The following is a 55000-nucleotide window of genomic DNA, read 5'->3' as shown; positions in this document are numbered from 1 at the left end:
TGCAGCTGTAGAACATTTTGAGAATCTGAGGGCCCATGCCAAACCTTTTCAATCCAATTCCAGCGCTGATTCATTGCACTGGCTCAGAGCAGCCTGTTCAGACTGTAATTCTCCAACATGGACGTCATTATCTTCTATGCGCTGTCTTTGGCCCAGCTCACCCACACTAGAGACTGATTAAGACTACCTCAGCTGTACAAGATGCTACTATTGCAGAGGTCTCATACTGTATACAGTGGAGCTCCACTCAACCACAGAGAGACGTGTCTGTTGTGCTACAGTGGTTACAGAGTGTGAGAGTGTGATTTCTCTGTGGAATTGGGAGATACAGATGTAGGATCTTAATTTGAGCCAGTTTGCTACAGCAGGAAAAGAAACCCTTAAGTTTGGCATTTCACATTTTTTTTCGCTTAAACGAGAGAAGTTAAACAAAGTTTGGAGCTCGATCGACACTATTTAAAGCAGGCATTGCGTGTGTGTGAGGCGGACAGTGGAAGTAATCAATTCTCATTGGAGGCAGCGAAGCACATTTCCTCGGCTGCAATCCTCCGGTGGCTAGCTCCAGGCAGTCCAAATTAATGGGCTGAGAATGGACGATGCTAGCTTACAGGTAATATATTGAATATTGATGGTGGATGTCCTATTCTAGAGATCCTGCCGTCCTCCCACACACTATACAGTATATGCTGTAGTGGAACACTTGAGATGAAGTATTTCAAATACTTGACCTGTGTCTGATGGAGCTTGCCTAGCTAAATGGAACTTATACAATAGTCTTAAAAACTCTTAGCCACAAAAGGGTGATCAAATGAAGATCCTACATCTGCAGGGCTCTTGTACTATATGGTCAGTTTTGAATGACGATGGAGGGATCACAAGTCGTTGATGAAATGTGCATTTTTGACAACAGGGAATACAACAGAATTTGTTGTCATCAGAATGCTATAATATATTCCCTTTACTCACTTGTACAGGCGCCGTCTTGAAGGTGATCCAGGTACTCGTGATAGCGGTCACACAGGTACACAGCTTTTCACCTTCACACATAATACCATGACTTATTCACACGTTCCGAAACAGGAACAGGAACAGGAAATAGGTGTTTGTGTGTCCGCATGTCAGCATGGTTTCATGGTGAGGGTCAATGTCTGTGATGTGCTGAGTGGGCCGTCAGGCACCAGTGCCATGGGAGACTGGCGCCGTGCCCACGAGAGAGAGAGAGAGAAAGAGAGAGGGAGAGAGAGAGAGAGGGAGAGAGAGAGTGAGAGAGAGAGAGAGAGAGAGAGAGAGAGAGAGAGAGGGAGAGAGAGAGAGAGAGTGTGAGAGAGAGAGCAGACAGTGGAGCTGGAGTGAGCTGACGTTGAAGAATGACCAAAGTTTTAATACGGGCAGGAAGTTAAAGTGGGTTGAAAATATAGATGCATTACAGATGCAGGATCTTAATTTGATCACTCTTTTGTTGTTGAGAATTTTCCCGGGCAGCAAAAAAGGCTAACTTGTAATGTATTCAAGGTTTAAAAAGGCTTGTAAAGTTTGTAATTTACACTTTAAAATGTCAGACTTCCCCTAAAGACAAATGTATCAACCCCTACAAAACATGTACATGAATTACAATCCACATAATAATTCACATTTCCTGTTGCTGGAGGATTATTTTCCTGTTGTAGCAAACTGGCTCAAATGTAGATCCTACATCTGTAGAAGCTGCCGGTCCACAAAGTCTCTGTCTATAGCTGGAGACTCTATCTTACTCTGTAGCTGCTCGGCTTTCCCAATAATCCATTTATTGTAATGCAGCACTGCGTGATCCATACACCAGCCCAATGGGTTAGTGTGTGGGGTTGAGTTGGGTCTGGGCTGTATAAAGGAACAGTAGAGTGTGTAGTGTAACAGACAGACCTCGGGGCTTCTGAGGACAGACTGTACATAACAGTACTAGAGTAGCATGTCTCCCTGTTCCGACATGACATTTCAGGGCAGGTCTCCACTCACCAGAACTGGGTTCAAATGCTATTTGAAATCATTTCAAATACTTGACCTGTGTCTGATTGAGCTTGCCTAGCTTAAATTGAACTAATACAATAGTCCTAAAAATGTAAACCCTTCCCATCTGGCACTACAGGCAGGCTCAAGCAAACACCGAAACTATATTAAAACAAAAATCATTATTTGAACCCAGGTCAAGTACATAACAGTTACTATTGTGGCACATCTGTCACTTCCCTTCAGACATGAGATGTCAAGGCAGGTGTCTGCTGTACTCAGTATACTTAAAGCAGGCAGATCTCCCAGTCCCGTTCCACCCCCAACCATTAAATATTTACACTCAATTTCAGCTAAAAAGCTCACTGCCTCCGAGAGGGCACGCTTAGAGGGAGAGGAAGTCTCTAGCCTACGGCGGAGGAGTTTAGCCTAAGTCTGTGTAACCCTAATGCAAGGTAAAAAGACATGACTCCCTTAACTTAAACACTAATGTAGAAAATAGAAACCGAAGCAGAAACCCAACACTTAAGTTAGTTTCAGTTTTGGCAGCGGGCATTTCAAATGAAAAGAGAGAAGAAGTTAAAACAAAGTTTGGAGCTCGATCGGCACTATTTAAAGTAGGCATTGAGTGTGTGTGAGGCGGACAGTGGAAGTAATCAATTCTCATTGGAGGCAGCGAAGCACATTTCCTCGGCTGCAATCCTCCGGTGGCTAGCTCCAGGCATTCCAAATGAATGGGCTGAGAATGGACGATGCTAGCTTACTCTCCGTTATACCATTTCATATTCTAATCCCTTCCCGTTCGGGTCATTTCCCCTCTCAAGTAGTTCTTAATGCTTTTCTATAAACCCATCAAACTCACCAACAACTTTATTGAAACTTATTTATTTTATTTTTTACAGTAGCCTCCTCCTCATCCTCAAATCAAATCGTATCGGTCACATACACATGGTTAGCAGATGTTAATGCGAGTGTAGCGAAATGGTAATATATTGAATATTGGTGGATGTCCTATTCTAGAGGTCCTGCCATCCTCCAACACACGATACAGTATATGCTGCAGTGGAACACTTGAGTTTAGGTTGGAGAGGCTGTTATAACGCTCCATTGCATGGCATTTAAAAACAAACTATTAACATTTTTATATAGTGTCACATTTTGACTTGAGGACAGCTGAACTAGGCCCCATCTCTTTGATCGTCACGGCACTTTGCAAACTGGTTCCTGCATGAATATTTCAATCAGCTTACATTAATCTGAATGTATTCCCTGTGGATATCCTGTCCCAAATCAATTACATTTCATCCAAGTTGAGTGGATTGAATCCTTGGGTTAGACAAGAGGTCGAAGTCAACTGTCCCTCAAATCATTCTCAGCCAGTAGCCCAGCCAAACCTGTCTTCAGCCTCTAACCCCTACTAACACTACTGTACATTCCTCTGGAATCTCCCCAACAACTTCCCCCAGTGTGTATAAGGTGTGTTTAAGTGTGCGTTCAGGGTACTCACATGTTCCAGCTTCTCTTTGCTGCGGAGCCAGATGGTTGCAGAATAGTCCTGCTGCTGGACAGCACTGTTGGCGTAGATGTCAGAGAGGTGGGGTGCGTGGAGGGGTTCCCCTCTACCCCTCATCCCATGGCCTCCTGATGCCATGATGCACACGCACGCACGCACACAACACAACACAACACACACACACGCGCACGCACGCACGCGCGCGCACACACACACACACACACACACACACACACACACACTCACTCACAAACAATCACTTAAAAGCTCTTCTTCTTCTCTTCTGGCCTCTTTCCTCCTCTAGACTCTATCACTGTCAGTCTATAGCTAGTCAATGAGTGAGCCAAGCCCTTCTGAACCACCGTGGATCTGTAAGTGGGTGACTGTCTATAGCTCTTCAAACCCACCGAGGTTCTCTTCTCTCACTAGCTGTCTAACTGTCTGGCGTGGGTCTAACTGTCTGGGCAGTGGGTGGGCTGGTTCCTCGTGGGAGGTGGGGCTCAACAGGGAGTGCTGCAGCAGAATGAGGTGGGAGAGTGCCAGACCCACTTAAAGGCACTGAGTGAGTGAGGGTGAGCGTGTGTGTGTGTGTCTGTGTGTGTGTGTCTGTATGTCTGTGTGTGTGTGTCTGTGTGTGTGTGTGTGTGTCTGTGTGTGTATGTGTCTGTGTGTGTGCACGTGTGTGTGTGTGTGTGTGTGCATGTCAGTGTGTGTGTGTGTGTGCGTGCGTGCGTGTCTGTGTGTGTGTGTGTGTGTGTGTGTGTGTGTGTGTGTGTGTGTGTGTGTGTGTGTGTGTGTGCACTACATTGAAATTAAAACAGAGGTTCTTACGTCAGTGAGGAAATGTATTTATCACATGATAAATATAGTCTGTTTATCTCTGTTCGTCCAGTGGTGTCTGTAGCCTAACCTGCTGCTCATGTCAGAGTGTATCGTTGTATTACACTGCACCAGAGTGGGACACTAGTGGGTTAGCTAATAAAGTATTGATTTGACACTGCCTCAACTACATATAGACTGCTGTGATATTACCTCTGCCTCCAACTGCATTTCATCGGTATATACAGTACGCCTTTTAGGTCATTATGTAGTATGTAGTTTCACAGTGGCGAACGATATGGCCACATACTGCAAGTCTTGAATGAATGCAGGTTGTGTAAATACTGAAGCTAAGAGAAAGGAAAGTGTTCAGTGGCCCTTGAACGATTTATGTCACGGCTAGAGAACCTTTCCGCCACCAGAATGGATTTTGCACTGATTGTTCTAGTTTCATTACCTAAATTATGCAGCCATCAATGCATCAATACTGCACAGCTAACCTGATTCTTAATCGGTGAATTCTCCTATGGCAGTAGTTCCTATATAGCCTGTCAAAATGTACTTACTCACAAGCCTCCATCTCCCCACCCCAGGATGGAAATTACAATATTTATGCCCTTACTTTTCCTCCAGTGTTTAGTGAACAGCATACTAATTCCTCCTCCTTCCCCACAGCCAGGTCTGCATTGGCAGACTTGCTGACACAGGACTTTTGTTTCTTTTTTTTGTCCTCCTCAAACCTTCATCAGTCGACCACAAGCAATAATAGTTAATTGATGGAAAGTATAGACTATGTAAATATAAACGCCCTATTGCACACACCAGCTTGTTCGGTGTCGTACGTCTTCGCCTAGTCAATGTGAGGAGACCAAGTGCCAAGTCATCATCGACTGACAGCTTAGCTTTTTGATATCCATGTTATGCAAGATGAACCAAAGGCTTTGATACAGTATTCTACTGTGAGAAGTGTGTGTCAGTAACAAACAGAACGCAGCATAAAGGTCCAGGAATATCATAGATATATCATAGATATCACATTTGTCAAAACGAATCAAAAACGAGTCCAGTCTCTCTATGCACACTGACGCTCCAACACACTCATAACATACACACACATTTATACTGACTCTACACACTCATAACATACACACACATTTATACTGACTCTACACACTCATAACATACACACACATTTATACTGACTCTACACACTCATAACATACACACACATTTATACTGACTCTACACACTCATAACATACACACACATTTATACTGACTCTACACACTCATAACATACACACACATTTATACTGACTCTACACACACATAACATACACACATTTACACTGACTCTACACACTCATAACATACACACACATTTATACTGACTCTACACACACATAACATACACACACATTTATACTGACTCTACACACACATAACATACACACACATTTATACTGACTCTACACACTCATAACATACACACACATTTATACTGACTCTACACACTCATAACATACACACACATTTATACTGACTCTACACACTCATAACATACACACACATTTATACTGACTCTACACACTCACGCACACTCAAATACAATCATTATTTAAGCTGCTGCTACTCTGTTTATTATATGTCCTGATGCCCAGTCACCTTTACCCCTATACATATCTACCTCTATCACTCCAGTATACCTGCACATTGTTAATATGGTACTGGAACTGACCCTGAATAAAGCTTCTTCCTTTCTTGTGTTCTTCTTATTTATGTTTCTTGTGTGTTTCTGTTCTACCTTATGTTATTTTTAGTACTACAGTGATATTGATTACTGCATTGTTAGATTTGGATCTTGCAAGAAAGGCCTTTCACTGCACTTGTGTGCGCGACATTAAAACTTGAATCAGTACAGAATAATATCCTACCCAGACAAAAGGACAATGAGGCCAGTGCACTCTTAATCTTTCATTTCCATGTAAAACCCCAAAGACATTCAAAACCACAGTTCGGTAACAAGCCTCAACTTAATTCTGAAAACCCACGATTCTCCCAGTGGAATCAGAGCTCCGAAAACACATGCTGTGCAGCAGCAGCATCAGTAGCCCAGTATGACAAAGGGGAGCGGCTTTTTACACCGCAGGGGGATTAAACAAGTGGAACAGAATATCTTAAGACACAGTAATTAACAGAGCACCGCAGACGGCCCTTCTGAGCCATAGAAATAGAATTGACAGAATGGAAATGGTTTTGACTTGAATGGGGTGGTCCATTCTAATAATTATATTTCTATGTTCTGTGTGTCCTGTATGTTCCGTTTAACAGTGACTGAAAGTGTCCGGACAATAGGGTTGGGTTGAGTGTGGCGCTGAGGGAGAAAAGCAGGGAGGTTTAGGGAAACAGGGAATCTTTACAGTAGCAGCTGACTGCCTAAAATATTTCATAGAATTTAGAGTTTTTGAAATGTGTTTAGAAATATATACAGCCTGGATATCTGGATATGAAATTCACGTGAAAAAAACTGTCAATGATAATCATGCATTTTTATTAAAACCAGTGGAAAGTAGACAAACAAAAAAATAATGTAACCATTATCTTACAAAGATAACAAATACATCATGACAATTAGAAAACCTATCCGTAGAAAATATACAAGCAGAAACATGTAAAAGGTTTGAAATGACATAAAGACAATAAAGACCTTACTAATAAGTCACAAAATGCTATTTTCTTTATTAATAATCAAGCTGTTTTGGCTGAGAAACATCAACATTTACGATCAGGTTACATTCATGTGTAAACATTGGTATGAGGCAGGACATCCAGATTCAGTATGGGTAGATCATAGAGGTAGATAGAGGACTCTAGTGTCTAAAAGCCATTTTAGCATGGGCAGCACCATTGAGGACTTACACCATTTTTAAGTAGAACTGGGTGGGACTTCTTATGGGTTAAGAAAGGATCACACCATTCAAACCAGCTCATCAGGAGGGATCAGCCAATGAATTACACTTCTGAACAAACATTCCATAACTGCAGGTGGCAGTAAATCATAAACCTAGGATTTATACCTGTTCAAACAACACACTCCAGGTGGCAGTGTGCACCCTTTCAGTTTGTTTACCAACTCATAGTAGTAGAATATGAAAAGTAACCACTTCAAAATGGAGATGGTCTCAATGGTGCTGTATGCTCTCACAGACGCCATCAAGGGACAGATACAATGTTGTGTCCTCTATCTAGCTCTATGGGGTATATAGAGCTACTTCCTGGTCCATTTTACTTCCTGGGTCCATTTAATTTCCCGGTCCATGTCATGGTTTCTCTCAGGACTTGGTCATGTTCAGTAGGGTACACTGTAGCAAACTGTTTTGCAACGGATAATGAAAATGAGTGGTTACCTACCCGCTTAACTCCATTTCAAAACGTTTTCTCCCGACTGAACATGATCCTGGTCTCCCGACTATCCCTTTCTATGCTGGCTTTTACTCAGATCTCTTCGCTTCATAAGCGTTCTTCAAGTACGTTAACCAGAACACTTGTGTGTGTTTCATGACGCAATCACAGGTGGCTGGTGGTGCCTTAATTGGGGAGGACGGGCTCTTAGTAATGGCGGGAATGGAATGGTATTGACACGTCAAACACATGCTTTCCTTGTATTTGATACCATTCCATTCACTTCATTCCAGTCATTATTATGATCCTCCCCTCACCAGCCTCCTGAGGACTCAATCATAATGGATAATCAAAACCAGTTGTCAATAAAAAAACAAGTTCCAATGAAACCCAGCATCCACAAGGAGTACACCCAGACCTGTTTTGGGTATCCTTACTAACACCACCACTCTGTGGTGAATCACCGCAGCTTTAACATGTGCAAATCAACAAACGTTAGCTTAGCTACACCTCCTAGCCTGCTTCTGCACTCTTTCCAACTCCTTACGCATTTGTCATGCCAGACATGTGGCACCCAGGCTATTTCCATCTTATCGTTTCATCAACAATGGTTTTGACAATGGGCACTTTGTGACGTAATACACTTGGATATGGGGACTACTTTCGGGAACACATTTTTCAGGAAGCTACTTTACCACCTAGCCTACAGTAGTTAGTAATTAGTAACATAAGGTACAGCTATCTTTGATCCATCATTCTTAAGATACTGTATCACTCCACAAGGGAAGGCATGGATGGGAGAATTATACACATTATACACATTTAAATGGATACATAACACTGTACATACTCGATGTCTTTTCATCTGAATAAATAAAGAATAATATTGGTCTCTCTTTAGTGGAAAAATCGTAATATGAGAACAAGCGCAGCAAGCTGCAAGTGCTACAAGTCAGCTAACAGACACAGTATGCTATATGGTCCTATTCACAATATTTGCTGAGCTATGCTATGCATAATGGCGGGATATTCTGAAAAGTATTTTCAGAAAGACACTGAGTTCTATTCTCCAATGCTGAACCATGGTGTCCATTTAGTTTTGGTTGTAATTTGGGTTCTATATAGCCCCCAAAGGGGTTGTAACCACTAAGCAACAGTCAAATGCAAGCTTATCAGTCAAAGCAGTGACTTCATCGCTTGTAAATAGTAGCCTGCACAGTAAGAAAAGAGGGTTCCTCAAGGGTTCTTCGGGAAGGGTGATAATTCTACTTGGAACCATACTGACCCAAATAACCATTTGGGCCACTCAATGGTTCTTTACTTTTAGCGATCATTAAAATGGTGGCTCATTTGAATATTTTGGGGCGTGGTTTGCTAACAGCTCTTTTTGTCCAACCGTAAGTGAGAGTGTAATTTCAGTTGATCTAATCTGTTGGGTTATGCTGTTACATGCTATACAATATGTGACTATAGCCAGTGACAAACTCATGTATGGCCTTGGGTCAATCGAGAATGGTTGACACCTGATTCAACAATAATAAAATCTATGGAATTGTAACAATATAACATGCATATTAAATCTGAATTAAAACCCCTCTATGGTTTTACAAAAAACCCTTTGAGATTGAGAAGGTTCTTTACAGAACACTTCTCCATAAAAAAAGGGTTCTATTTTGCCCCCAAAAGGGTTGTAACCTCAGCGGAACCCTTTTTGGCTCTATATATAACCTTTTATAAAGGATAAGGTTCTTTATAGCACCATACAGGTTCCATTTAGAACCTTATGAGTATGGTTAAAGAACCAAAGCCAAAGAACCCTTATTTGCCACTATATAGAACCACTTGTTTTTAGTGTGTAAAGTTACATGGTGTTACACAATCGGCAACACTGTCGAACACAAACAGAATCATATCCAATGTCTTCTGAAAAGTAATCAATCAACCAGCAGCCGGTGCAGTTAGCAGACCATAATGCAAAATAACTCTTGGTACTTTTCAAACGTGTTCAAGAATATTGATATAGTAGTGTTGATAACGGACTGTAGGACATGTGCTGGTACATAGATTGTATTGACAGTACATAATCCTTTCACAACCCTTCTACATGTTATAGCTACAGAACAAGCTCACTGTTGGCTCCAATTCATATGAACAAACGGATTGGTATGTCATAGACAAAGATTAAAAAGTGTTTATTTACTTCTCTTTTGGTCAGGTCTGATGTTCAGGAGGTTTGTCCAGACATGGAAGGAAATATCAACCCACTGGGCGTACACTAGTTGAGTCAACGTAGTTTCCACGTCATTTCAATGGAATTACGTTGAACCAATGTGGAATAGACATTGAATTGACATCTGTGCCCAGTGGGAATCCCATCTCTCCAAGTCTTTTACCATCCTCCCTAGTAGTGAGCCTCAATCAGGGCCCCTCCACGCAAGTGTTTAGGTAGTTGTACTTTAGTAGTGTGTTCTAGATCCAGGATCCTCCTCATTTATGAACCACACAGTTCTGTTCTCCACCAATAGAGGGCAGATTATTATCCACATGGAGTCCCAGGTCTCTCTCTGCCACCTGGGTAGAGGTGCCTGAGGCCCCCGAGGAGGGTCCACCGCTGGGGGCCGACAGGGTGCTGCTAGAAGGGCCTTCTCCACTACTACCTCCAGTGGGGTGACCGACAGAGGAGGGCCCCGCTGCCCCAGGACTGACCCTCTGCAGGTCGGTCAGAGGGCTGGTCAGTCCCAGGCTGGTCAGGGCATCCAGGGTGCCGTCCGGATCCACCATCACATCAATCACTGTGGAGCAAAGAGGAGAAGGAGAAGGTCTAAGTCAATGAAAGAGGAGGTCTGACAATCAGTCAGACAAAGAGGAGAAGGTCTGTCAGTCAGTCAGTCAAAGAGGAGGTCTGTCAGTCAGTCAGACAAAGAGGAGAAGGTCTGTCAGTCAGTCAGTCAAAGAGGAGGTCTGTCAGTCAGTCAGACAAAGAGGAGAAGGTCTGTCAGTCAGTCAGTCAAAGAGGAGGTCTGTCAGTCAGTCAGACAAAGAGGAGAAGGTCTGTCAATCAGTCAGACAAAGAGGAGGTCTGTCAGTCATAGAGGAGGAGGTCTGTCAATCAAAGAGGAGAAGGTCTGCTAATCAGTCAGTGAAAGAGGAGGTCTGTCAGTCATAGAGGAGGAGGTCTGTCAATCAGTCAAACAAGCAAGCAAACAATCAATCAGAGAATGGAAGATTTATTTATATAAAAATGTGATGATTGATATGATGAAATACGTATGAATATAGATGCTCTGTGCAGATGCTAACTGTATATCTCTTATCACTTGTACTGTATACAGCTGAAATCAAATCACGTATGACTGTCTCAGGACTCATACCTAGTAACTGTCTCTCCACTCTCTTCAGATCCTGGAGGATGGTGGTGATCTCCTGGTAAACAACCACACAACAAACAAAAAGGTCAACAAAACACACAAATTGATATGGAATTGAAGAAGGGATACCGTTCACGATAAGACATTGATGTCCTCACCAGTTACCTTCCTTAAACAACAACAACAACAACATCAGATTGACCCTTGTTATCTTCCTCCTTTCTACTGGGAAAAGTTGAAGCAATTAAAATGTGGCATAATCATCCCCTCCATTTGGACTCTAGTGAACAGACACATCACTGAGAGGTAGCCTAAGGCCAGCCACTGTGTTCAGCCTAAATTTACAACCGTGTTCATGAGCAAGGCAGTATTTTTTGGACCGCCCACGACAACAGACTATAAGTCAAGTCCTTTGACTAATCAAACTGCTCCTCTCCTCCAGCTTGAATAGAAGTTCTGATTTAGGATCAGTTTAGCCTTTTAGATCATAATTAATAAAATTATATGAACATGTGGGACCCGATCTTAGATCAGCACTCCTACTCTGAGACACTTTTTAATACGGGAGGACAGTGAGGAGGGATAGCTGCTATAGGGAGGTGGGACTGAAAGGTTGTCGGTTCAAATCCCAGAACGGACATATTATCGCCGTTCACCCGAGAGTGGCACTTGATTCTGATGTGATGTTCGATACTGTTGTCATATGTTATGTTATACTCTCAGAGAGAGAGAAAGACAGTTAGTGAGAGAGTGGCAAGAGAGGGAGGGAGAGAGAGAGAGAAAGACAGAGGGAGGGAGACAGAGGTAGGGAGAGAGAGAGACAGAGGGAGGGAGAGAGAGAGGGGGGAGAGAGGGGAGAGAAGAGAGAGAGAGAGAGAGAGAGAGAGAGAGAAGGAGAGAGAGAGAGAGAGAGAGAGAGGGAGGGAGGGAGGAGAGAGGGGGAGGGAGGGAGGGAGGGAGGGAGAGAGAAGAGAGAGAGAGAGAGAGAGAGAGGGGGAGGGGGAGTCAAACCTCATCAATTAAAGTGGATATCAAAATACTTTATTACAATCCAGAAACATAACTTATACTTTCAGAATTGAAAGGAAGTGACTTATTATCTTGATTCAGAAAGTGAAACTCACATCTCAATTAAACAAATGTGACTGTGCAGACCGGGGGGCAGGTTTGAGAAACACGTCCTTACCTCACCCCCTTACCACCTTCTGTTTAGGTCGTCCTACTACATCTGGGTGTTTGTCAGGCTTAACAGACATGATTAATGCAACAGCACCATCAGCCAACGACGGCCTTTAAAACTACTCCGAGCTTCCCAGATGGTGGTAGAAGACATCAATTATTTACCGTCCCAAAGTTTTGTTGCATCATCACCTCAAATAAGCACTCTCTGGTTTGTGTTTATATTTTTACCAGGCACTTCTCTTAGACCATCACGACCTGGTATGGGAATTGCTCCGTCTATGACCACAAGGCCCTCCAGCAGGTGGTGAAGATGGCCCAGTACATCACTGGGACCGTGCTCCCACCCATCCAGGACATCTACTCGAAACGGAGCCTGAGGAAGGCCCGCACCATCATCAAGGACCCCACACTCCCCCAGCCACGAGCTGTTCACCTCCTTACCGTCGGGCTGACGTTATTGGAGCACGAGGTCTGATACCAACAGGCTCAGAGACAGTTTCTATCTACAAGCCATCAGACTGCTGAACACATAAACTGGACTGACCACCTGCTCTGATTCTCCTTACCTTGGCACACATGCACTCCCTGACACAAGCATTCACACACCCACACAGACACATATACATTCATGCTACACACACATCACAACTGCCTCCACCAGAATGTTATTGTTTCTAAATACTGCACAACTTAAACACTTGCCCCCAACCCCCTTTCCCCCAAAAACACGTGTAAATATTGGACTATAAATTGTGCCTTCCTTCATTATACTTATGCTAAAATGTTTATTCTGTTCTACTGAACCATTAACTTTATGTTTCTATTGTTATCTTTTATTAAGTTTTATTGTGGTTGCACCGTCCAGAAGGAACCTGCAAGTACACATTTGGATGGACGGTGTTTTCTATGTGTATACGCTACCTACGACAAATATAACTTGAAACCTGAACTTGAAACTAGGTCCACCGGCCCTCTGCAGTCATGTATCACAGCAGCTGGGTGGTACGGCAAGAGACAAGGTGTGAGGTAAGGACAGTAGGGGTCTGGCACCTTACCGTGCTGGAAGTCTTGAGGAGTAGAGAGTCGTGCTCGGCTTGGAGTTTATTCTCAATCTCGTCCCATTTCCGGTTCTTATCTTTGAATAATATCCTGGAGAAGTTTTCAAGAATAAATAAATAAAAAAATATATCTGTTGTATGATCACGTTGAGTGATTTAATTTGTGTGAAATGGGTTGAGGGGGGAACATGAAAGTGGTTTCTGATGTTTAAAAAGTGAGGATGGATGTTTCAAGTTGTCACCTTAACCTTTATGAAGTGTCATTCATAGTATCCAAATTAGGATACAGTATTTTCTAGGATACAAGCCATCATATCTTATACAACACTACTGATTCTTCCTTGTCGTTGTCCGGATTGATCCAGTTCAAAGCACAGCATGTAACTTCACGTATTCAGAAAAAAATGTATTCAAAGTCAAAAAACGAGCCTATTATTTCACACTGCTTGGGTTCACTTGCAACTCATAAAGCACTCCTGACACTTCATCATCAAAATCAGGGAATTCATTATTTCACATTCCTTTTCTTTGAGTGAATCGTGATGAAAGGTGATGCCTACCTGATTTTGCCGGCTGTTTTGTCCACAGAATGGCGTATCCGTGCCGAGAGCTGGGTCACAGATGCTAATAGTAAACTGTCCAACACCGCCTGAGGGGAAACAACAAGGAAAAGAGGAGGTCTTATGTAAGAGGTGTTTCAGTAAACACCTAAAATAGCATAATAACTAGGACAGGCAGAGATACCAAGGCTATATGCAGTCACAAAACCAGATAGATATTAGATATACAATAGCTTATTTTTGCCCAAATCTCCCAGAAACCAGCATCATCCATCATTAATATAGTAATAAATGTGTTATTAAGGACTGGACCCATTTTTCAATTTTTGCCTAAAATGACCCAAATCTAACTGCCTGTAATTCAGGACCTGAAGCAAGGATATGCATATTCTTGATACCATTTGAAAGGAAACACCTTGAAGTTTGTGGAAATGTGAACTGAATGTAGGAGAATACAACGCAATAGATCTGGTAAAAGAAAATACAAAGAAAAAAACAACAATTTTTTTGTACCATCATCTTTGAAATTCAAGAGAAAGGCCATAATGTATTATTCCAGCCCAGGCGCAGTGTATGTGCAAAGTTTTAGACTGATCCAATGAACCATTGCATCTCTGTTCAAAATGTTATATCAGGACTGCTCAAATGTGCCTAATTGGTTTATTAATAACTTTTCAAGTTACACACTGTTTCATCAATAATACAGTAGGTTTTTGATGGCGTAGGGTCAATTCACCCTGACATCAAGTCCTTTTGGTTTTTGGGCTGTGTTTTGTCTCTCTCTCTAACAACTGTTTTTCAAACTTCTTCATCTCAAACTGGTAATGATGCCATTGTCATTATAAACACACATGGGATAAAGACAAGCTGAAACAGATTAGAAACCAGGCTAAACCAGAGTACAATCAAATACTTTCAGGTATTATTATTTTTAGTTCGGATTCCAAGCGGCAACAACTCACATCCTCTCTGTTCCAAGTCTGGCGGCGAATGGCGCGGGGACCCTGTCTGTTAGAGTTGCGTGGCCGGAGCTCCACGGGGCGGATGTTATTACCCAGAATGCTCTCTGTTGACGGGCCACTCCCAAGATCCAAGCCATCGTCAAAAACTCGCTCCTCCATCTAGGCAAAGCACCCAAGACAAAGTCATTTATTTTCTGATATATATTCTAAAATGTAGGAAATAGTAAAAAGAAAAACTCTTGAATGAGTAGGTGTGTCCAAACTTTTGACAGGTACTGTAAATCCACAACATTCACAAGGAGCAGGCTCCAGGGCTCGTATTTACGTAGCTTCTGATAGGAGTACTGATCTAGGCTCAGTTTTTAGAATTTAGATCATATTCCTAGATCAGCACTCCTACTCTGAGACACTTTATGATTATGGGCCCTGATATGTACATGTGGCTCAGACTTTTGGGGAAATCATGACTGATGTCAACAGCTACATAAAGTGGGATTATTGCATCGTGGGATGTGTAGTACCATGGCTCCTGGGTCAGTGGCAGCACTAGCGGCTGGGCTGACTGAGTCGATCTCTCCGGCCACGTCATGGATCTCCCTGGCCAGCATGGCCAGGTCTTTGGCTAGGTCCTGACTGATCCTGTCAACATACAGGGAATGAATCAGTTAAATACCCTTGATTTGACTTCTATTGTGTATTATTGTGGGTATATAGTGCATGAAATGAAATAATGAATGTTGCAAAATTGATACTTTTGAGGTTATACTGGTTCTCAAAGTAATTTGCTCCCCTATAGAATTGACCCTATTATATTGTATAGGCCTAGTGAGATGGCTCCCCTATAGAATTGACCCTATTATATTGTATAGGCCTAGTGAGATGGCTCCCCTATAGAATTGACCCTATTATATTGTATAGGCCTAGTGAGATGGCTCCCCTATAGAATTGACCCTATTATATTGTATAGGCCTAGTGAGATGGCTCCCCTATAGAATTGACCCTATTATATTGTATAGGCCTAGTGAGATGGCTCCCCTATAGAATTGACCCTATTATATTGTATAGGCCTAGTGAGATGGCTCCCCTATAGAATTGACCCTATTAAATCAAATCAAATCAAATTTTATTTGTCACATACACATGGTTAGCAGATGTTAATGCGAGTGTAGCGAAATGCTTGTGCTTCTCGTTCCGACAATGCAGTAGTAACCAACAAGTAAACTAACCTAACAATTCCAAAACTACTGTCTTGTACACAGTGTAAGGGGATAAAGAATATGTACATAAGGATATATGAATGAGTGATGGTACAGAGCAGCATAGGCAAGATACAGTAGATGGTATCGAGTACAGTATATACATATGAGATGAGTATGTAAACAAAGTGGCATAGTTAAAGTGGCTAGTGATACATGTATTACATAAGGATACAGTCGATGATATAGAGTACAGTATATACGTATGCATATGAGATGAATAATGTAGGGTAAGTAAAATTATATAAGGTAGCATTGTTTAAAGTGGCTAGTGATATATTTACATCATTTCCCATCAATTCCCATTATTAAAGTGGCTGGAGTTGAGTCAGTGTCAGTGTGTTGGCAGCAGCCACTCAATGTTAGTGGTGGCTGTTTAACAGTCTGATGGCCTTGAGATAGAAGCTGTTTTTCAGTCTCTCGGTCCCAGCTTTGATGCACCTGTTCTGACCTCGCCTTCTGGATGATAGCGGGGTGAACAGGCAGTGGCTCGGGTGGTTGATGTCCTTGATGATCTTTATGGCCTTCCTGTGACATCGGGTGGTGTAGGTGTCCTGGAGGGCAGGTATTTTGCCCCCGGTGATGCGTTGTGCAGACCTCACTACCCTCTGGAGAGCCTTACGGTTGAGGGCGGAGCAGTTGCCGTACCAGGCGGTGATACAGCCCGCCAGGATGCTCTCGATTGTGCATCTGTAGAAGTTTGTGAGTGCTTTTGGTGACAAGCCGAATTTCTTCAGCCTCCTGAGGTTGAAGAGACGCTGCTGCGCCTTCTTCACAATGCTGTCTGTGTGAGTGGACCAATTCAGTTTGTCTGTGATGTGTATGCCGAGGAACTTAAAACTTGCTACCCTCTCCACTACTGTTCCATCGATGTGGATAGGGGGGTGTTCCCTCCGCTGTTTCCTGAAGTCCACAATCATCTCCTTAGTTTTGTTGACGTTGAGTGCGAGGTTATTTTCCTGACACCACACTCCGAGGGCCCTCACCTCCTCCCTGTAGGCCGTCTCGTCGTTGTTGGTAATCAAGCCTACCACTGTTGTGTCGTCCGCAAACTTGATGATTGAGTTGGAGGCATGCGTGGCCACGCAGTCGTGGGTGAACAGGGAGTACAGGAGAGGGCTCAGAACGCACCCTTGTGGGGCCCCAGTGTTGAGGATCAGCGGGGAGGAGATGTTGTTGCCTACCCTCACCACCTGGGGGCGGCCCGTCAGGAAGTCCAGTACCCAGTTGCACAGGGCGGGGTCGAGACCCAGGGTCTCGAGCTTGATGACGAGCTTGGAGGGTACTATGGTGTTGAATGCCGAGCTGTAGTCAATGAACAGCATTCTCACATAGGTATTCCTCTTGTCCAGATGGGTTAGGGCAGTGTGCAGTGTGGTTGAGATTGCATCGTCTGTGGACCTATTTGGGCGGTAAGCAAATTGGAGTGGGTCTAGGGTGTCAGGTAGGGTGGAGGTGATATGGTCCTTGACTAGTCTCTCAAAGCACTTCATGATGACGGAAGTGAGTGCTACGGGGCGGTAGTCGTTTAGCTCAGTTACCTTAGCTTTCTTGGGAACAGGAACAATGGTGGCCCTCTTGAAGCATGTGGGAACAGCCGACTGGTATAGGGATTGATTGAATATGTCCGTAAACACACTGGCCAGCTGGTCTGCGCATGCTCTGAGGGCGCGGCTGGGGATGCCGTCTGGGCCTGCAGCCTTGCGAGGGTTAACACGTTTAAATGTCTTACTCACCTCGGCTGCAGTGAAGGAGAGACCGCATGTTTTCGTTGCAGGCCGTGTCAGTGGCACTGTATTGTCCTCAAAGCGGGCAAAAAAGTTATTTAGTCTGCCTGGGAGCAGGACATCCTGGTCCGTGACTGGGCTGGATTTCTTCCTGTAGTCCGTGATTGACTGTAGACCCTGCCACATGCCTCTTGTGTCTGAGCCGTTGAATTGAGATTCTACTTTGTCTCTGTACTGACGCTTAGCTTGTTTGATAGCCTTGCGGATGGAATAGCTGCACTGTTTGTATTCGGTCATGTTACCAGACACCTTGCCCTGATTAAAAGCAGTGGTTCGCGCTTTCAGTTTCACGCGAATGCTGCCATCAATCCACGGTTTCTGGTTAGGGAATGTTTTAATCGTTGTTATGGGAACGACATCTTCAACGCACGTTCTAATGAACTCGCACACCGAATCAGCGTATTCGTCAATGTTGTTGTCTGACGCAATACGCAATATATTGTATAGGCCTAGTGAGATTGCTCCCCTATAGAATTGACCCTATTATATTGTATAGGCCTAGTGAGATTGCTCCCCTATAGAATTGACCCTATTATATTGTATAGGCCTAGTGAGATTGCTCCCCTCTGGACCCTACAGTTTCTCTGTATATGTACAGTACAGACTGCTCCTCCATACCTGGCAATCTCTTCACTGTGAGTGGTCCAGTCCTTCATGTACTCCTCCTGTTCTCTGCCTGCTGACTGCTGCCTCAGAGCCGCTATACCCCCCGGACTGGGGGTGGCAGGGGCGGAGCCACCCAGCTGGGTCAGCCGCGGCGACGCAAACTGCCGGGCGGGACCGCCATGCTTGGACGGGTGGCGGTTGGAGCCGAACTCGTCCTCCGAGGTGGAGGCGTAGTCCATGGGCATCCGGCGCCACCGGCCACCAGCTGGAGTCAAGAGAAGATGTTTTGTCAGTAGACGTAGTAGTGATTGAGGGCTTGATGCTCAATAATGACAGCACCTACAAAAAGACTATAGCACAAACATGATACCAAATCAAACATTGCAGTGGATAAGTTACTAGAGAACAGTCACTCAGAAACACTACTTCTGTATCAGACAGTACAGTATGTTACCTGTGGGGGTGATGTAGCCCTTAGACTTGTCAGGTAGTTTGGAGGCGCTGTTAGCCCTGGCCCTGGGTATTATCCCTCCCATGTTGCTGACTCCTCTGAGTCCCTGTCGGACGGCGTAGTCGGTAGCAATGCTACGAGCCCCTATCCCCCGGCTACGGCCCCCTGTGGCCTCTGAGTCACTCTGGGCAGACGGAGATCCCATCCTGGGCTTCCTGGGCTGGGCCAGGGCGTCAATGCGGGACAGGCCTCTCCGGATCCCTGGTCCGGGAGCCGCGGACCTGGAGCTAGTGGTGCTAGCCTCGGAGGCTACGGACATCCGGTCCATGTCGGCTGGTTCGGTATCGGAGGAGTCCCCCAAACGGGCACGTCTGAGTATCGAGGCCCGGGTGGGCCGCACCTTGGGCAAGGTGGTGGTAGGTTTACTGAGGGTGTTTGTGGTGGTGCTGGATGCCTGGGTGTTTTTAGCCCGGCTAGCCTTGGTGCTTCCGGCCTGGGTTCTGGCGTGGGAACTGTGCGAGCTAACCTCCTGTATGGAGGGTTGGGAGTCGGAGAGGAGGGAGTTGGAGTTGACGTCGTCATCTGTTAGGTCCAGGGAGGTCCAGGCACGACCAGCTTGGCGGGTCCCTTGTCCTCCAGACGGTCTGGATTTGGGTTTCCTATCCTGGGTATCTCTGGCTCTGGTAGGCCCCTTGGTGGAGGAGCACAGCACCGTCTTCTCCCTCTCCTTCTGCTGGGCAGTTAGGGTACGTCTCTTCTGGTGGACCACCTTCCGCCCTCCGACGCCCGCTGCCTGGCTAACGGTGCTGGTGGTGTCCACATCCGACTCAGGCGACAAAGACCCCTCGATGGACTGGCTAATTGGTTCACCCAGGTCTGATACCGTTGTCTCCAGAAACGCAGCCACCGCCTCTGAGTCCTTCTGCCGGGTGGTTCCATCCTCCCTGCCCTCCTTTGTCAGTATTCGTGCCCCAGTTTGCGTGTCAATCCGTGGGATGAGCTCCTGGGGGACGTTGGTGCTGGGTCTCTCCACCGTAAAGCTCTCTTGTCTAAGAAGCGGCTTCCCAGCACTCTCCCTTTCTTTAGCCTTCTCCTCCATCTCCTTCTTCCTCCTCCGTGCCTCCTCCAGTCTCTTCCCCCCACTACTCCCTGGCCGAGGAGGCAGTTTCGCCAACACAGTTTCTTTCCGGCTTCCCACATCTTGGTTCTTCGCTGGAGAGCCTTTTTTCGGACTTCCTCTGGTGCTTCCACCCACACTACCAGCCTGGCTACCCCCACCACCTCCACCACCAGGCTTGGTCCTCCCTCCTCTCCCCGTCTCCTGGTTCTCCTTCTCCTGGAGCTCAGTGTCCTGTTTCTCCCCCACATCGGAGGGGCGGTGAGCTGGACCAGGGGATCTCCTCCCTCCTGGGGTTGCCTCCTCGGTGGAGGGGAGCTGGGGCAGGGTTCTCCTCTTGCGCTCTGTATAGCTGGTGGAGGCCATGGAGGCAGAGTGACTGGACTCACTGATCTCAGCTATAGAGAGACAGGGTATCTCATATATTGGCAATATAAATACCCAACACTCTTTTCTTTATTATAGTTATTTTTGACTTTATACTGAAATAAGTGGTATGACTAATAAATGAAAAACAACTGAAAAACAGCAAAGCACTTCAATTTCAGAACAGGTCTAAACCCAGCAGTAGCACCTCTGTCCTCGGTGTGGTAGTGGACATGGGACTCAGCTCCAGAGCCCTCAGGGTCAGTCCTGATGTGGCTGGCTGCCAGAGTAGCCCATTGGGAGACCCACCTGGGACCGCCCACAACCAGCTCCTCTGGGAGAGACTGGAGGACAAACAGGGGAGAAACCAACATTGAACAACACTCAGTCTCCAACATAAAGGGGAGAGACTAGAGCACAGGGGAAGACGAGGACAAATTCTACTAGTCAGAGTGTCACAGTGGCATGTACGCATCTATTATTTACAGGTAAAATGCTTAGGACTACTTCAAACACATACGCACTTTTGAGAGCATGTATCCTTTCTTTATAAAAAAATCATATTTTTTCCACAAGGAATGGCATCAAACTGAAAGCTTTCTTTATGTGTGAAGTCTGTCTTAATCTTGGGAGTATAAAAAAACCAAATCTACAGTAGTGTCTGACTTGGAGTTGAACTCCTTCACTCCTCTGCAATGGAGAGTCTCTGTGTAGACAGACAGAAATGCTGTTACCTCTGGTTCGATACGTCCAGGCTTGCCTCTGTCTCCTGAGCCTGGCCTCTGAGTGGTCAGTCTCTCTCTCTGGATATCAGGATAGCCTGCCACCCTGGACAGAGTCTGGTAGTCCTCCACACCAAATACCTGGGCCAGAACATGGACTTCAATAAATATTCAACCAAACATTCAATCGAGAGGTCAACACAATGTGGGATTAGTGCACTTGCACAGTACCACTTGCAGTAAATACGAGGCCATGCCCTTGACAAAAAGACACCAACTCTGGGACTAGTGACTGTGTAAACGAGTTATTCAGATGAAACCGGATTCAAATGACAGTTTAAGCTCATTAAAGTTCTATTTACCATCCCCACCTTGTCAATCATTCTCCTGGCCTCCTCCTCTTGGTTATCTTCGTTCTCTATCTCTATGGTATAGGTCCCCCGGTCGCTATAGTCGTCTCCATGACGATTCTGAAACCCCTCCCCAAGTCCTATCGGTTGGTGTTGGTCGCGGTGGTAAGGAACGGAATCCTTGGTCCTCTCTCTTAACTCTCCTCCGATGGGTGCCATTTTGGAAGCTGAGGACCTGTGTCGTCGGGCTGGGCTATCTTCCTCGGCAAAGAGTCCCTCTGGGACGTTGGCGCGCCCCTCTCGTATCTTGACCCCTGACCCCTCTATTCGGCCGCCCCACAGCCCCCTGGAGTGGTCCTCGAGGGCGGCCCGGCGTTGCTCTCCCAGCGCGGCTGCGTTCTCTGAGTCGCTCTGGGTACCGTCCTCGTGTTTACTACCTGAAACGAGAGGGAAGGGGTTGGACGTTTGGTGTGTGCAGTTATAATCCTATGAATCTATTGGGTTGGTTTCCCAGATACTGATTAAGCATAGTCCTAGACTATGAAGTGCTTTCGATGGAGATTATCCAGTGCACATGCTTTCAAATCAAGGACTAATCTTAATCTGTGTTTGGGAAACTGTCTCATAGTGTAATGACTGTGTAGTGCTATGTAATGCAATGGCAAGAGGACTTGTTGACAAATCTCAATTCTTATGGTGATTGGTTGGTTGGTCTTACCTTTAAGACTCTTCAGCTGAACCGGCACATCACTCTTCACGCTCTCCCCGTCGTCCTCCACCACTCTGTCAACCGACTCCGTACGGGCCAATGGGATCTCGTTCTGGGCCAGCCAATCAGCTACTTTCACCTCCGCCGCCACCATGGCCGTTTGCAGGGCACTCAGCTCCTCTCCCGCGCCCTTCTTTGGGGGCCGTGGCCTCACCTCTGGCACCACCTTCGCCACCCGGTCCTTAACCGTCACCTTATTGGACGCCTGCAGGTCAAACTCGATGGTGAAGGAGGCGTGGCCCTGGGGGACGGCTTCAGGGCCGGAGGCAGGGTTAGTGGCGGTGGCGCCTTCCGTGTCTTGGGAGGGGAGTTCATTGGTATAGGAGGGGATCTCGAAGTAACTGGGCTCCTGGCTTGAAGTGTACAGGCCATTCTCCTGGGCCCCGGCTGTTGTCTCCTTGGGGTCTTTACAATCTGTCGTTTGAAGCAGATATCAAGATGGCGTAATACAAGGACTTAGACTTTGAGATTCAATTGCTGTCATATGCTACCAGAAAGGCAAAAGTCTACTGTTATCTGGTAGGGTGTTTGATGTATAAACAGACACACAGACAGACAGGCAGACAGACAAAGTGAAACACAGCTAACTTCAGTCTGTATTCCAGGCTAGACAGCATCTACCTGACTCAGATCTCTCCTGCTTCCTGTCAGTTGTCGTCCCATCCTGCTTCCCAGAGTTCTCATCGTCTGCGTCCCCGTCCCCCCACCAGGAAGGCTGGCCGTACAGAGGGGTGCCCCTTTTTAGTACTGCAATGTCCCCTGGGAAAGAAACAACACCAAGGTCAGTGAGAAAGACACAGATTTTGTTTTGAACTGAAATTGTGTTTCCTCACAGTTCTCCAAAAGACTATTGTGACAGAACAAGTTTAACCTCCTAGTTTGTCTACCGTAGGTATCCCCACGCGCTTTGCCTTCGGGGGTACGCCAAATAAAAATGTGATTCACATACATTTAAAAAATATCTGTATATATTTTATTTAAAACAAATCATTCTTCACATTTTCAAACAGTCCATTTATATTTTCCAACAGGGCTATACATTTGAGTGAGGTTTTTTTCTTGCCTGAGTAGCCTCGTTTCACTGCCACAAATATAACGTTCAGTGAAATAACAACACAATGTCAAATACAGGTAGCCTAGTCAAATAATTAACATCCAATCACATTAACCGTTACTCTCTCGCGGGAATTCCATTAACGGTCCGTATGTAGCCAAACATAGCTGCTGCTCATTCCGTTTGCGCGAAAATTGATAAATGGTTTAAAAAAGTTAGGCCCGCGTCCATAGAGGCTCTACTGGTAGTACTGCTACTACTGCTACTACTAGCAGTACTAAACCTGCACCTGTCGACGACACAAGTTGTTCTGCTTCCACGAGCACATCCAATGCTAGCATCAGTTATTATACATTTGTCGTTATCCCAGCTAGCATGGACACTGACAGTTGTGAATCTGATGCAGCCGAAGAGCACCGAACAACAGACCGGGACGTTGGACCATCGAAGAGGCGCACATATGATGAGAACTACATTGATTTGGAGTTCATTTATATTGGGAGTAGTGCCTTTCCTCAGCCACAGTGTGTTATATGTGCAAAAGTACTATCTCACAACTCGATGAATGGTCTGAATCTAGGATTACAGGGATTCTCCGCAACTATATTCAATGTGCGGGACAAAAGTGAGGCTATGATTAAGAAGTTGGAGCTCTTCTCTGTCTGCATTAACAAGGACAACCCACAGGTCTTTCCATCATTGTATGATTTTTTGTGTGCAAATAAACTCAAACTTACGGACAATGTCAAATGTGATATAGCAAAGCACCTGAGTGAGTTGGGTGCGCATTTACGCAGCTACTTTCCTGAAACGGATGACACATACAACTGGATTTGTTATCCCTTTCATGCCCTGCCTCCAGTCCACTTACCCATATCTGAACAAGAGAGCCTCATCGAAATTGCTACAAGTGAAAATTCAATTTAATCAGAAGCCACTGACAGATTTCTGGATTGAGCTGCGCTCAAGAGTATCCTGCCTTGGCAAATTGCACACACTGATGCCCTTTGCAACCACGTACCTATGTGAGAATGGATTCTTGGCCCTCACTAGCATGAAAACTAAATACAGGCACAGACTGTGTGGAAAATGATTTAAGACTGAGACTCAACCCAACATTGCAGAGTTACAGTATGTGCATCCTTTCAAGCACACCCTTCTCATTAACCTGTGGCAAGTTATTCACAATTTTCTATTAACAAATATGGTTTTATATGTAAGATGGTTAAATAAAGAGCAAAATGATTGATGATTATTATATTATTAATTGTGCCCTGGTCCTATAACAGCTCTTTGTCATTTCCCACTTGTGACAAAAGCTCACACTCATTCTTATGTTTAATAAATGTATTGTGTGTGTGTGTGGCAGGCTGACCCTGGTGCTAGAGGGGGTACGCAGCTGGAGGTTGAATGTTTGAAGGGGTACGGGACTATAATAAGTTTGGGAACCACTGGTCTACCGCAATGTCCCCTGAGAAACAAACAACGACCTCTGCAAACTCTAACTAGCACTTTGTACCCACACAAGTCCCCAAAAGACATATTGTGGCAGAACAGTTCGACCTCCAAATTTGTCTCCAAGTCAGAGCACCTTAGAATCACATTTAGGTGACAGCCTAGCGTAGGAAACTAAAAATACAGGACACACGGTTGTCACAGCACAGACTGTGTGGGTGTGTGGCATCGCCAAAATCCTGTCACCTCTGTTATCTAGTCCTGTCATCTCTGTTAACCTAATCCCGTCACCTGTGTCACCTTCCAAGGTCCATGCAGAGTGCAGACCCTCTCACCTGCCAGCTTGTCATCCCCGGCCCCCTCTCTGCTGGTCTCAGGGGGTTTACTACCCACTGCCACCGCCCCGTCGGAGCCACCCTCGGAACCACCCTCGGCTGCAGCCTTGACCTCTACTGCAGGTCTGGATGGTACCGGAGCAGCTTCTGGCGGCTTTATCGTCTGCAGCAGGAGCTGACTATTAAACTTCTCATGCTGATAGACGAGGACACAGGACAACACAGAGAGGAGATGAGCTCACACCATTAGAGATATGATTAAAAGGGTAAGTCTGATAAGGAGCTCTTCTATGTTTGCACCAACATACATGGGACAGTCGGTCACGGTCTTGGTTGTAAGCATAGAATTTTTTGTTGTTGTGCAAATCTCATTTGGCATCAGTTCATGATTCACGCGAAATCTGAGTAATTTATGCATGTAGACGTCAAGTTAGGATTCAGACAGACCTAACTGAACAATGTATCACCAAGTTCCTTTTTGTCATTCAAACAAAGCAGTGAGGTGTTGCCACATGCAGCAGAAACTTCCGCCGTTCTTGACTGAACATAATCTCCATTAAACATGCATCAACCAACGTAGTAGAAAAAGGTATTTCTCAGAGCTTTTCCTTTCATAATACTTTGTAAGCATATTTTAGTGAGGCTCTTTCTCAATTCATATTTCCTCGAGTCCTCGCATCCTCTCTCCTTGCCTCCTTCTCAAAATGGATTAGAGAAGAAAGTCAGAGGGGTGGGACCTTGGATCCTCTCCTCCAATATGGTTGAGAAAAAGGCGAGGAGATAGGATGATAGGAAACACAGAAAGAGAACTAGCTATTTCTTTAGCCTATGTCCAACCAACCTTTAATGCTTCCTCGGGGACATGGAGCTCTCCTCGCACCACAGTGAACAGGTTGGTATGTGAGACAGGTTAAGGAAAGGTGATTGTACAGCACAGGCTTAGCTCTTCACAGGAGATAGCACAGATATTTAACATTTTAGTCATTTAACGGCATACATTCTTATTCAGAGCGACGTACAGTCCAGAAACAGATATGCTAATGTATTATGCATTAGTCACAGCGGTAAGTTTGAAAGGTTAGATGATTTTTCAGGCAGTATATTAAGAGTGATTATGTTACAGTTTTATATACCCGTATTCTGGCCTTGAAGTCCTTTTTTTTGTCGCTCTCATTCCTTTGGTATTGATGACATTTCAATGAACTACTGTAGGCTAAGCTTCAAAGACAAAATGGCACCATGACAGGATATCATATCCAAACCTCAACTTGTCGTCAATTTTCAAAGTGATATACACCTGCTCCTGTATTCTGACCTCATTCACAAATGTCTGGAAGGAAAGGAATATCATTATTAGCCGTTTAGAACAGTTTATGAAGCACATGAACCATTTCATATTCATATTTATTCAAATCTTACTTACCCCATTCAGGCTCCCCAGGTCCTTGACTTTATGTTCGTCCGTGGTTGGCTCATAGTTGATAACGGCATGCTGTTTGTCCACACTGCGGGACTAAAGACACAATAATCCAGTCAATCAATATAATCCTGCTAATCTCTTTATAATCCAGATCACATAGATTACATTCGGTCCAACAGTCACCTGCAGCAGTGTGACCCACTAGAATCGAACCCAGGTCTCTTGACAAGACTAAAGCCTAGAGATCAGCTCTGGGAGCTACCGCTCGTCTTCAGGTTACTCATCATGCCAGAGTGGTTCATCGACCCACCTCCGTAACATTAGCAGCGGTAGTACAGTTTAGGCATAACGGCTACAGTGTTGGGCTGACGTTCTCCAGTACCCGGGTTCGTGTTCCGTTCTGGACTCACTACAAAACTAAATATGATTTACCTGTAACATGAGTTCACAGTCGTCTCGACCAACAAAGATCATCTCCCAGGGGAGGCGGTGCCTCATGCCCCCGCCACTCACCAGGAACCAGGAAGAGACACTCATCTCTGCCACGCCCACTGACACACCTGCTCACCTTTAACCCCTATGACACACTGTGTAAGAAGACAAGGGGCTCCATTCAATCAGTATTGCGGAAGTTCAACGGTACAGCGTGAATGAATGTTTAAAGGCCACGTTCCCCGCGTTGGCGGAGACTCCATTCACGGTGACCGCTACATATCTCGGCTCAATAGGAAATGACCTTTAAAGTTTCGATCAAGTGTATTGTAACACTTCAGCAATACAGATTGAATAGAGCCCACGGTCAGCATCAGTTAGAACAACCAGTCATAACAGCCAACTGTAAATGGAGGGAACACAATCAGTAGCCTTTTTATTAAAGCATTTCATATGGCTGCTCACAATGTAAAGAGCTTTGTCATTTTTGTCTGTAAATAAAAAGCTCTCTACCAATCAAGTGTAGGCCTACTGTTATAATGTATTATTGACACAACATTCGAACGACTTTCGACAAAGTCGAATGGAGAGGATGGATACGAACCTAAAAACAAACAGGGATAAAGTGAACAACTTTGTCACACCTAAACTCAGCAAAGAGGTTTCTTCAAACTAAATGCCCAGCAAGCACACTAACCTGCTGGTATGACTGGACCTCGTTGCTAACAATGAGGCTTTAGAATAGGCTACATTGCAACCATTCCAGAAGAAATGAGATAATATGTCACTGACTGTTTGACATCCTGCTTAACGGCTAAATTACTGAGTGTTTTGCCGGGTCACCAAACCAAAGTCGCACTCAACCAATGTCACTGAACTGAGAGTGGCCGTTCAGTGATGATGGATATATTGTGTTACAGCAGGCTGGAATACATGCTACCTGTACAGGATCTAAACAACGACGATCACTGTTGGATAGTTGATCAGATGGCTTAGATAGACCAGACAGACCAACCTGAAAGACATGAAGATACTGTATAACATGAGTATGACTCTGGACAGGCACAGAGATCACAGCAGGTACACAGATAGAGAGAGAAGGACACACACCCACACCCACTGACAAAGTCATCGCGTTTTCCGCTCAGAAGTAACATACCATCTGGTGCTCATTTTTGGGTCATAATTCCTACAGTAGCCTACATAAAAACACACTACGCCTATATGGCCTAGCTAGCCTACCATTCAGTGGCACAGGCCTCCATAGGCAATGCTTGAACGGGCATGCTACTGGTAGGCCATGCTGACTCACGATGCCCCATCAGTGAAAAAGTGATTTAGCGAGATTTAATCTAATCAGGCACCTTGTAATATCTAGGCCCCGAATGAGCGTAGATGGTTCATATGTGAATACGACCAGACAGTCCTGATTCCCCATTGTGGAATTGGATTGGTTAACCCTCTATGCGGCCTCAGTCTCGCAATTGTGCCCGACGTTTTTGCGTTGGTTTCGTTGCCGTCTCTCTCTCGTTCTCCCTCCTTCTCTCAATTACAGAGCTATATCGTAAATGACAGCTCATCATTTCTCTCTGGAAGCTACTGTAGATGGCCCTGCCTGAGCATAAAAAACAACCCACCCTGCGTTAGCGACCGCTCAGTTCCTTATTATTAAATTTACAATGTGTCCAATAATCATGATTTGTTTTTATTAACATAGGCTGTTTTGGATGTACTAGACACCATACTGACGTATGGCAACTGATGCTGCTGTTTTTCAGTCCGGTCTGTAACCTTTTGCGGTTGATAGCTTATATGATATCTTTATCATAATCGATAGCTTACATATGTGGTATTACGAGTGCCATTTAGGGCAACGCGTAACACCGAATTACACATATAGGTTAATTTGAAAGGTTTACAATAATAACCCATCACGTGTTGTTTAGGTCGCCAATTTGATGTGCTGTCTGGGCTATACCGTTATGGACGACATAGCCTGGTACCCTCGGACACATATAGCCTAGAATGTTCATTTTGCGGGCCTTTTTTTTTAAAGGCAGGTGGCTGGCAAATGCATTGTCTGGGTGTGGTCGGATACGGCGGAGTAATAAAACGTGCATCTCACTCACCCTTTGTCAGGTACGGAGTATTCAGCATCCGATTTGTATCCTGTAAACCTTTGAATGCACGGTGCGGTCACATACAGCGAGGGAGCCTGATGCCTGCCCAGCCCTGGTCCTCGAGCGCTTATCTTCCTTCGCCTCGAGGTGGCGCTGCGCTGATGTACAACACAACAAGCCAAGAAACCAAAGGCAGTCCATCCATTGATGCTACGCAATGACAACAACGGCGCAATGAGCGCATCTTCTTGCGTATGACGTTGAGATGTAAACTGTAGTCCAGTGGTTCCCAACCTTTTCCCTTTACTGTACCACCAGTTTAATTAGGCTCTGCTCAGAGTACCCCTGAGGTACCCCCTCATGTGCATTTGACCACGAGGGGTCCTGTACCCCTGGCTGAGAACACCTGTTGTAGGCTACTGGGTTCATTAAGGTTGGTCAAGGTTGTCCCATGAATATGATCCAGTTGTTTTGATGTAGCCAGATGCTGCTAATTCGTGATGGTTGCAGTAAACACCAGTGTTCTTTATTTCTTTATGCTGGAGGCTACTGCATGTGCTGGACCGAAGGATCACTGTCACGTCATGTGGTCTGTTATGGGTGTAGTGACATTGTTTTAAGTCGGCTACTGGAATTAGTCCTAAAATGTAGAGCGTGTGGAAAATAGTGCATTGCCCTACTTAGCATCCTACTGTAGGACTTCACTTTTATTTGATAATAGGCTACCATGTCAATAATCCCTCATGGACAGATTTTAGTTCTGTGTTTCCCGAGATTACTTGATAAATGACATCTGTTAATTTTAGTTTACAACCAGCAGAGGGCAGCACAACTCTATGTTTGGCAGTGAACCAATGGAGCATGGTTCACTGCCGTGGTGGGTGACTGCCAGGTACCACCAGTACAGTGTGTGTGTGTGTGTGCCTGCCAGTAACCAGTAGTCAGGGGCTAACATTGCTGCCAGCAGACTCTCACCCCCTCCTCTCTTCTACTTCCTTAATGGAGTTGTCAGTGCTGAAAGATGCTTCTGGTCGACTCTGTGGATCGGAATCTGATAGTGAAGCCAAGAGCAACTGAACCGTGAACCGTAGGCTACCTGTGCCATTTTTACATGTGTATTGCACTGTCCTTGTGGTGTACCTGTTCTGTATTATGTCATGGTTCATGTTCTGCGTGGACCCCAGGAGGAGTAGCTGCTGCTTTCCCAACAGCTAATGGGGATCCTAATACATATCAATACCAAGCTGCTTATTTGACCACGAGGGGTCCTGATAGGTAGACAAACATACAGTTACTGTAACCCAAAGTTGCTCCTAGGTACAGAGCTAGGATCAGTTTGCTCTCCCCAAATTCTATCCTGAACCATTAGGGAGGGAAATACAAAACTGACCCAAGATCAGTGTAGAGGGGCGACTTCAACCTAATCCGCTGTCTTCCTTTTAGGCTGGACTGAGATGTCTGCTCTTGGCATTAATCAACCAGGCACTACGCTCTGTGGTAGACTTGTTCAAAATAATATACCGTAAAATAAATGCAACTATCAGAAGAAAACAACAGTGTCAATGATAGCTTCAAAGATCCTTATAATGGCCAGGATATGACATCACATGGCGTTAGTGTATCTTGGCTGTACAAATGGAGGGAGTGAGAGAGGGGGGCAGCACGGTCACAGGTGACTGTCATGTTTAATAATAATTATCACCACGCACCTGCGCCCCCACACTAATTAACTGGCGCATATGCAAATGAGGCAGGAGAGCACAGCGAAGGCCCAATGGAAAACAGCTAACTTGTTCAGCTGTAGGACTTGACTAGGATAACGAATGGTAAGGCAGGGCCAGGGAGGAGAGGTGGACGATAGGAGGAGGAGGAGACGGGGAGAGAGTGGGAGGAAGAGGAGTGATCACCAGGGAAACCGTGATAAGAGCAGGTGGATGTGGGTCTGTGTGTGTCTGTGTGTGTGTATGTGTGTGTGTGTGTGTGTTGGACTGGCATCTGGTGGTAGTGGCCACATAACATGAGCCATAACATAAGGTTGCAGTGTTGGTGGCAACCGTAGAACATGTGGTCATCAAAGTCCCTGTCACTACAGTATGTCTAACCTCAGCAGGTGGACATCAAAGTCACTGTCACTACAGTATGTCTAACCTCAGCAGGTGGACATCAAAGTCCCTGTCACTACAGTATGTCTAACCTCAGCAGGTGGACATCAAAGTCACTGTCACTACAGTATGTCTAACCTCAGCAGGTGGACATCAAAGTCCCTGTCACTACAGTATGTCTAACCTCAGCAGGTGGACATTAAAGTCCCTGTCACTACAGTATGTCTAACCTCAGCAGGTGGACATTAAAGTCCCTGTCACTACAGTATGTCTAACCTCAGCAGGTGGACATCAAAGTCCCTGTCACTACAGTATGTCTAACCTCAGCAGGTGGACATTAAAGTCCCTGTCACTACAGTATGTCTAACCTCAGCAGGTGGACATTAAAGTCCCTGTCACTACAGTATGTCTAACCTCAGCAGGTGGACATTAAAGTCCCTGTCACTACAGTATGTCTAACCTCAGCAGGTGGACATTAAAGTCCCTGTCACTACAGTATGTCTAACCTCAGCAGGTGGACATTAAAGTCCCTGTCACTACAGTATGTCTAACCTCAGCAGGTGGACATTAAAGTCCCTGTCACTACAGTATGTCTAACCTCAGCAGGTGGACATTAAAGTCCCTGTCACTACAGTATGTCTAACCTCAGCAGGTGGACATTAAAGTCCCTGTCACTACAGTATGTCTAACCTCAGCAGGTGGACATTAAAGTCCCTGTCACTACAGTATGTCTAACCTCAGCAGGTGGACATCAAAGTCCCTGTCACTACAGTATGTCTAACCTCAGCAGGTGGACATTAAAGTCCCTGTCACTACAGTATGTCTAACCTCAGCAGGTGGACATTAAAGTCCCTGTCACTACAGTATGTCTAACCTCAGCAGGTGGACATTAAAGTCCCTGTCACTACAGTATGTCTAACCTCAGCAGGTGGACATTAAAGTCCCTGTCACTACAGTATGTCTAACCTCAGCAGGTGGACATTAAAGTCCCTGTCACTACAGTATGTCTAACCTCAGCAGGTGGACATTAAAGTCCCTGTCACTACAGTATGTCTAACCTCAGCAGGTGGACATTAAAGTCCCTGTCACTACAGTATGTCTAACCTCAGCAGGTGGACATTAAAGTCCCTGTCACTACAGTATGTCTAACCTCAGCAGGTGGACATTAAAGTCCCTGTCACTACAGTATGTCTAACCTCAGCAGGTGGACATTAAAGTCCCTGTCACTACAGTATGTCTAACCTCAGCAGGTGGACATCAATGTCCCTGTCACTACAGTATGTCTAACCTCAGCAGGTGGACATCAATGTCCCTGTCACTACAGTATGTCTAACCTCAGCAGGTGGACATTAAAGTCCCTGTCACTACAGTATGTCTAACCTCAGCAGGTGGACATCAATGTCCCTGTCACTACAGTATGTCTAACCTCAGCAGGTGGACATTAAAGTCCCTGTCACTACAGTATGTCTAACCTCAGCAGGTGGACATTAAAGTCCCTGTCACTACAGTATGTCTAACCTCAGCAGGTGGACATTAAAGTCCCTGTCACTACAGTATGTCTAACCTCAGCAGGTGGACATTAAAGTCCCTGTCACTACAGTATGTCTAACCTCAGCAGGTGGACATTAAAGTCCCTGTCACTACAGTATGTCTAACCTCAGCAGGTGGACATCAAAGTCCCTGTCACTACAGTATGTCTAACCTCAGCAGGTGGACATTAAAGTCCCTGTCACTACAGTATGTCTAACCTCAGCAGGTGGACATTAAAGTCCCTGTCACTACAGTATGTCTAACCTCAGCAGGTGGACATTAAAGTCCCTGTCACTACAGTATGTCTAACCTCAGCAGGTGGACATTAAAGTCCCTGTCACTACAGTATGTCTAACCTCAGCAGGTGGACATTAAAGTCCCTGTCACTACAGTATGTCTAACCTCAGCAGGTGGACATTAAAGTCCCTGTCACTACAGTATGTCTAACCTCAGCAGGTGGACATTAAAGTCCCTGTCACTACAGTATGTCTAACCTCAGCAGGTGGACATCAATGTCCCTGTCACTACAGTATGTCTAACCTCAGCAGGTGGACATCAAAGTCCCTGTCACTACAGTATGTCTAATCTCAGCAGGTGGACATTAAAGTCCCTGTCACTACAGTATGTCTAACCTCAGCAGGTGGACATCAATGTCCCTGTCACTACAGTATGTCTAACCTCAGCAGGTGGACATTAAAGTCCCTGTCACTACAGTATGTCTAACCTCAGCAGGTGGTCATCAAAGTCCCTGTCACTACAGTATGTCTAACCTCAGCAGGTGGACATCAAAGTCCCTGTCACTACAGTATGTCTAACCTCAGCAGGTGGACATCAATGTCCCTGTCACTACAGTATGTCTAACCTCAGCAGGTGGACATCAATGTCCCTGTCACTACAGTATGTCTAACCTCAGCAGGTGGACATTAAAGTCCCTGTCACTACAGTATGTCTAACCTCAGCAGGTGGACATTAAAGTCCCTGTCACTACTGTATGTCTAACCTCAGCAGGTGGATATCAATGTCCCTGTCACTACAGTATGTCTAACCTCAGCAGGTGGACATTAAAGTCCCTGTCACTACAGTATGTCTAACCTCAGCAGGTGGACATTAAAGTCCCTGTCACTACAGTATGTCTAACCTCAGCAGGTGGACATTAAAGTCCCTGTCACCACAGTATGTCTAACCTCAGCAGATTGACATGGAGGGAACTGACAAACAAGCCAGTAGATCGGAACATTTTCATATTTTTCTGTTGTGGTTTTCAATATTTTTATGCCATATATTGGACACAGACTTTGATTTAGAAATAGGGTCCCTAATGGAATTTGCACGGTAATTCAGAGAAAGCTTTGGATTCATTGTCATTCATCACATTCTAAACACGAATTCAAAGCAATTCAGAGAGACCTTTCTTCCTCATACATTGAGCGTTGGTCTGAAGAGCTTGGAGTTCATTCTCATGCATCACATTCTAAACACGAGTCGCCATCATTGTGAGCTCGTCTGGGCATGTCTCTGGAACAAAGCAAATTATAGTTCAGTAAACTCCACGCCCCCAATCTCAGCACACAGGGGCAGCTAGCCGCCACACAGATAAGGGCTGAATTAGGGTTTTACATTTCAATTTAGCCCCAGGCTTCAGTCCTATTAGAAGACCATAATCCAAAGCCTGGTCAGTGGGTTCTCTCTCTCTCTCTCTCTCTCTCTCTCTCTCTCTCCCCCCCCTCTCTCTCTCTCTCTCTCTCTCTCTCTCTCTCTCTCTCTCTCTCTCCCTCTCTCTCTCTCTCTTTCCCCTCCTCTCTATCTCACCCCGTCTCTCTCTCTCCCTCCCCACAATGTGGTAATATTACCTTGTCAGAACGAGGAGGCACCCATCGAGACTCATTACGGGCCATTATATTCCTATTATGTATAATATATGATAGGAACACATCTTATTGTCCGTAAATGGCCCAGCATGTTGTAATGCTGTGCTCTGGTGTTACCAGCTGTTTCATTATCCTAGAGCACAGAACACTAGGTAGTGGAATTGCAACAGGGATTGTCTCGGTTGGTGTGTGTAATGAATAAACCGATGCATTGAGCCACGTGTGTGTGTGTGTGTGTGTGTGTGTGTGTGTGTGTGTGTGTGTGTGTGTGTGTGTGTGTGTGTGTGTGTGTGTGTGTGTGTGTGTGTAAAAGCATGGAGGAAGGAGGAGACACTCAGCAGGTGTAGAGTCAGAGGCTGACAGGTAATTGTCAGAAGATCATACCAAGATGACCAAGGCAGCATGAAATCTAAATGAACACACTTAGAATAAAGCATCAACCATGGGTTAAGTGATTACAGGTGCTGGCAATAATACATATTTTTGCTACTGAACGTGACCAAGGTAAACACTAGATGGCAGCTGTTGATCTACACTGCCCTAACTTCCCTCCTCCTCCCCCTTCCTTCCCTTCCTCCTTTACCTGCTCCCTCCTCTCCTAGCAGAGAGAGAGAGAGGGAAACAGAGGGAGAGAGAGCGGTCTGGGTCATGTAGCTCCATATATGTCTGTATCTCTCTAACCTTGGCCTTTTCCCACTCAGATGAGCCAAGGTGTTGTAACCCACTCCCTCCCACACTTCCAGCTGAGGAGTAAGAGAAGAAGAAGAGAGAGAAGAAGAAGAGAGAGAGAGAGGTCTGGGTCGTTTCGCTCTGTAACCCTGCCTGCTCCCTTTCTTCTCTGCCAGCTGAGAGAGAGACGGAAAGAGAGAAAGAGAGAGAGAGAGGGAGAGAAATCAAGTGGAAAAAAGAGTGCAAATTCTGCCCCGGCACCACTCTGCTCTGTAACCCTGGGCCGGCACCACTCTGCTCTGTAACCCTGCCCCGGCACCACTCTGCTCTGCTCTGTAACCCTGCCCCGGCACCACTCTGCTCTGTAACCTTGCCCCGGCACCACTCTGCTCTGTAACCCTGCCCCGGCACCACTCTGCTCTGTAACCCTGCCCCGGCACCGCTCTGCTCTGTAACCCTGCCCCGGCACCACTCTGCTCTGTAACCCTGCCCCGGCACCACTCTGCTCTGTAACCCTGCCCCGGCACCACTCTGCTCTGCATGCTCTGTTCTGCTCTTGGGGTCTTTGGCCTGGGTCAGAGGCTGGGGGCGGAGGGTGGAGGGTTGTGGCTGGGCTGGGAACATGTGGTAGTAATCTGGTTGTTTAACTGTCTGGCTCTGGCGGTGAAAGTGTTGGGCAGGGGCTACGGGCGGTCTGGATTGTGTCAGAAGCCGCCGCGATCAGGTTACCCTGACAGGGCCAAACAGGACTGGGAGGAGAAGGCCAGCCCTGGGGGCTTCTGGCTGCAGGAGAGGGAGAGGGAGGGAGAGAGAGAGAGTGCGAGAGGGAAAGAGAGAGAGAAAAGTCGGGGAAGGAGGGAAGGTGGGAGAGAGAGAGAGAATAAGGGAGAGAGGAGACGGGGAGAGAGGAGGAGAGGGGGAGTGAGCAGTAGAGGAGGAGTGAGAGAGAGGCGTTGAGTGAGCAGACCCAATCTTTTTACTCTTTCGGGCCTACACCCTCGACGAAAGCTATTTTCATAAAGCTGTGTGTGCTTGTGTGTGTGTATGTGTGAACCCAAGCCAGAGGGCTGCTTGAGATCCAGGTCCACTAGAACCAGACCCAGCTGAGAAAACAAATGGCCTCTCTCTCTTCTTTCCCCCTCCCTCCCTCCCTCCCTCCGTTCATTCAATTTTATTTGTCCTTTTTTTCTCCAGAATGGTCATTTCATCAGGTAGGAGAGCTAATCAGAACCAGAACACAGCTACTGACCCCTCCGCTATCCCCTCATAATCCTCAAACTCTGCTTCTCATTTTCTTCGACCTGGAGGAGGTGAGCTGGGGCTGTCTGCCTCTCCACTAACCATAGAGAAATGACAGATGAGTACTGCGATAGAGTGGAGCTTATGGTTAAACCAACATAAGATCCATCTGAATATACCTTTATAAAACACCAGTCATGTTTTATATCATCCATTGAATTAGTTCAAGTTCATGTTCTGTTTCACCTGTCTTTGTGATTGCCTCCACCCACCTCCAGGTGTCACCCGTTTTCCCCATTAGTCCCTGGGTATTTATTCCAGTGTTCCCTGTTTGTCTGTTGCCAGTTCGTCTTGTCTTGTCAAGTCAACCAGCGTGTTTATCCGTGCTCCTGCTTTTTCTTATCTCTCTTTTGCTAGTTTTGACCCTTGCCTGCCTTGACTCTGAATCCGCCTGCCTGACCATACTGCCTGCCCTGACCTCGAGTCTGCCTGCCACTCTGACCTTGTTATGATCTTTTGCCTGTCCACGACCATTCTCTTGCCTGCCCCTTATATTACAATAAATATCAGAGACTCGAACCATCTGCCTCCCGTGTCTGCATCTGGGTCTCGCCCTGTGCCCTTATAGTACGAACTGGCCATGACAGATTCAGCGGAATTGAACCAGCTCCGCCACACTGTCTCCCTGCAGGGAGCCACCATTGGGAGGCATGAGGAGCTACTGCTAGACCTTTTGGAAGGGCTTCGTTCCCTGACAGAACGCCACGACCAGGCTATTATGGAGCAAATCAGGGAGTTAGCTCATAGGTGGTCTACCAACACTGAGAACCCCCAACCACTCAGAAACTATTTCCCTGTGAGTGGTGAGTTTGTTCAGCCTACCCCGGCTCCCTGAGAACCCCGCTGACCTCCTCCGGAGCGATATTCTGGGGATCCTGGAACCTGCCGGGGTTCTTTCTCAATGCTCCCTTATTTTTGAGCTGCAGCCATCTTCGTTCCCTTCGGATCGGTCGAAGATAGCGTATATTATTACGCTCATGTCGGGAAGGGCGCACTCCTGGGCTACGGAAGTTTGGAAGCAACAATCCGCTATTTGTCATGCTCTGGAAGACTTCACAGCAGAGGTGAGGAAGGTTTTAGATTCTCCGGCATCCGGGAGAGAGGCAGCCCGAAAACTACTTGAACAACGTCAAGACTCACGTAGTGTGGACTGTAGACTTTTGCATGTTGGCCGCCGAAAGTGCCTGGAATCCGGAGGCCCTATTCGATGCCTTCCTAAACGGATGATCAGAGGTGATAAAAGATGAGCTAGCTGCTCGGGAGTTACCGGTGGACCTCTTTTCCCTGATTGCCCTCACCATTAGGATTGATGGACGTCTACGGGAACACAGGAGTGAGAGGAGGTCTGGCCTAGGTCACACTCGTCCATCCGCTGCGGCTCGCTCACCTCCGAAGGAATCCGGGAAGTCCCCGAAGGCTTTTTTTCCGAGAGGATTCGAGGCCACCCGAGCTCCCTCGAGAATCATCGACGACGGGTGAGTCAGATACACCAAAACGTATGCAACTGGGAAGAGCTAGATTATCGCCTAGAAACGTTCACGCAGGCTATGGTGCTGTAGGGCATTACATAGCCACCTGCCCAGTGAAGAGACCTGAATCCTTAGTAGGTACAAGAACACTGATGTGCCTGACTGGGAACTCTCTAATTCCCATTACCCAAGCTCCTTTTTATGTGATCTTTCTGTGGGGAGAACAGTCTAAGTCTCTCCAGGTGCTCATGGACTCTGGGGCAGATGAGAGTTTCATGGACGCTACCCTGGTATCAGAACTAAGTATCCCTACTCAACTCCTCTCCGTTCCCATGGATGCCAGGGCACTGGACGGCCGCTCCATTGTAAGAGTCAAGCACATCACAGTTTCCATCAATATGCGGGTTCTGGAAACCACAGTGAGTCAATACAGCTTTACCTCATTGAGTCTCCCCACATCCCCGTTGTTTTGGGATTTTCTTGGCTCCAGAAGCACAACCCCAATATTGACTGGACCACGGGCTCAATCCTGGGTTGGTTCCCGCTCTGCCATTCACATTGCCTCTTCCTCGGAAGGTCTGCCTCCAGGGTTGAGTATGGCCGTTCCCGCAGAGTACCATGACCTCCTGGAGGTTTTCAGCAAGGCTCGTGCCTTCTCCCTTTCTCCACATCGTCCTTACGTTTGTGATATTGACCTCCTTCCGGGCACCACACTGCCTCGAGGACGGCTATATTTGCTGTCTGGTCCTGAGACCAAGGCCATGGAGGACATCGAGGACTCTCTGGACATTGGGAGCGTTCATCCTTCTTCCTCTCCTGCTGGCTCAGGATTCTTCTTTGTGGGGAAGAAGGACAAGACCCTGCGTCCATGTATTGATTACCGGGGCCTCAATGACGTTACGATCAAAAATTGGTACCCTCTACCACTCCTCTACTCGGCTTTCGAACCTCTCCAGGGGTCTACCTTATTTTCTAAACTGAACCATCGGAATGCCTATCACCTGGTGCGGATACTGTATGTGAAGGAGATGCGTGGATGACGGCTTTCAAAACTGCCAGTGGACACTGAGTATGAGTACCTAGTCATGCTGTTTGGGCTCACCAACGTGCCCGTTGTCTTCCAGATCCTGGTCAATGATGTGCTCCGGGACATGTTGAATGACATTTATCTACCTCGAAGACATCCTGGTTTTCTCTCCTTCTGCCCAGGAACACATTCTCCATGTTCGACAGGCCCTTCAGTGCCTCCTGGAAAATCAGTTGTTTGTAAAAGCTGAGAAGTGTGAATTCTCCTTTCCTTTCCTTTCCTTTCCTTTCTGGGATACATCATCGCTGAATGGAGTGTTCAGATGGATCCGGAAAAGGTGAGAGCGGTGGTGGATTGGCCCCAGCCCATGTCCAGGGTGCAGCTAGGTTTCTGGGGTTTGCTAATTTCTACTGCCGTTTTGTTCGGGGCTACAGCAACCTGGCAGCTCCCCTCTCCGGACTCACCTCTCCCTAGGTACCGTCCACATGGTCGCCAGCAGTGGACAAGGCTTTTGGGGATCTAAAGCAGCGATTCACTACTGCCTCCATCCTCATCCATCAGGACCTGACTTGTCAGTTTGTGGTTGAGGTTGACGCTTCCGACGTGGGAGTAGGGGCCATCCTTTCCCAGCGATCCGTCCAGGACCAAAATCTTCATCCCTGTGCCTTCATGTCCCATCGTCTCAACCGTGCGGAGAGGAACTATGACGTTGGGAACCGGGAACTCCTAGCGGTTAAGATGGCTCTGGAGGAACATCCATTTTTGGAGGCGGAACATCCATTTTTGGTATGGACGGACCATAACAATTTTGAATACCTTCGCACTGCCAAGTGCCTCAACCCAAGGCAAGCTTATTGGGCCTTGTTATTTACCAGGTTCAATTTCACCATCTCCTACCGCCATGGTCCAAAAATGTGAAGCTGGAAGCTCTTGTCCCGTCTGTACAGTTCCACGGCCACCCCCTCTGAATCTGAGACCATTCTCCCTGCCTCAGGGGGGGGCAGCTAACCGGATGTTTGTTCCTGATTCGGCCCAGCCTCAGGTCCTGAAATGTGCTCACTCCTCCAGGCTTACTTGTCATCCTGGTGCTTGTCGTACCCTGGCTTTCAGGGAATTTCTACTAGGATGAAACTTTTTTTCACATTTCCTGACATTTAATCAGGTAAAAATTCCCTGTCTTAGGTCAGTTAGGATCACCACTTTATTTTAAGAATGTGAAATGTCAAAATAATAGTGTAAATAATTATTTATTTCAGCCTTTATTTCTTTCATCACATTCCTAGCGGGTCAGAAGTTTGGATACACTCAATTAGTGTTTGGTATTATTGCCTTTAAATTGTTTAACTTGGATCAAACGTTTCGGGTAGCCTTCCACAAGCTTCCCACAATAAGTTGGGTGAATTTTGTCCCATTACTCCTGACAGAGCTGGTGTAACTGAGTCCGGTTTGTAGGCCTCCTTGCTCGCACACGCTTTTCAGTTTTGTCCACACATTTTCTATAGGACTGAGGCCAGGGCTTTGTGATGGCCACTCCAATACCTTGACTTTTTTGTCCTTAAGCCATTTTGCCACAACTTTGGAAGTATGCTTGGGGTCATTGTCCATTTGGTTTCCAAGAACACAAGGCTGCCACAGACCTGATGAAACCAGCCACCTGTCAGAAGATGCTTGCCCTCGTTCACCTTGTTATGACTCTATACTTGTGATGAAAGGTCAAGTTTTGGTCAAACCCACTTGAGATTGTAATTGCTGATAAGATGGTTGCTGCTGTCAGGGGGAGGTTAGATTTATTAAAATGTTGTTGCCAGGGAAACTCACGTAATGAGGACTGGGAGAGGCTATATGAGTTACAGGATGTCTTCGACATTTTGCAAAACTTGGGGAGAAATATCATAAACTGTTATACTGTACTCTGTACCCACTTCTGCTTACAATTGTATTACTAAAGGAGTATTTTAATACTTAGACAAAGAGTCTGTGTTTCCTTTCCATTACTAATGTACAGTTGAAGTCGGAAGTTTACATACACTTAGGTTGGAGTCATTAAAACTCGTTTTTCAACCACTCCACAAATTTCTTGTTAATAAACTATAGTTTTGGCAAGTCGGTTAGGACATCTACTTTGTGCATGACACAAGTCATTTTTCCAATAATTGTTTACAGACAGATTATTTCACTTATAATTCACTGTATCACAATTCCAGTGGATCCGAAGTTTACATACACTAAAAGTCGAAGGTCCAGAAAATTATGTCATGGCTTTAGAAGCTTCTGATAGGCTCATTGGCATCATTTGAGTCAACCTGCACCTGTACCTGTGGATATATTTCAAGGCCTACCTTCAACCTCAGTGCCGCTTTGCTTGACATCATGGGAAAATCAAAAGAAATCAGCCAAGACCTCAGAAAAAAGATTGTAGACCTCCACAAGTCTGGTTCATCCTTGGGAGCAATTTCCAAACGCATGAATGTACCGCAAGTATAAACACCATGGGACCACGCAGCCGTCATACCGCTCAGAAAGGAGACGCGTTCCGTCTCCTAGAGATGAACGTACTTTGGTGCGAAAAGTGCAAATCAATCCCAGAACAACAGCAAATGACCTTGTGAAGATGCTGGAGGAAACAGGTACAAAATAATCTATATCCACAGTAAAATGAGTCCGGACTGGAGGCAGATCCGGACAGGAGGCACAGGACTCACCGGGCTGGGGAGACACACAGGAGACCTGGCTCTGGGAGCAGGCACAGGACTCACCGGGCTGGGGAGACATCCAGGAGGCCTCTTCCTTGGCCGAGGCATCGGCTACACTGGGCCGTGGAGGCGCACTGGTGGTCTCGAGCGCTCGGGCTTCCTTGCCAGCCGTGTTCCCACATACCGCTGGTTCCTCTCTCCGGCTGCCTCTGCTCTCCTAGCTGCCTCCACCTGTTCCCATGGAAGGCCAGGATCTCCTCCCATGTGTAGACTGCCTTGCCGTCCAGAACGTCCTCCCATGTCCAGGAGTCCACCTTACCATGCTGCTTGGTCTGTTGGTGGTGGGAAGTTCTCTCACGGCTGGCTGAAGGACTGGACCAACGTGCAGCATGGTAAGCGTACATTTGCTCTTTATTAAAAAAATGACGCCGACAAAATGAAGAACAAAAACCAAACCGTGAAGCTTTGGGTTATGTGCCCTGAACAAAGTCAAAGTTAACTTCCCACAAAACAGGTGGGGGAAAAGGGTACCTAAGTATGGTTCTCAATCAGAGACAACGATAGACAGCTGCCTCTGATTGAGAACCACACCCGGCCAAACACATAGAAGTAGAAAATCATAGAACATAGACTGCCCACCCAAATCACACCCTGACCAAACCAAAATGGAGACATAAAACGCTCTCTACGGTCAGGGCGTGACAACATTTCACATTCATAAAATAAAGTGGTGATCCTAACTGACCTAAGACAGGGAATTTTTACTATGATTAAATGTCAGGAATTGTGAAACTGAGTTTATATGTATTTGGCTAAGGTGTATGTAAACTTCCGACTTCAACTGGATATGTCATTTTGTATGTATTGTTTATCATTCACTGAGCAAAAACAGACGTCAACATGCTCTTCACTCTGCCTCACCAAACGCCTCTATTTTTTTATCGAAACTATAGAGAGATGAAGTGATACCTTGGGTCCAGTACTGAGGGAGTGGCGATCCCTGGTGATCCCACGTATGCACACACATACAGAGAGAGAGAGAGAGAGAGAGAGAGAGAGAGAGGAGACACACAGGGGTCATCGAGGGTCAGGGTGATAAGTCGTCTGCTTGTGAATTAATAGGAACCAGATGGAGCTACCTTTACTAGATGGAGGAGTGTGTGTGTGTGTGTGTGTGTGTGTGTGTGTGTCTGTGTCTGTGTCTGTGTCTGTGTGTATGTGTGTCTGTGTGTGTGTGTGTTGGGGTATGCAGAGAGGTGCTGGTCCTCAGAATAGATTTATCCGTCTATGTGATGTGAGCACAGGGAGCAATGTCTGCCGACTCCCCTGCTCTGGGAGGATTTAGTACATTCCTTCATCACGGTGAACTAGGAGGTGTCTGTGGACTGGCAGAACCTTACAGTTGGAAAGGGGAGAGATTTAGAACTATTAGGATTGTAAATAATATGATTCATATAAAATGGTGATAAGTTATAAGTTGTACGAATGTTTCCTACCGTGGTCCCTAGAATACCCAGCTCATAATTAGGGCACTGAGTTTCTCCAATACCATATGACTTGTACCCTAGTTACTTCAATCTAAAGATGAAAGATTGCCATTTTGAATAGGGCCCTGAGTTTTCCATGACCAAGTTGTAACCTGACATGGAAAAAAACCTCAGGACCCTATTCATCATTTGTTATCTGTAGAGCCCATTCTCATTAAATCACATAATTGTAACAAAAGATACTCGAGAGATCAAAAATACTCTGTACATGGCGAATTTAACATCCTCCAACAAAAAGCCTCTCGCCAACAAAAGACCTAGTTCCTGGTCCGTGCACGCCGTGAGATGTCAACCCCGTTTGACCCAATCACAGGCCCTCGTTGGGGGAAGCAGAGTGCATGGAGTGGGCCACTCTCATTCTTATCACTTTAGTGATAATGGCCGCAGCATAAAAGATGACCTGGCGAACCTCCATAAATGCCACCGCTGCCCAATTAGCCACTATGCATTTCATACAATTTGCGAAAGGGCCAAATGTTCCTCAGCTGTAATTATGTACTCTGCCCAACCAGGCTGTCGTTGGGGTGGTTGGGTTGTGAGGTAGAGAGAATGGTGACTGAATGCTGTATGCTGACTCTAAAACAATAGAAACGAGTGCTTGCTATTGGTCAGGTTTGGCGTGGCATCGTAGCAGGGTGTTGTGATGTGTGTGTATTGATTTTGATATTGATATTCAAAGTGTTTATTAGTCACATGTACAGGGTTACAGGTGTGATTGCAGGGAACAGTGAAAACCTTAGGGTACGAGCTCCAACATGACGAAGTGAAATAACACCTTAGAAATGGTAACAAACAACAACAGCAATAGAAATAGACACACCGCTATATATATAATAACAACTGTAGCAGTGATTAATAAATACATGTCCATTGAGGCAGAATAAGGACTGTTGAGGGGGTGGAGGATGAACATGGGGAGTAGCAGACTGACTAAAGACTGTTGAGGGGGTGGAGGATGAACAGGGGGAGTAGCAGACTGACTAAAGACTGTTGAGGGGGTGGAGGATGAACATAGGGGGAACAGCAGGCTGACTAAAGACTGTTGAGGGGGTGGAGGATGAACATGGGGAGTAGCAGACTGACTAAAGACTGTTGAGGGGGTGGAGGATGAACATAGGGGGAACAGCAGGCTGACTAAAGACTGTTGAGGGGGTGGAGGATGAACATAGGGAGAGCAGCAGGCTGACTAAAGACTGTTGAGGGGGTGGAGGAGGAACATAGGGAGAGCAGCAGGCTGTCTAAAGACTGTTGAGGGGGTGGAGGATGAACATAGGGGGAGTAGCAGACTGACTAAAGACTGTTGAGGGGGTGGAGGATGAACATAGGGAGAGTAGCAGGCTGACTAAAGACTGTTGAGGGGGTGGAGGATGAACATAGGGGGAGTAGCAGACTGACTAAAGACTGTTGAGGGGGTGGAGGATGAACATGGGGGGAGTAGCAGACTGACTAAAGACTGTTGAGGGGGTGAAGGATGAACATAGGGGGAACAGCAGGCTGACTAAAGACTGTTGAGGGGGTGGAGGATGAACATAGGGGGAGCAGCAGGCTGACTGAAGACTGTTGAGGGGGTGGAGGATGAACATAGGGGGAACAGCAGGCTGACTAAAGACTGTTGATGGGGTGGAGGATGAACATAGGGGGAGCAGCAGGCTGACTAAAGACTGTTGAGGGGGTGGAGGATGAACATAGGGGGAACAGCAGGCTGACTAAAGACTGTTGAGGGGGTGGAAAATGAACATAGGGGGAGCAGCAGGCTGACTAAAGACTGTTGAGGGGGTGGAAGATGAACATAGGGGGAACAGCAGGCTGACTAAAGACTGTTGATGGGGTGGAGGATGAACATAGGGGGAGCAGCAGGCTGACTAAAGACTGTTGAGGGGGTGGAGGATGAACATAGGGGGAGCAGCAGGCTGACTAAAGACTGTTGAGGGGGTGGAGGATGAACATGGGGGGAGCAGCAGGCTGACTAAAGACTGTTGAGGGGGTGGAGGATGAACATAGGGGGAACAGCAGGCTGACTAAAGACTGTTGAGGGGGTGGAGGATGAACATAGGGGGAACAGCAGGCTGACTAAAGACTGTTGAGGGGGTGGAGGATGAACATAGGGGGAGCAGCAGGCTGACTAAAGACTGTTGAGGGGGTGGAGGATGAACATAGGGGGAGCAGCAGGCTGACTAAAGACTGTTGAGGGGGTGGAGGATGAACATAGGGGGAGTAGCAGGCTGACTAAAGACTGTTGAGGGGGTGGAGGATGAACAGGGGGAGCAGCAGGCTGACTAAAGACTGTTGAGGGGGTGGAGGATGAACATAGGGGGAGTAGCAGACTGACTAAAGACTGTTGAGGGGGTGGAGGATGAACAGGGGGAGCAGCAGGCTGACTAAAGACTGTTGAGGGGGTGGAGGATGAACATAGGGGGAACAGCAGGCTGACTAAAGACTGTTGAGGGGGTGGAGGATGAACATAGGGGGAGTAGCAGGCTGACTAAAGACTGTTGAGGGGGTGGAGGATGAACATAGGGGGAGTAGCAGGCTGACTAAAGACTGTTGAGGGGGTGGAGGATGAACATAGGGGGAGTAGCAGGCTGACTAAAGACTGTTGAGGGGGTGGAGGATGAACATAGGGGGAACAGCAGGCTGACTAAAGACTGTTGAGGGGGTGGAGGATGAACATAGGGGGAACAGCAGGCTGACTAAAGACTGTTGAGGGGGTGGAGGATGAACATAGGGGGAGTAGCAGACTGACTAAAGACTGTTGAGGGGGTGGAGGATGAACAGGGGGAGCAGCAGGCTGACTAAAGACTGTTGAGGGGGTGGAGGATGAACATAGGGGGAACAGCAGGCTGACTAAAGACTGTTGAGGGGGTGGAGGATGAACATAGGGGGAGTAGCAGACTGACTAAGACTGTTGAGGGGGTGGAGGATGAACAGGGGGAGCAGCAGGCTGACTAAAGACTGTTGAGGGGGTGGAGGATGAACATAGGGGGAGTAGCAGGCTGACTAAGACTGTTGAGGGGGTGGAGGATGAACAGGGGGAGCAGCAGGCTGACTAAAGACTGTTGAGGGGGTGGAGGATGAACATAGGGGGAGTAGCAGACTGACTAAGACTGTTGAGGGGGTGGAGGATGAACAGGGGGAGCAGCAGGCTGACTAAAGACTGTTGAGGGGGTGGAGGATGAACATAGGGGGAGTAGCAGGCTGACTAAAGACTGTTGGGGGGGTGGAGGATGAACATAGGGGGAGTAGCAGACTGACTAAAGACTGTTGAGGGGGTGGAGGATGAACAGGGGGAGCAGCAGGCTGACTAAAGACTGTTGAGGGGGTGGAGGATGAACATAGGGGGAACTGCAGGCTGACTAAAGACTGTTGAGGGGGTGGAGGATGAACATAGGGAGAGTAGCAGGCTGACTAAAGACTGTTGAGGGGGTGGAGGATGAACAGGGGGAGCAGCAGGCTGACTAAAGACTGTTGAGGGGGTGGAGGATGAACATAGGGGGAGCAGCAGGCTGACTAAAGACTGTTGAGGGGGTGGAGGATGAACATAGGGAGAGTAGCAGGCTGACTAAAGTCTGTTGAGGGGGTGGAGGATGAACATAGGGAGAGTAGCAGGCTGACTAAAGACTGTTGAGGGGGTGGAAGATGAACATAGGGGGAACAGCAGGCTGACTAAAGACTGTTGAGGGGTGGAGGATGAACATAGGGGGAGCAGCATGCTTACTAAAGACTGTTGAGGGGGTGGAGGATGAACATAGGGGGAACAGCAGGCTGACTAAAGACTGTTGAGGGGGTGGAGGATGAACATAGGGGGAGCAGCAGGCTGACTAAAGACTGTTGAGGGGGTGGAGGATGAACATAGGGGGAGCAGCAGGCTGACTAAAGACTGTTGAGGGGGTGGAGGATGAACATAGGGGGAACAGCAGGCTGACTAAAGACTGTTGATGGGGTGGAGGACCAAGTTAAATAAAACAAAATAAATAATAAGAATATACATATTAACAACTGCAACAGTGATGAATGTCCTTGGGATGGGGCAGAGTAAAAGTCAGCTGAGGGGGTGGGGGGTCCATAGGGGAAGTAGCAGGAGGGAGGGGGTAGTAGGTAGCTGACTAGTGGTGGCTATTCAGCAGCCTGAAGGTCTGGGTGTAGAAACTATTGGCCAGTCTTCCAGTTTTCGCCATGATGCTCCTGTACTGCCTGAGTCTGAGTTATTGAAGCGGGGGGAAAAATGCTTGGTTCGGGAGGCTGGGGATGATCTTCTTGGCCTTCCTGTGACACCTGGTGGTGTATGTGTCCTGGAGGGCAGAAAGTGTGCACCCAGCGGTGCGTTCGGCTGCTTGTTTCGCCCTCTGTAGCGCCATGCAGTTCGCAGAGGTGGAGTAGCCGTGGTATGCTCTCAATGGTGCTCTGTGAGGGCCCTTGGGGACAATTTTCTCAGCATTCTGAGGTTGAAGAGTTGATGTCATGCCTTCTTCACCAGGGTGTCCGTGTGGTTTGACCATTTCAGCTTCTCTGAAGGAAGCTCAAATGCCACCCTTTCTACCTTCCGATAACGTTCTCAGGGATAATTGCCACGGCTGTATACATCCCACCCCAAGCCAACACAGAATATATCTTAATTGGACCCTGAACAAACTGGAGACTGCATTACCGGAGGCAGCGTTCATTGTTGCAGGGGACTTTAATAACCAAAGTAATATGTAACACGATCAGTGAAAAGACAAATAAAAACTTTACAAACAAAATATCAGCCATACCTATCCGTGCAATAAACATCATCATCATCTATCCTGACTGTCACGACTTCCGCTGAAGTTGGTGCCTCTCCTTGTTTGGGCGGCGGTCGACGTCACCGGCTTTCTAGCCACCACCGATCTACGTTTTTTTTCCATTTGTTTTGTCTTGATTGTACACACCTGGTTTCCATTACCTTATAATTTATTCCCTATTTAACCCTCTGGTTCCCACATGGTTTTGTGCGTGTTTGTCATTTGTTAAAGTGGTCACCTTGATTGTGAGCTGGAGTATTTTTTCCTGCTTGGAATTAGTTGTGTTTATTCTATACGAGTAAAGTACGTTTGTTACTCAGTTCTGTGTCCTGCGCCTGACTCCGTCCTCCCTGCTGCACATTGACGCTTTACAGAAACACGCACCACGATATGGAGTCAGCAGGAGCACCCAGTCCTCCGTTACCAGTGGAGGAGCGCGTCCAGCAGCACAGCCATGGATTGCGTGCTGCACACCATGGAACGATGGGAGAGAGGGGTTTTTCCCACAACCCCGTCCACTTCACCCCAACCCACACCGCTGTCTTCTCCTCCGTCACCTGAACCCAGTGGGATTCGGCTCTCGCTCCCGATGGCATATGATGGGATGGCTGCCAGGTGCCAGGGGTTCCTGCTCCAGTTGGAGCGCTACCTGGCGACCATCCACCCGGCTCCCTCGGGACACGAGAGCATGTCCGCCCTCATCTCCTGTTTGTCGGGGAGCGCACTTGACTGGGCCAACGCCGTATGGGGGAGAGAAGGAGCAGCGTTGGTCCACTATGAGGATTTCACCCGGCCTTTCCCGGCGGTATTCGATCATCCACCTGAGGGGAGAGCGGCGGGGGAACGGTTGTTCCATCTTCAACAGGGGATGAGGAGCGCACAGGACTTTGCACTGGACGTCAGGACCCTGGCAGCCAGCGTGGGATGGAATGAGAGGGCCCTGATCGACCATTACCAGTGCAGTCTACGTGAGGACGTTCGTCGGGAGCTGGCATGCAGGGACACCACCCTTACACTCGACCAGCTGGTGGATTTATCCATTCGGCTGGATAATCTGTTGCCCACCCGTGGACGTCCGGATCGGAGCCCGTCCATTCCATCCCCAAGCACCTCCGACCCTACCCCTATGGAGCTCGGAGGTGCTGCTCTGAGGGTGACTGGAGGGGTTTTCCCCGCATTCCCAGCATAAGGCACTAGTAGATTCAGGCGCAGCTGGGAACTTTATTGACCGTTCGTTTGCTCCTGGATTAGGGATCCTATTGTTCCTGTCGATGTGCCCTTCCCTGTACATGCCTTAGATAGTCATCCTTTAGGGTCGGGGCTGATTAGGGAGGTCACAGCTCCCCTATGCATGATAACGCAGGAGGGTCATGAGGAGAGAATTAGTCTCTTTCTGATCGATTCTCCTGCGTTTCCTGTGGTGTTGGGGCTTCCCTGGCTGGCCTATCATGACCCCACTGTTTCGTGGCAACAGAGGGCTCTCAAGGGTGCAACTACGGTGGAGAGTCCAAACCAGGTCTCCACCATGCACATTGCCCCTGAATATGCCGAATTTGCTCTCGCCTTCTGTAAGAAGAAGGCAACTCAACTACCACCCCATCGACGGGGGGATTGTGCGATTAATCTCCTGGTAGACGCAGCACTTCACAGGAGTCACGTGTATCCTCTGTCACAGAAGGAGATGGCGGCTATGGAAACATGTGTCTCCGAATCTCTGGGACAGGGATACATTCGGCCTTCCATCTCACCTGTCTCCTCGAGTTTATTTTTTGTGAAGAAGAAGGATGGAGGTTTATGCCCGTGTATTGACAGAGACATTACACGGGGTGCGCTTCTTCACAAAATTGGATCTCAGGAGCGCTTACAACCTGGTGCGTATCCGGGAGGGGGATGAGTGGAAGACGGCATTTAGTACCACCTCTGGGCACTATGAGTACCTCGTCATGCCGTACGGGTTGATGAATGCTCCATCAGTCTTCCAATCCTTTGTAAACAAGGGACCTGCACGGACAGGGTGTAGTGGTGTATATAGATGACATTCTAATATACTCCGCTACACGCGCCGAGCATGTGTCCCTGGTGCGCAAGTTGCTTGGTCGACTGTTGGAGCATGACCTGTACGTCAAGGCTGAGAAATGTCTGTTCTTCCAACAGTCCCGTCTCCTTCCTAGGGTACTGCCTGTCAGCGTCAGGGGTGGAGATGGAAAATGACCGCTTTTCAGCCGTGCGTAATTGGCCGACTCGGGTAAAGGAGGTGCAGCGGTTCTTAGGGTTTGCCAACTACTACCGGAGGTTTAGCTTTGGTCAGGTAGCGGCTCCCATTACCTCCTTGCTGAAGGTGGGACCGGTGCGACTGCAGTGGTCAGCTGGGGCGGACAGGGCTTTTGGTCACCTGAATGCTCTGTTTACCTCGGGTCCCGTGCTGGCTCATCCTGATCCCTACTTGGCATATATAGTAGAGGTGGACGTGTCCGAGGCTGGGATAGGAGCTGTGCTGTCTCAGCGCTCGGGTACGCCACCAAAGCGGCGCCCCTGTGCTTTCTTTTCGAAGAAGCTCAGCCGGGCGGAACGAAACTATGATGTGGGGGACCGGGAGCTGTTGGCGGTTGTCAAGGCTCTGAAGGCGTGGAGGCATTGGCTTGAGGAGGCTAAACACCCTTTCCTCTAACCTGGCTAGTGGTGCTCAGGCCCTCTCTAACCTAGCTAGCGGTGCTCAGACCCTCTCTAACCTAGCTAGCGGTGCTCAGACCCTCTCTAACCTGGCTAGCGGTGCTCAGACCCTCTCTAACCTGGCTAGCTGTGCTCAGACCCTCTCTAACCTGGCTAGTGGTGCTCAGAACCCTCTCTAACCTGGCTAGGGGTGCTCAGACCCTCTCTAACCTGGCTAGTGGTGATCAGACCTTCTCTAACCTAGCTAGCGGTGCTCAGACCCTCTCTAACCTGGCTAACGGTGCTCAGACCCTCTCTAACCTGGCTAGTGGTGCTCAGACCCTCTCTAACCTGGCTAGCGGTGCTCAGACCCTCGCTAACCTGGCTAGTTTTTTATTTTTTTATTTCACCTTTATTTAACCAGGTAGGCTAGTTGAGAACAAGTTCTCATTTGCAACTTCGACCTGGCCAAGATAAAGCATAGCAGTGTGAACAGACAACACAGAGTTACACATGGACTAAACAATTAACAAGGCAATAACACAGTAGAAAAAAATAGGGGAGTCTATATACATTGTGTGCAAAAGGCATGAGGAGGTAGGCGAATAATTACAATTTTGCAGATTAACACTGGAGTGATAAATGATCAGATGGACATGTACAGGTAGAGATATTGGTGTGCAAAAGAGCAGAAAAGTAAATAAATAAAAACAATATGGGGATGAGGTAGGTGAAAATGGGTGGGCTATTTACCAATAGACTATGTACAGCTGCAGCGATCGTGGGGCTCAGACCCTCTCTAACCTGGCTAGCGGTGCTCAGACCATCTCTAACCTGGCTAGTGGTGCTCAGACCCTCTCTAACCTGGCTAGCGGTACTCAGACCCTCTCTAACCTGGCTAGTGGTGCTCAGACCCTCTCTAACCTGGCTAGCGGTGCTCAGACCCTCTCTAATCTAACTAGTGGTGCTCAGACCCTCTCTAACCTAGCTAGTGGTGCTCAGGCCCTCTCTAACCTAACTAGTGGTGCTCAGACCCTCCATAATGTCTCCATTGCCTGCACCTGACCCTGGGAGCGCTCGGTGGCCAAATTTAGTTTGGAGGCGTGCCGTGGGAGAGCCGACAGGCACATTAATCAGCAGGAGTTTCCCCCCTCTCAGCTACCAGGTCAGACACAGAGCAGGACACACACACATCTGTGTGCACATACACTCACATGCCTGTACACACACACACACACACACACACACACACACACACACACACACATACACACACACACACACACACACACACACACACAAATGCTCTGTCAAAGCAAACACACAGACAGACACATCACCTCCACCACCTCTCCTGCACCCATCCCCACCCCTCACGCACACCTGGTCCTCCCGTCCCATCAGTCACACTCACTATCTCTCAGTTTAATCCACAGTCATCCCTCTCTCTGGTCTCTCTGTCTGCTCTGGAGGTTTTCATCAGCCTGCTGTCTGTCTCCTCAGCCTCAGAGGTTAACCACAGACCACTAGTCCCGAGTCACCCCATCCTGTGGGGTGGGGTCCAGACACACACACACAAACGTACACACGAACACACACACACACACACGAACACACACACACACACACACACACACACACACACACACACACACACAGCACTAGGGACGATGGATTGATAGAGCTGGATCTAAGTCTGCATGAGAATCCCATAGTGGATGAGCAGGATAAAAGGAGGAAAATATATGACATGTGTTATTGTCTCTGAAAGGAGTACGGAGCGCTGTATGGCTGAATGCTCTCAGAATGTTGATTGGTTACACAGGGATTTGGTGCAATATTTCATAGACAGTGTTATGGAATGTGACAGCTACATAATTCATATATTTATTACATGTTAATTCAGTTGTAATCTGGTTTATTAAATTGTAATTAACACTCTGGAAGTGAAGGATTAGCTAGATAAGATACAGACTGAAAGCATTTGTTTAAGACATATCGCTATAGAAATGAGATGAAGCCAAAAGTGTGTTGTCTCAACCATATATGCACATGTCATTGGGCTCATCGTCTATAATGCCGGAAAACAGAGAGAGATAAATCGTACGATTCCGTTAGATTAATGAAGGTTACTGAAACCCCCAGATGTTTTCAGGTAATTAGAGTGTTTTTTGTTTTTTTTTACCAGGGATACACGTCTCATCAAGAGCAAAACATTCCTCGTAATTATCCTCGTAATTATTCATCAGCTTAATCATTTGAGGGTAGCCACTTCATTTACCACCCAATTCATCATGCTAATGTTATGCATAAATCTACATAATTACTTATTAAAATGATGCCTATTGGAATGGTGTTCGACACTAAGTTTAGGAGTACCAAAACATCCTATTTATTGATTTACAAATATGCTAGAAGTTACGTTGAGATTATATGAAAAATATCATGCCTACAATACTGTAAATGATCTTAATCTTCATGTTTTAAATCTAATGCATCCTCTATAAGTAGATTAAAGCGAAATTGCACTCTAGCCAGAACATCCTTCTTCGCATAATAGTACTACTGCTAATAGAAAAAGTGGCAGGATTTTCATGCAGCGTTGAAATGACCTCTTGAATGACATTATCATGATAGTGAGTAGATTACATCAGAAAACTCTAGCTTCACCCTGTGTGCAGACTTCTACAGTAAGGAAGCTCCATTATCTTATTTAAAAAGATGAGTTGGTCATACTCTCATACCCACCACCCTCGCTCTGCGTCACGCACCCATGTTTATCCAATATCATCCCAAATGAGCTCTCAACGCCGGTGTGAGACCTACAAGAGTTTGAACTTACAAAGAGTCCGTCTATGATTCATTTTCATGGAAATTCATTTAGGTAAGGTTGCTGACCAAGTTTCAATGAAAGTGAAGCGCTTTCAAGGGTCAGTATTCAAACCGCTTGAGCCAGTAATGAAGGCTGTACCGAGTGAATCCAAAATGGCACCCCATTCCCCTAGATAGAGAGCTACTTTTAACCTGGGCTCTGGTCAAAAGTAGTGCACTATCTAGGGAATAGCTTTCCATTTGAGACACACCCTAGCTTGGGCAGCAGCTTTGAGTGCATCTTGTCAGCGTAGGCTAGCAGGACATAGTCTAACTGGACAGCAGGCAGCAGAGTGTGCTTTTTGTCTCGCCCCAGTTCATTTCTTTGTCAGAAATCAATTGAAGACCATAAAGTAGGGTTTCCAGCTAGAGGTCATTCATAGCAGTGGTGTAAATATTTAATTCACACGCCACATCAGTAGCTCTTACAGATGTGTGCTGGACCATGCTCTCTCTCTCTCTCTGTGTGTGTGTGTGTGTGTGTGTGTGTGTGTGTGTGTGTGTGTGTGTGTGTGTGTGTGTGTGTGTCTGTGTGTCTGTGTGTGTGTGTGTGTGTGCGCGCGTGCGTGTGCGTGTGTGTGTGTGTGTGTGTGTGTGCAGCCAGGTCACCCGTGATATAAGTCAGTATTCGTCGCCCATCCATGTCTGAGGACGTCAGGAGATGACGTGGAAACCGACTACTAAGGGGCAACAGCGAGCGCTGCAGGGTTCAGTTTTACTAGGGAGTTGTGGACGGGGATGGTGGATGGACCTAAGCAAATTGAGCGATAGATAGTTGTTTTTGACATTTTTGTTTCAACCCTTACCGTAACCTTAATGCCTGAATCTAACCCTAACCTGGAACATTCAGAGTTCATGCCTAAACTAGACCTTAAACACTTCTAAATTTGACGTTGACAACAACTTTGAAATTTTGACCCTTAAGAAACATGGATGAAGGTCTATTTCTGACGTGGGAATGTGAGAGCTAGTTGGTGTGTGTGTGCGCTGTGTGCACCTCTCCTCCCTGGAAGTGACAGGGTCAGCGTTTTAGCCCACTTCTGGCCCAGGTTAAATCAATTAAAATCTATTATTAATATGACAGCCATGTTGACCTCCTTAAAAGCCTTCAGGAGTTTTAGAACCAGAGAGAGAGGGAACACGCGTTGAACTTTGGCCCCTGGAGTTTTAGTGTGAAGAAAAGGGAGAGAGATAAAAGTGACCTCATTTTTAGAACTTCAGAAGAGGCTTAGTGTAGTGATCCTGACCACTTGTGTATGTTCACTTTGAGGTCTTTTAGATTTTCGTCAGGTTTTCACCATCAATACAATATTATTCAATCCTGGACACGGGTTTACTTTTCTATTCTAAACAGTAGTTCATTTATCGATTAATGTAACTGATTAATCAGACACTCCACCCACCTGGTGTCCCAGGTCTGAATCAGA

General features: G+C 46.7%; 1 protein-coding gene across 2 annotated transcripts; it reads right to left on the bottom strand.

Annotated features, from left to right (window-relative positions):
* Nucleotides 1-6839: 6839 nt before the first annotated feature.
* On the bottom strand, nt 6840-29233 carry LOC110485739 (centrosomal protein of 170 kDa). 2 transcript variants are annotated; one of them, XM_036940397.1, is made up of 19 exons: nt 29096-29233; nt 26967-27121; nt 26538-26627; nt 26366-26444; nt 25956-26014; nt 25115-25310; nt 22892-23029; nt 22220-22684; nt 21523-21938; nt 21164-21292; nt 20638-20773; nt 18950-20461; nt 18508-18760; nt 15368-15485; nt 14847-15005; nt 13885-13973; nt 13322-13415; nt 11088-11139; nt 6840-10508 (listed from the first exon to the last, which is right to left on the bottom strand). In XM_036940397.1, the coding sequence occupies exons 2-19, from the start codon at nt 27069-27071 to the stop codon at nt 10204-10206; spliced, it is 4395 nt and encodes a 1464-aa protein (XP_036796292.1). In that variant the 5' UTR covers nt 27072-27121; nt 29096-29233; the 3' UTR covers nt 6840-10203. The 2 variants fall into 2 exon arrangements, with proteins under 2 accessions (XP_036796292.1, XP_036796293.1); XM_036940398.1 differs by having other exon boundaries at nt 26967-27981; nt 29096-29220.
* Between the last annotated feature and the right edge of the window lie 25767 nt (nt 29234-55000).

The sequence above is a fragment of the Oncorhynchus mykiss genome, chromosome 13 (assembly GCF_013265735.2).
Source record: "Oncorhynchus mykiss isolate Arlee chromosome 13, USDA_OmykA_1.1, whole genome shotgun sequence".
NCBI lineage: Eukaryota > Metazoa > Chordata > Actinopteri > Salmoniformes > Salmonidae > Oncorhynchus > Oncorhynchus mykiss.
The sequence above is the reverse complement of the archived record's forward strand: the minus strand, read 5'-3'. Positions and strand labels throughout refer to the sequence as shown.

Excerpts from the sequence above, each read along its gene's own strand:
- LOC110485739 (XM_036940397.1), bottom strand. The coding sequence starts at position 27,071 with ATGAGTGTCTCTTCCTGGTTCCTGGTGAGTGGCGGGGGCATGAGGCAC. Across the intron at positions 22,685-22,891 it reads GCAGGAGAGATCTGAGTCAG|ATTGTAAAGACCCCAAGGAG; the intron begins GTAGATGCTGTC and ends TTCAAACGACAG. Across the intron at positions 20,462-20,637 it reads CTACCACACCGAGGACAGAG|CTGAGATCAGTGAGTCCAGT; the intron begins GTGCTACTGCTG and ends GTCTCTCTATAG.